Source organism: Haliotis rubra, unplaced genomic scaffold (assembly GCF_003918875.1).
Source record: "Haliotis rubra isolate DU_JTF1 unplaced genomic scaffold, ASM391887v1 Scf99, whole genome shotgun sequence".
NCBI classification, from domain to species: Eukaryota; Metazoa; Mollusca; class Gastropoda; order Lepetellida; family Haliotidae; genus Haliotis; species Haliotis rubra.
In genome coordinates, this window is record NW_025767734.1 from 638,718 (window position 1) to 699,665 (window position 60,948).

At 39.5% G+C, this 60,948-nt stretch overlaps 5 protein-coding genes across 5 annotated transcripts in view; 1 reads left to right on the forward strand and 4 right to left on the reverse strand.

Moving 5' to 3' along the window:
• LOC124265723 (kxDL motif-containing protein 1-like) overlaps window positions 1-539 on the reverse strand; it is a 6,234-nt gene extending 5,695 nt beyond the window's left edge. The window contains exon 1 of the mRNA XM_046700538.1: window positions 385-539. Within this exon, the coding sequence (XP_046556494.1) occupies window positions 385-503 (119 nt within the window). The 5' untranslated portion in view covers window positions 504-539. The remainder of the gene's footprint in view (window positions 1-384) is intronic.
• A 1,141-nt stretch (window positions 540-1,680) lies between these two features.
• Window positions 1,681-20,056, forward strand: LOC124265722 (junction-mediating and -regulatory protein-like). Its single transcript, XM_046700537.1, is given in 11 exon segments — window positions 1,681-1,818; window positions 2,804-3,029; window positions 3,031-3,685; window positions 4,521-4,602; window positions 4,839-4,929; window positions 5,304-5,469; window positions 5,972-6,156; window positions 7,306-7,392; window positions 15,748-15,843; window positions 16,538-17,141; window positions 18,440-20,056. Coding segments are annotated over 11 exon segments (2,430 nt in total). The 5' UTR covers window positions 1,681-1,795; the 3' UTR covers window positions 18,655-20,056.
• A 1,026-nt stretch (window positions 20,057-21,082) lies between these two features.
• Window positions 21,083-57,377, reverse strand: LOC124265719 (myelin expression factor 2-like). Its single transcript, XM_046700530.1, has 15 exons — window positions 57,264-57,377; window positions 54,776-54,957; window positions 54,488-54,548; window positions 53,863-53,956; window positions 53,289-53,361; window positions 53,079-53,227; window positions 52,681-52,834; window positions 51,928-52,023; window positions 51,421-51,492; window positions 50,371-51,047; window positions 50,138-50,189; window positions 49,907-50,005; window positions 46,899-49,596; window positions 21,542-21,623; window positions 21,083-21,211 (listed from the first exon to the last, which is right to left on the reverse strand). Exons 1-13 carry the CDS (start codon window positions 57,326-57,328, stop codon window positions 49,535-49,537), a joined length of 1,836 nt encoding a protein of 611 aa, XP_046556486.1. The 5' UTR covers window positions 57,329-57,377; the 3' UTR covers window positions 21,083-21,211; window positions 21,542-21,623; window positions 46,899-49,534.
• LOC124265718 (myelin expression factor 2-like) lies at window positions 24,266-28,379 on the reverse strand. Its single transcript, XM_046700529.1, has 8 exons — window positions 28,230-28,379; window positions 27,839-27,992; window positions 27,064-27,159; window positions 26,792-26,863; window positions 25,559-26,235; window positions 25,346-25,397; window positions 25,105-25,203; window positions 24,266-24,968 (listed from the first exon to the last, which is right to left on the reverse strand). The coding sequence occupies exons 1-8, from the start codon at window positions 28,368-28,370 to the stop codon at window positions 24,907-24,909; spliced, it is 1,353 nt and encodes a 450-aa protein (XP_046556485.1). The 5' UTR covers window positions 28,371-28,379; the 3' UTR covers window positions 24,266-24,906.
• Window positions 28,440-34,816, reverse strand: LOC124265675 (myelin expression factor 2-like; the record flags this gene model as incomplete). Its single annotated transcript, XM_046700476.1, has 5 exons — window positions 34,688-34,816; window positions 29,918-30,099; window positions 29,594-29,654; window positions 29,276-29,369; window positions 28,440-28,535 (listed from the first exon to the last, which is right to left on the reverse strand). Coding segments are annotated over exons 1-5 (498 nt in total), but the record flags the coding sequence as incomplete, so codon positions are not given.
• Window positions 57,378-60,948: the final 3,571 nt, after the last annotated feature.

The following is a 60,948-nucleotide window of genomic DNA, read 5'->3' on the forward strand; positions in this document are numbered from 1 at the left end:
ACCTCTTATTCAGTGTCAACATGTTGGCAAAAACAAAACAACCAACCATTTCATCAGTGTGCGGAAATTACTAGTACACAAAGTCAGGTCATGGCCTGGCACCATGAGGAAAAACTAACCTGTGTATGTGAATAGTTTACCCAGCTAATCATAAAGTATGCACATTTCAAGAGAGCACAATACCCATTAGAAACAAAATGTACCCGGTAATGTACATCCTATGCCTATGTAGGATCCGTTCTTACAATCCTTTCCACCCACTGACATTGCTCTGCATAATGACCAAATGACAATGTCATTGGTAATAAATAATCCTTACAAGGCAGAGACACAATCTTAGCGTTATGATATCATTGCAAAACATAAGTAGAAACATTTCATTACATTTCTCGTTGATGTTGAACCATTGAAGCTACATCGTCTCTCCTCACTTGTCCGACCAAGGCGTCAGCGAAGACCTCAGCACCTGACTCTGCGGAATCATCCATTTCTTTAGCAGCCATTATCACACCATCAGAGTTATCTGCCCTTGGTAAGCAGACAACTATGGAAACATGTTGGTGCTAAGTATTGCGGAAAGGAAATCGGCCATATTTTATTGTATAATAAATCAAATGTGTAAGGAAAACGGAATATTACTGAGCGGTCGCAAAATTGATCCAAATTATTCGTCACATCAGTCTTAGCCTCACATACATGTCTAATCATCAAAATGCAGACAGAAAACAACCTCAACCTGAAAAGACTTATCAGGTATTTGCTGAACAAAAGTCATGTACGCACAGATACATCCACATGGGGCTTGATTTACTATAGAGAGATGTCCTATCCAGGGCGAGAAAATTACTAGGGACCCGGACGTAACATCATTAATATAGGCTTAAACTGATGTATATAGGATTAAATTGATAATTTAGTTGTGGACATACAGCTGTACTGCAGTTTACATCCCCTAGGACCATTAGGGTATTTTTACGTTTGTTGAGCTGTAAGAATCTCATGCATAACTTCAGATAGCCATGATACTTAATTTTCAGCTGCCACAATGAACTATAATGAAGATTAACGCCGATCCCCACATTAATTAATTTTAGCAAAGCAGGTACCCATACATTTGTCATGTGATGTTTACATCAATGTCGTGTGGGTTTTGACGTTATTTTTATATTTCCCAACGGTCGAATCGCAGCAGTTATAACCTTCAAGGGATTCTTTTAACGCACGTGTCCCCAAAACATTCCCGAAGAAAACATATTTTAAATGCGATTATTGTTTAGATTTTCGACAAGACGTAATAACTAATATTAGATCAGCTCCTTGCAGCGCAGCGAGGTCTTAGCATTCAGCGAAAAAATAAACGATGCGAGGAGTTTGAGTAGAGGAAATCAACACTGTCTTTGTTTTCGTTTCCACTCAAGGTATGTATTCATTATCAATATACTGTCACAATTATTATTTGCATGGCATTGATATATAAACTTGTGAGTCTGACTGAGCAACTGAAATATGGCGATAAGTTCATTTGATGTCAGCTGTTACCAGTGTCCCGTAACATATGACGTATTCAAAGAACTTGCAGAAAAAGAAATTCATGTTTAGAAACGGAAAACCCCCATGTCACTGATCGTTTAAGTTTGTACATGAGTCATATTCACGTTCAGGAGACGACCTCTGACACGCGATATATATTGATATATATATTGCATGTACATGACGGTGGACTGTTCAGACCCACAGTCCAGTGATTATGTTTACGGTTATTCGCTGGTGAGAACAGCTGATAGGTTTATTCATAATGGAGGAAAGAACAACTTCCAGGTAATTAGGTTAATGTTGATGTTTAGTATACACACATGTATATAACGGGTAATATTGAAAAGTATATACTCACCAAGCAACATTAACTTCCTAGGACATTGCATACATGTAATGTCACAAGTTTGCCAATCTTTATACAGCAGGTATTTATTTACTATGCAAGCTGATGTAATCCACTGAACATTTAACTGTTTTCCCCATGTATGTATTTGTATGGCTGTACAATTACTACAATAGATATTTGTACACTCTCAGTCAGGAAAAGTCACAGGACTTAATTGTGTTACGTTTTGAGTGTCAACCTTGTGTATACCTTCTTCTGTTGGATGTAAGTGTAAGTGTTTTCCAGAGTCTTAATCAACATGGAAAAATAAACCCCATTATTACCGCGGATACTATGGGATATTTGTCAAGCTATCAACTACAACTTTACCAGGCAAGGATTGGTTGTTTAGAAACCAACCTTGTTGCTTGTTGTACTGCCTTCAATACTTTCCCCTAGCCAGGGCAGACCAAAAAGCTACTTGAGTTACCTCCTCTTGTGCTCTTGGTATGCAGCCATTAATAAACATGTGAAGCTAACCACGCTCTTGTGTTCAGAAGCGAACAAACCACCTGATATAGCTTGGATGTTGCGGACTTTGATGAAAAACATCAAATACATGTAAATGAGAGGCACTTGTCAGTGAATAGCATAGATATGATTATCATTAATTCCAACACAACCGATCTGCTGTTGTAAAATGTAGTTATGAACATTAGAATATAGAAAGGACACATAAACCAACACATGTAAATCTGTTCTTTCAAAGGTTAACAATCAGTTCATATCAGTGTAGTTCACTAATATTTAACTTGGCAGTTGGGTACTGTAGTCTTATGTTATGCCCAATTTTAAGTCCCTGCTGTGACACTGCTACTCCTTCTCTCTCTCCCTCCCTCCCTCCTTCGCTCACTCACTCACTCACTCGTGTTTTGATTGCAGGGTCTGCTGGGGACAGTGTAAGCCTCAGCAGGGGAGGATGGAATGTGACCAGATGGACTCGCTGGAGGGGTGGGTAGCTATTAAGGAGAGTCCATTTGCAGACCACTTGCTCCCACCTCGTATGACATTCCTTGTGGCATGGAATGATGTAGAGAAAAAGGTGGCTATTTCATGTCGACTCCGGAGCCGTGTTGCTAGGGATACAGAAGACTGTAAGAGTCGGTCAGGGATTGTTTACTTTCCAGGAACTGAAAGGAATCCATGAACTCTTCTGTTTAGTCCATCCTTCGTTAAGTTCATTTCTGCCAGAACTACCTGAAATTCCTCAAGGGTTGTGGGCCTATGTGTACTATCAGGAAACACCTGAAAACATTGACAAGCTCTGCGTCCAACTTGAAGAGTATCTTGCAGTTGCCTTGGAGACGTGTAAAGAGAAGCTTTTGATGTCAACATTGTTTGAAGAGCAGAATGCTGATGATTATTTTGAGAACATTAGTGAGTTCCGTCGTCAAGGTTATGAGGAAGTTGTGCGAAATGCTGAAGAAGAGCTTAAGAATTTACAGTTTGAACGTCAGCACTGTGTGACAATGACAGAGATGCAGATGGTTTATGAACTTGAAGATGAGGCCATATTCAAACTTAACATCCATCTGGCGGAGCTATACAACTACCAACTACAGCCCTTCCTTGATCTCCGGGAAGCTGCACTAACCAAGGTCAAGGAGGCTCGGATGCAGCTGCAGAATGTCAACATCGGTGATCGGGTCAAAAAAGAGTACGCTCAAATGTTCAGTGAATGGCAGGGACATTACGAACAAGCACTGAGCACAATTCAGGAAATCTATGTTAAATATTATGAGAGAACAAGCAACATATATTCAGGTTTGTATTTAAACAATTTAGTTAACAGTTCATCAATCATCATTACTATCAGGTGAACAAGTTTTATGGATAGACAACTTCTTAATTGCAATGGATGTGATGTTTCGGTGTAGATGCTGACACCATTATCAGGCAAGTGATACAAAACATTATTCACAAGGAGAATATGTACAAGAGGTGAAGGTGAGGTGAAATTGGGTTTAACGCCGCTCTGGAGAATATTTCGCTCATATGACGACGTGCATGCGTGTGAATGTGTATGTGCGGCCGCTTGTACTAGCCCAGACTGAAGCTGGTTTTATAGTGCTAGCCCACTGAGATACCATGCCGCAGTGAAGCATGAATACCCTACTCAGACACATTATACTGACTCCGAGCCGACCAGTCCTTGTTGTACGCATTAATGCCGAGCGCCAGGCAGGGACCAACAAGTACCATATTTTAACGTCTTTTGGTATGACGCAGTCGGGATCGAACCCGCCACCTTCCGCTCTCCGGGCAGATGCTGTAACCACTACACCACGGAGGCGGTCAATATGTACATGAAGGATAACTGAGTTTATACAGTTGAGGAGGCCGGTGTACAGTGTGGTTAGACTGCTGATAATAGTTGTGATTATAGATAATCTATCCATAGAACTTATTCATCTTCGTCATAGCAGTTTCTAAAAAGCTCCTTCAAGAAATCATTACTATTCTTCAGCAGTTGACAATGAAAACTGGCAGGATGGAGTAAAAGGGTTTTTGTAGATATACGATATGATCTGATTTCATTTTCTTTAGAATTCTTTCAAGTCATTGTGTTTTGAAAATTGTCCATGTTGTTTCATTTCAGACATAGTATCATCAATGAACAGGGATAAGAAGCAGTTCGGGAAAAGTTCCTTTGATTTGATTGGAGCTGAAAGACTTCTAAGGTAGAGGATGAGGACTTGTATCTGCATAATCAATCAGTTCTTAATCATGTGAAAGTGTTAACTTAGTTTTATGTTTGGATTTTGAAGAAAAGAAAAACGGAACTTGTAAAATTTCTTAACAAATAATCATAAAATTGTATAAATTCTGTTGAGGTTTGAAGTATCAAGTAGTTGTCTGGTGAGTAGTATGGACATTGGAGACTGTGCGGCTTAATGCATAGTTTGTGTTGGACGAGGGTTCAGGAGGATCTCTCGCTGGAGAAACTGCAGCTGCTGCACAACAAGAGGAAGCAGATGGTTCAGGAGCGAGACAAGGTGAAGGAACAGGTGGGTTCTCCTTGCTGTTTCATCATCGTCTCTCCTGCTGGTAAATGCCAGGGCAGAGTAGGCTGCAAGTAGCATGCTTGTCTTGAGAACCAACTGATTACATGCATGTTACTGTCAGAGTTTGTGTCTGATTTTAGGTCATCTTAACATTCACTCATGGCAACTTCAGTTGTCACAAAATGGATCAAATTAGCATTTATGGTAAGAGTAGCTATGTGAATCATGGTAGAAAGCACACACCATATAGTTCTACAGCCCACTGTTTCAGTCGTTATTGCTTGTTTTGTCAGATTGGCTGCAGATTGTCAGATAGTGAGTGTGGAGAGGTTCTAAAGCCCATTGTGTTAATGTTTATAAATAATCTGCATTGTCAGATTGCGAGCGTAGAGGAGTCACCACAGGCACTGCAGCAGGTGGAGCGTCTGGAGAGGCGGGTGATGGAATGGCAGGAGAAGGTGTTCAACATCCAAATGCTGGTCCTGGAGGAAGAGGAGGCCCTCGTCATGACACAGATGACTGCACGGACCCGTCAAGTTGCAGGTGAGTCTCAGATCAGTGTACATGCTCACTGAAGAAAATTTGTTAGCGGTCATTTTACACTGCAATCAGCAATATTCGGGAAAGATCATACTGGCTTGTAATAATTATGACTGGGAGTTATTGTGAGCCCATCCCACATCAAATGATATGCAAGCAATAAAGCCATCAAGCCCTTTCAGATGACAGGTTAGACAATACATTCTCAGGCTCAGGCAAAGGTTCGGAATATTCTTTGTTGCCCTATTTATTGTAAAGATATACAAAGTGAGTGAGTGAGTATGGTTTGATGCCACTTTTAGCAATATTCTAGCAATATCGCGGTGGGAACACCAGAAAGGTGCTTCACACATTGTACCCATGTGGGGAATCGAACCCGTGCCTTCAACATGACGAGCGAACACTTTTACCTCTATGCTACCCCACCACCCCAGATATACAAAGGGCACAATGACTGAGAGTACCCTGTGAACAATTGACTTATAAGATCGTCTCTGTCCCCCAGCTGCTGAGCAGGAGCAGGTGTTCTATGATGCAGTGGAAGAAGCCAGCCTCATTGACCCGTCCCTGTACGATCCGGAGGAGGAGATGGAGGACAACATCCATGGAAAGATTGATCCTGCTATACTCCAGCTGAAGTCAAAACGGGCTGACATACAGAAACGCAGGATCAACCTACGTAAACGGAAGGTGAAAGATTGTTATAGCCTGTAGCTTGTGACATGAAGTGTAACCTAGCAACGCCATATTTGTTTCATCTGCTTAGGCCAGACCAATTTTATTTCTTGTTTTACAGATTCGCCTGTCATATTTTTGCAAGAATAAAAAAAAAACTAATTAATTTTCCCTGCTCAAAAAATGAAATCCTAATGTTTTTGGGCCCAAAATGAAAACTTACAAGACAATTGTGTTTAGATTGTTTTTTGCCCCATATACACTTCATAAATTACCAAAAGTAACTTTGAGTATTTAGAAGGAATATTACTTTGACTGGTGAATTTATTTTATTTTTTTCCCCTCCTGCCTTTAGGTTTTCTGAGGACAAAAATCCGTAAAACAAGAAATAAAATTGGTCTGGCCTTAATAGTCCCTGCAGTATCAACTTTCACAGATCTAACAATCATTAATCAGAGGCCCAGATAAGCTGCATATCTGGGTAAAATACGCATAGAAAATTTCCAATTACGCATTGAAAAATAATTGTTGCGTACCAATTACACATTTAAAATGTTACATACGCAAAAAGTTTATAACAAATGCGTACGGAATATATACTGTATATTTATAAAAATCACATCGATTGCTATCAAGTTGTACTGTTAGTATAGGACTAGTGTTGTACTGTCAGTACAGGATGAGTGATTTTTTATGAAATCATTTCCATTATATTTAAGTTGGTTTTGATTAGGTATGACATAAGGCAGAACATACCTGCTTAGTAAACTTACTCAATGACACAATGCTTAGGTGCGTAAAATCCCTGAAATACCCACATATTTGAAAGCAGTGGTTAATCGAAAATTAAATACCCACTCAACATTCATAATACCCACTCCAAAATAATACAATGGGTACAGTACCCACATGAGCTAAATCTTATCTGGAGCTCTGATTAATAGTTCTCAAATACCTTCTAAACATGTTATCTGTCATTTGAACAGTGAGATTTCAGGAGACTGTTATGGGTTTAATTGACAGAGGTTGTTGTCTGAGGGTCCTTCTCTGATACAACTATTAATTAATATCAACTAATGATTGAGTTAGCATCAGAAAAGAATAGTTCATGAAAGACACAGATTCAAATGATGTTTCTAACACTGATATGAACTGGTGTTACAGGCAACATTAGAGGTGCAGAAGAACAAGAAGGTGAATCACCAGAAGGAGACAGCAGAAAAGCAAAAACATCACCATGGACCACAGATGGTGAGTGCCCTGACCATCCTGTAGGGGTCTGCTTGGCTACACCAAGTGCCTGGCAGGCTGTGAGGCTTGTGTCGGGATTCTGGTATGTTGTCAGTCTTCTGGTATGCTGTCAGTCTTCTGGTACGCTGTGAGTCTTCTGGTACGCTGTGAGTCTTCTGGTACGCTGTGAGTCTTCTGGTATGTTGTCAGTCTTCTGGTATGCTGTGAGTCTTCTGGTACGCTGTCAGTCTTCTGGTAGGTTGTCTGTCTTCTGGTATGCTGTGAGTCTTCTGGTATGTTGTCTGTCTTCTGGTATGTTGTCTGTCTTCCGGTATGCTGTCAGCCTTCTGGTACGCTGTCAGTCTTCTGGTACGCTGTCAGTCTTCTGGTACACTGTCAGTCTTCTGGTACGCTGTCAGTCTTCTGGTAGGTTGTCTGTCTTCTGGTGTACTGTCAGTCTTCTGGTATGTTGTCATTCTCTGGTATGTTGTCTGTCTTCTGGTATGTTGTCAGTCTTCCGGTATGCTGTGAGTCTTCTGGTACGCTGTGAGTCTTCTGGTATGTTGTCTGTCTTCTGGTATGCTGTGAGTCTTCTGGTATGTTGTCTGTCTTCTGGTATGCTGTCAGTCTTCTGGTATGTTGTCTGTCTTCTGGTATGCTGTCAGTCTTCTGGTACGTTGTCTGTCTTCTGGTATGCTTTGAGTCTTCTGGTACGTTGTCTGTCTTCTGGTACACTGTGAGTCTTCTGGTACGTTGTCTGTCTTCTGGTATGCTGTGAGTCTTCTGGTACGTTGTCTGTCTTCTGGTATGCTGTCAGTCTTCTGGTACGTTGTCTGTCTTCTGGTATGCTGCGAGTCTTCTGGTACGCTGTCTGTCTTCTGGTATGCTGCGAGTCTTCAGGTACGCTGTCTGTCTTCGAGACGCTGTGAGTCTTCTGGTACGTTGTCTGTCTTCTGGTATGCTGTGAGTCTTCTGGTACGTTGTCTGTCTTCTGGTATGCTGTGAGTCTTCTGGTACGTTGTCTGTCTTGGTACGCTGTCAGTCTTCTGGTAGGTTGTCTGTCTTCTGGTATGCTGTGAGTCTTCTGGTATGTTGTCAGTCTTCTGGTATGCTGTGTGTCTTCTAGTACGCTGTCAGTCTTCTGGTATTCTGTCAGTCTTCTGGTACGTTGTCTGTCTTCTGGTATGCTGTCAGTCTTCTGGTACACCGTGAGTCGTCTTGTATGCTGTGAGTCTTCTGGTATGTTGTCAGTCTTCTGGTACACTGTGAGTCTTCTGGTACACTGTGGAGTCTTCTGTCTTTAAACAGACTCTGAGTCTTCTGGTTTGATGTGCGTCTTCTGGCACGCTGTGAGTCTTCTGGTACACTGTGAGTCTTCACACAGGCTCTGAATCTTCTGGTACGCTGTTGGTCTTCTGGTATGCAGTCAGTGTTTTAAACAGACTCTGAGTCTTCTGGTACACTGTCAGTCTTCTGGCAGTGAGTCTTGAGTGGATTGATGTGTATCTCCTGTTCACCTGAACCTCATTGCACACTGTGAGTGAGTCTTATGGTAGACTTATTCAACTATGTTTTTAGTTTGACTAATGTCAGTTCTGTGTTGGATAAAACTACTTCTGTGCCTGTTCAAAAGAACATTCCTTTGGATTTCATTTGGTAGATTGGTAACTGCATAAATTTGATTGCTCTGACACGCAGCTGCCAGATATTAGTTGAAACTAGGGCTGGATATTGCCCTGATTCTCATATTGCAATATATTGCAATAATTTAAGAGATATTGCAATATATATTGTGATAATTTTTCCTTATCCTGACTCATGCTAATTATGCTTATCTCCTTCCTCTTGCGAATGATAGTGGAACACTTGAAATCCCTTGAAGTTCCTTTCTAAAAAAGCGGACATAAAATCACTCGTGCCTTTCCCTCCTTTTGGCCCAAATGGTCACATTATCGGCCATATTTGTCACTCTCTCCTTCTTCGCCCTTAGGGACGGTTGTGAGAGCACCTGGGTCCCTATACGGCACATATCCTTTTATTTTAGGACCTTACATCAAATTATTGCTGTATACGTTTTTAAGGATTATGTTCTACATTACGGTTTGAAATTTAATCTAAATTTTCCGTTGTTTGACATGTGTTTTCTTCATGTTTACATTTGATGAAAACTTGTATACTCGTTGTAGGTACCAAGTGTCTGCGGCTGACCCTCATTTATTATGTCCTAATTGCACTGTTTCATGTTCTTTCAGCTCTCGCTGTAAGTTTTGTGTAAATTTAACTTCGGTTGAATTTAATAATTGCCTTTTTTCCATCCATAGACGTGCTAAGGACTGGGTACGAAGGTATTCACAAGTCATGTCTAAATCGAGTGATTGCGCTGATAACCATGTGTTAACCACTGCTGCAGATATTCATAATTCCAGTGAACGTTTCTCAGGAGCAGGTCGATGTACCAGTGGTGAACGCCAGAGGCCATAAGAGATCATCGTCTACTGAGCTGACCCCATCACAGATGAAGAAGGCTAAATCATCATCTTCACTTAGAAGGCTACTACCATGAAGACTTCAGCGAAGTCTAAGATCAGCTCTACACAGAAGACAAGGTCTTTCTCAGCCGAGATTGTTTAAGCAGATGTTTAATGATCCACCCATCCTCATACCTGAAGTCACCATCGTCAGTAAGAAGATGAAGCCTGCTTCTACAGCTACATCGGCATTGTTATCAGCGCAGACTTTGACAGAAGACCTTCTATCAACGCAGACATCGGGTACCAGAGATAACAGCAGCGTCAACTCTTCACAAGTGCAGCGAGCCATAAATGACGTCTCTTCAGTATCAGATGCATCATCCCTGCAGCAGTCTCTTCAGGCAACGCAGAACTTCAACCCGGGACTGTTCATGAAACAGTTTACAGACCAGATGATGTGGATATGGAACGTTGCTTCGCTCAGGAGAAGGCTGCTGTGAAGACCTCTACAACGACTACTATCCTGCGTGAAGGCTCTACACTCTCCCCACCACATCCGGATGAAGAGGGAAGCCTGTGCGAAACATGACGGACACGACGATCTTCCCCATCTGAAGTGAGGAGTCTGGACCAAAGTAGATGCTGCAGAGATTGCTGCTAAGAAGTCTCCACGCAGGAAGGAATCGAGGCGTTCTCCCGAACCCTGCAGACATCACAGATATGAGTCTTCATCTCCATCGGACTCTGACGCCCATCAAGATCCTGCGTGAAGGCACTCCTACAGAGGGGAAGCTACGTCCAGGAACCCACCTTCGCAAAGGCCTAGAGAATTATCTCAAAACTCCAGGAAGGATTCAAGATCGCATCGGCATCAATCGCCTGCGCGAAGCTCATCTTACAGATCATCCTATAGAGACTCAAGGCGTCGTGCATCCATAGAGCGAGAGATGTCTGAATCAGAGAAAGAAGGTGAAGGCATATTCTCTGATACAGAAGTTAACTCCTGGATCGCCAATGGCTTGGACTTATCATCACCTTCTAAGGACACAGATGAGGCGTTTAAGTACAAGATGTCCAACGATGATTTCGACACGCTCACCTTTCCACCGATCGACCCGATCTCTCAAGTACCAGACAACCTCAGCGCAGCTTTTGATAAAGCCACCAAGTCGCAGAATCAGCACATCCCAAAGTTCAACGCCAGGAAAGTCCCTCTACATAGGATGGAACCCTTCCTGAAGGCTCCAGAGGTTTATGATGACTTCAAGATTATCACCAACTTACAAGATTGAGGACAAGAAGTTAGCGCAGCTGGATACAACCACCAGACGTACTTTCTTCGGAATAGCCAGATCGAGGGGTATCAACGAAACACTCATCTCGAAGTTCAAGAATTCCTCCGCCGAAGAAGACCGGATGATATACTCCGCTCTACTAATGCAGAAGAGGGACCATCAGTTTATGTCGGAGCACCTAGCATCCACATCAGCAGGCTTGACTCTCCTGAGAAGACAAGGGTTATTCTCAGCATGCACTTGGAGTGAGCGCTTCACCAAGTCCATATACATAGCCCAATGGTCAGCATCTTACATCTTCGGAGGAGGAATTGAAGAAGTCGCCAGAGATGATTAAATCCATCAACACCTTGGCTAACGTGATTCGTCAGAAGTCCCAACGCTACTCCAATAAATCTAAGTTTTCAGGAGTCCAGAGAGCCAGAGAAAAGAAGTATTCCAGCATGAAAGTATTCCCAACCGGAGCTCCTAGAGGAAACCAGCAAAATTCAAGATGATACATCTTCCTCAGCTCTGACATCTCATTCGTCCAGCAGACTACCTCGCCAGCATAGACTGCAACTAGACTTCACCATCGTCACATATCTACATCGTCGAGGTCTACGCAGTGCTTTCCACCTGGACGACAGGATTCGAGCTCATCACGATCCCAGTCAACTTAGACTGCAACTAGACTTCACCATCAGGCTGCTCACTCAACTAGGATGGCTAGTGAATCTCCTCAAGTCGGAACTGGAGCCGAAACAAGATCTGCAATTTCTAGGAATTTGACTCATCACACCAGTGAATCGCATAGTCGTTCAAGAGGAATGTTGGGTCAAGATACAACAGATGATATCTCAAGCTTTGCTCTCCGTTGACACTACATGCTTGGCAAAGCATGCTCAGTCTACTCACCTCAGCTCAAAACATGACTCGCAGAGGGAGATTACAGTTGCGCCCACTACAAGTATTTGTGAAGGCCCACCTAGACAGTCTAGATCCGTTAATACTACCGGACAGCCTGAAACCATATCTTCTATGGCAGAGGAACCTTTTTGTCAGAGCCGGTTTGCAACACTTATCTCTACGTGGATGCCTCCCTACAAGGATGGGGTGCACACTTCAACAACGAAGTGGCAGCAGGAAAGTGGTCGAGTCAGGATCAGAAGTCACACATCAATCTGTTGGAGATGAAAGCAGTAATCAACGCTTTACAACATTGGTCCAGCGTACTAAGAAACACACGACTCATGGTACACACGGACAACTCCACAGTGGCGTTTTACATCAACAAACAAGGGTCAACAAGATCAACAAGTCTGCTACTCCTGTTCAGCATAGTCGACGACCTGAACATCTACATGAAGGCATGCCACATTCCGGGAGCAAAGAATTTCATAGCAGACGCCCTATCTCGTCCACTACAACCATCCCCGACAGAATGGATGTTGCATCCAGAAGCATTCCAGTTCAATAGACAGACTATAGGATCCCCACTAATAGACCTGTTTGCAACAAAGTTCGACAAACAGCTACCTACGTTCGTCTCACCGATTCCAGATCCTAAGGCATGGGCAACAGACGCTCTAAGCATCTCATGTGAAGGAGTAAATGCTTACCCGTTTCCGCCTCCTGCACTGCTACCACAAGTACTACAGAAAATCAAGCATACGGCTACGTTGCAACTGATTTTAGCAAGGGTATGGTTTCCCGTCCTCATACAAGAACTGGGAAGTCCAACCCTGAAACTAGTTTGAGTGGTCAAACCTACTCGTCCATCCACACACCAGCAGAGATTTGAACAATATGCAAAGAGGAAAGGCTTTACAGCAGTGAAAGCAACACATCCTCAAGTGGCGGAATACTTATGTCATCTACAACAGACGAGACACTTAAAAGGTTCAACACTCTCAACTTGCTTAGCTGCCCTCAGTACAGTTATCACAATGAAAACGGGTATCAAGCTGACCAAAGTACCAGATATTCTGGCACTACTACGCTCGTTCAAGTTGGAAGACCAACAAAAGAAATTTAAGGCTCCTGCCTGGGATCTCAACATAGTTCTACAACATCTCACCAGTGATGCCTACGAGCCTCTAGAATGGACACCCTTTGAACTACTAACTCAGAAAACGCTTTTCCTGATCGCCCTAGCAACAGCTGCAAGGATGTCAGAAATACATGCTCTGGACAAACACGATTTGAATCAAGACATCGTGACATCGTAGATCTTGGATTAAGATTGGATTTTATCGCCAAGAACAAACTGCCTGGTCAGCCTGACAGAAAGTGCCACATTCCAGCACTATCTACAGTCCTCGGGCCACAGGATACACAGGATCTATCCTTATGCCCAGTCAGAGGACTTAAAGTCTACTTACAGAGAACTAAAACAAGGAGCCTATTCATCCCCTTATCCACCGAGATGCCCACGGAAGTCGGACAACGAGATCGGGATGAGAGCCATTATACCAAGGGCCTATAAAGCAGCAGGACTTGACACTGGCCTCAATCCACATGAAGAAACTGCTCGCTCTGCATGGAAACTCGATTACAACTATAATTGAGGGCTGCTTTTGGAGATCGAACACGGTGTTTGCCAACCACTACCTCAGAGACATTGCCACCGAAGACGTCTCAGGCATTCACCAGGTTGGGACACTTGTTGTAGCACAACAACTAACAGTTCCACAAAGGCGCTGAGTAAATCTCACCACTTTTATCACGTGACTTGTGAAAACCAATGTTCTGGAGAGCAATGGCTATAAGTCCATGCACACGTCTAGGACAGACTAGCATGAGTGATAGACCCTGTACTTGTATAGGACATACTTGTACATGAAGAAAGGTCGCATCTCCACTTGATGCGTGCATCAAGAGGAGATGGAGTTGCAATAGATAATGGAATATTAGTATATCTAAAATCCACACGAAAATGTCAGGAGAAGTTTCGGAGAAATCTGACAAGTTGTGGTCCCCCAAGACTCATCAGAAAGAAGTTGAAAGAACAGAACCTTTAACAGTGCCGTCATAAGTTCCCAAGGGGGGTAATACAGGACGTAAATCTACAACCAGTGAATCCAGAATGTGGCCTGACCCACCACCGTTTCCGACGGATTCTGCAAGAGTAGGAGTGAGTCAGGATAAGGAAAAATATGTAATTTTCTGACTAAAATAGATATTAATATACTTATCCTGACTCATGAGGTTAGCCCTCCCAACCACCCCTCTTATGGCACTCTGGATTTCCCTGGCTGATCATGTGACCATTTGGGCGCCAAAAGGGAGGAAAGGGACGCTACTTGTGTGTGAGTGATTTTACATCCGCTTTTTTAGAAAGGGAACTTCAAGGGATTTCAAGTGTTCCACTATCATTCGCAAGAGGAAGGAGACAAGCACAATTAGCATGTGTCAGAATAAGTATAAAATATCAATTATAGTCAGAAATTTACATTATTGAACGGAGGGTTTCTGCCCAAGTGCGTACATCATAAATTCATAATAGCTCTCGACAGTGTGCGACAGTATCTTCTTAGTTGCTGTTACACCATACTTTCAGGGTCCCAGTCCCCATTGTGTATGGGTGTATGCCAATCGTTTACAGATAAATAAAACAATATAGAACCTTGATGTGGAATGTTTAATTGAGGTATTGCAACAAAGGTTTGAGAACATAATGATAAAGTATAGTAATAGTATAACATAAGTTTCATGGACAGTTCTTCAACAGAATGCACTTCAATACAGCTGCAATTATTGTTACTGTATGTCAGTGATAAAATCAGATTCAACTCCAATATAAACTATTGCAAAATGAAACAAAAACATAAACTATTTGAGCTTAACATCTCATGTGACCTCCAGTAACTAACATCCTTGACTAGTATGTCATTATACAGTTAGAAAGACTTAGACCTTTAGAAAGACTTAGACCTTTTTGATAAATTAATAACATACACTAAACGCCAAAAGAAACGTTACCCTCCTTCCTTAATGACGGAGGTACCTGTCTTCAGCTGGCGTTGTGATGCGTGGATGTCCACTTCTTGGTCTGTCTACGGTGACCCAAGTCTGTCTGTAGAGCTGAATAAGTCTTATAACCATGATACGGCATTGGCAACTGCATTAATTGACGACCCCATCTGCGCCATCACAATGGCTCTTTCTCTGTCTTAAGCTGTGAATCGTTAAAAAATCGTTGAAAAATAAAAATCGTCATCACCCCCCAAGCCATCAAAATGTCACATATGAAACCATTCAAACCCACAAAACGTAAAGCATTTAGTAGAGTATTTGGCACTTTTGGAGCCACTTATAAAGATACTCCCACTTGTAAAATGTTACATGAAACCAACAGAAATAAAAATATGTTTGGCACTTTTAGAGCACATTTTTTTGCTTTGGAAACCAAGGGCAGATAATACAAAGGGAGCTAACTCTGGATGACCCAATATATTGCAGAATCTGAACCATATCGCGATAATCATATCGGTTTACCGGTAATATTGCACAGCCCTAGTTGAAACACTGTCCTAATATGGGTTTGAGCCAACTAGCTCAGAATGAATGGAAATATGGTCTGAAGATTGTATTCAGTATATGATTCATCTGTGTGGGGATGTTTTCAGAAAAGAGATCTGAGGAAAGATGAAGAAGGCAGAAAGATGGATTTTATTCAAGAAGAAAGGCAGAAGACTATTGATAGACTCAAATCCTACAAAGTTGTAAGTGACACCAGTTTTATGGATTCTACACTACCTTCTTGTTGTTCATCATCATGCATCATGCACAGAGCAATGTATTTGTTTACTGACTTGGTTAACAATTACAGCAAAACAGCTTTTGAAATAGGAAACAGGAAATACTTCTATTTTCTTCATGTTTCAGTAATAGAGAACCACTGCCAGTACTCTTAATTGGATAAATACTTGATCTTCTAAATAACCAGTCTTGCAGCATTGTGTTTCTATCCCAATAAAGTACTGGCACATGTTCTCTATCTATCAGAGAACACAGGCAAATACTGAAGTTCCACAATTTATACACTGCATATCACACAAACTCCACCATTGAAGAAAAAAGCCCAATTTCAAATGACAGGTTCATGCAGTCAAGTGTTTGTAGTCTAAGGCCAGTCAGACTGATATGAACAAGTTTCATGCCTGTATAAACTGTATACTTTACAGAACCCCATCAGGACAAACACACTCCACTTGTCCAACATACAGTAACCACACATTGGACGGGAGTATTGCCTGTGCAATCTGCTTGGAATGCACAGTGCATAGGTCCAAATGTTCTAATCCAAATTGTACCAGAGGTATCAAATATATCTATAACATAGGTATAAATAAATACCTAATGTATGAATAAGTGGTAGTTTTGCTGCATAATATTAAACATGTGCTTTGCCTCCAGAAATACCCAACACCAGCCACAATCAAGCCACCTCGATACCAACCACCAAGCCAGAGAAAAGGATCGCCAGGTGGTAACGATACTCTGTCCCTTCAAGTTAAATCAAGGGGAAGCAACTCCCTCGCTAGTAATAAAGGTTCTGCCAGACCATCGCCCAGAGACAGAAAGAAGTTTGTGAGGCCTGCAGTTGCCAAGGACACCACTGACTCAGGTGTCACAATCTTCGTTAATGGACAGACTCTAACAGGATCCATGTTGGAAAATGATACAGCCACTTCTATGCCACCTCAAAGTAGCAATCCACCTCCAAGTGGGCCTCCACCACCGCCTCCACCACCACCACCACCACCACCACCTCCTCCTCCTCCTCCACCCCCCCCAATCCCAACAGGTGCCCCTTCTCACCTCACTGGAGCTGGGTCACAAGGGTCTTCTCCATTTGGTAACCTGGAAGAAGCACGGAACAGACTGAAGAAGTCATCTGCTGCAGACGCGAAACCGTCTCTCCAGTTATCTGGGGGGCCACCGTCAGTGCAGTCTTTGTTGGCAGGCAGGAATCAGCTGAAGCCGTTGTTGGAGAGACCAGAGAAAACATCACAGTCAGGTCAGTTCAACAGGATCAGATACACAATTCCTCTTTTCTGTTATTGCCAGACTCAGTATAGTCTGTCTCCCAAACCATGGGGAACAAATCAAATGCTAAATCCATTTCCAGTCTTGAATGATTTAACAGGTCTATATGATCTCAACTCTATATTGCCTCAGCTCTTTGAAATTAAGCATTGTTTCGGGCTCCATTTGAATTCTAGTTCTTCTGTAGATATATTCTTTAAACTTATTTTGGGGACTAAAAAGTTAGTCTTTCCTTGATAGGCCAGCATATTTATCTCCAGTGTATTATGATAAATGCCCCAGACACATCTTCTGAAAATGTTCATCTCTCTAGCTCATGGGAGTAATTTACATAGGTGGCTATTCAACTGTCCCTCAAATCAGACTCAGCCATGAGGCTATGGTGGCCATGTTGTCTGGGGTATTTATAATAACATGTTGGAGGAATACTTCTGTGGGTAACTGAGGGTGAGTGATCACTGAGAATGTATCCCCCTAAAATGTCATCACTAACCTGTTTGCTTATGTTCATTTCCTGTTGAACACGGTTGACAGAATGGTACAAAACTACCATTCAGCATTCATTCAAGTTGAATATATGAATTTGTGGTGTCCGTTTGTGACAATCTGCTGTATATGAGTGAGTGAGTATGGTTTTACACCGCTTTAGCAATATTCCAGCAATATCACGACAGGGGACACCAGAAATGGGCTTCATATTTTGTACCCATGTGGGGAATCAAACCCGGGTCTTCGGCTTTAACCACTAGGCTACCCCACCCGCCCCTACTGTATATGAAGATAGCTTCATGCAAACACACCCAGCGGTGCAGATAGGCTGCGTATCTGCGTAAATTACGCAAATATGTATGTTAAAATTCAATTCTTATCAAGTCTATTGCATACAAGTACACTTGAATTTTTGTAAATACTCAATAAATTATATCTTACATGCATACACACCAAAATGTCGAATCTTAGCTTGCATAGATAAAATAACTGAGGTATATTCAGAGGTTCTATTTCAACACATGAACTTGCCAACTTTCAGTCTATCTTATCGTTCCTCATATTACAGATACAAAATAAATAACTTTTAAACTTTATTATATTTTTACAATTAATGGAAAATGGCACAAACCCAATTGAGTTTGAGTGAGGTGGGTACAATTTTATTGGTTACTCGAAGGAAAATTAGGATACCCAATTGAGATGAAACACAAGCGAGTACATAACTCAATGACCCAAAATGTTATCTGTAGCTCTGCACACCCATCATATCTTTGACAGATCCACTGGGAGACATATTTGGCATGATAAAGAAGGGCATTAAACTTCGTCCAGTACAGCGTGAGGGGAGTGAGGACATGCCATCTCTGGTCAGCAGACCTCCAAGTGAAGACCATCTGCAGATGCTGAAGAACAGACTGACCAAGATCAACCAGATGACCCATGGCAGTTCCCCAGAGAGAGAAGACAGCGATGACAACAGCTTTGACGACTAACTGCAAAGTGGTATCTCTATGAATATTGCTGAAAGAATAATCTATTACAGGAGGGGGTTGGTCAGAGGTTTTTGATGGACTAATGTAATGAAAATTTTGAGCCTGCTCTTTAAGACAAAATGCATAATCTCTTTATATTTTGCTATAAAATGGACATTTTTCATGATCCTCCCCAAAAGTGTATTATTGTATTTGACCATCACTCACTCATATGTTCAAATGAACATTCTAAATTCCCTCTGACTCATCATCCAGGTAATAACGACTGCTCCCTAACATAAGCACTCAAAAGTGCATGTTGAAGTATTAGGAATGTACACGCCTTCAAATGTAGCAGCAGCGTTTTTATAATTATTACTTATACTAATGGACTAAAGACAGCTCATCTTTTGCCTCCTTTAAACCTTTAAAACATTACTTGTTTGAAAAATAATTACAAATATATGTTGAGTATTCTTTAAATAAATAGTGTAAATAGTTTCTATATTGGTCTGTGGAATGTCAAAATGATGATTGTAAACGGCCCTCTCCCAAAGATCACTGTCATGCAGGATACAGGGCTGTAACAGCATCCCTGTGTGTTTGATGTCCTGTCATAGTCTATCAGACTGCAGCCCATTGAATGGTTGTCACCAAGCACTGCCTCGTCCATAAGTCCTTATTGCTTTCAGTGCAGAGGTATTTTAACATTGAATGCAGTGCAATTAGAATTTTCTATTGATTGTTATTGTCATCAGTACAAAAGGCATTTTCACCTTCACATACATAAAGCAGTAGCTATGATAATAATTAGAGGAAAGTTCCATTTTGAGTATGTTTATGCAGTATTTACACCAATGACCCACTGTCAGCCAGTGTGAATGCCGACATGACGTCTCTCATGAATTTAACAGAAAATGAACCAGTGTATAGATATGGCAAAGAAAGAGATGCTGAACTGTGAGTAATGGTTAACAGGATATGGCTTGTCATTTGGTAGTCATATAGGATATTTAATCAGATTTATTTCCCACCAACAGTTTTTTCCCTTTGAATAACATTCTCTGCACATGAAATGTGAACATTGCCGTCTTGAAAGTCTTCACCACATCAGCAATACGAGAATATTGCTATTTCACCATATACAGGAATCATTGTGTCACAAATCTTGTTTTAAATTGTTTTAATTGTTATTGTGATAGTAATTTGTAAATACCCTTATTGTACAGACTATAATTGTACCACAGCCATGTGTTAGATGTAATTTATCCTATTTATTATGATTTTGTTGTGCGTGTAATAATGGTTTCCCATGTAAGACTTTTAAATCGTTTAATTTTGTTATTATTTTAAGCCATAGTCAGCTTGATCTTTTTAAGCATGGTGTGTCATATGGGAAAATAATAAATGTATCAATGAAATATGTAACTTGTAGTTACTTTAACATCATTTCCTGTTTTCACTTTTGCTTGTCAACTGGTCAACATTATTAGGCTGTCCATACTTCCCCCCGTTTCCCACGCACTCTGATGTTTCATACTGACATGAAATATAAAAGTTTTCTATCTTAATTTTCCCTGATGCAGAGGAAAATTATTTCCATATTGATAAGAAAACACAGGTTAGATTGATCTTTCTTCATCTAAATCAATTTAAGAATTGTTTCCAAAGCAAAGAGACTATATATAAATCATGAATCTATTAAGACCATTACTATGAGATACCTATTTGAGAAAAGTGTGATAATTCACATCATAACACCTATTTAGTAATATATCAATGATGACAAACAACTGTTGTGTGTGCTTCTCCAAGCCAGTACAAGAAAACATTGTTATATCACTGTAACCACCAAAAGGTACATGAGGACTTTTTCCTAATTAAAATGTAGCACTCTGAAATGCACATCTGATAGTCAGTGCCCCCAAAAAACAATATTCGTTGAAGCAGTATCACAAGGAGTATACAGTATAAGTTTGTATGTGTCCTGCATCAAAGCTGAGGTGAACTTTTGTACTTTTGCTGTGTCTTGTGAATTTAAACTTGTAAGCAATGTGCAGCTTTTTGCTTCAAATAGGGTTGCAAGGAAATTGTTTTCCTGCTCAGAGAGCCATGTACAGCCTGTTTAACAGATTTATGATCCTCAGAATTGTATTTACAGGATACATGACATCTTATCAAGATGACATAAACCAAATCAGACTTCAACATTCTAACATACAGGAAAGATCAATTTTATGGCCACAAGAATGCTCAACAATAATATAGCATTTACGCTGCGCTTTGGATAATTTCAGCATCCTGTAAATAACAAATTTAGGAAATATTTCTCTCAGCAATAGACGCCCAACTAAAACATATCATAGATTCAATTACAGAAATAGTCGTGAGGGAGACATAGAACAGAAAACTGATCATGTATCCCAGCTGAAGCAACACACAACATGACTGATGTGTACAAGTGTTTAATGAAGACTGATGATGTTACAATTATTAAGATTTGATTTCTTCCTTCTCATTCGTCCACTTCCTTGAACCTCAAGCTCTTGTCTTGGGGCATGTGATAGCACCTGGAGTTCTGCAAAACAGGCAAATGTTTCATCTGATAAATGGGAATCATTAAGTCAGGCACGTACTCGCCAATAATCATGTGTCTTACATTTCACAACTTTCTAAATGGCATTTTTCATTCATAGGGTAAACATAACCATATATTGGAGGGACACGTGATTTTGTCGCATCAATATAAATGTTCAAAAATACAATGAACACCTTGATATTCACTTCTGACGACTGATCATGTGGAAAAGATATACACGTGTAGGTTGGTGGCCCAGTTTTGTACTAGACAAACCATTTTGATACAGGTTTAAGAATTAACCCAAGTCATACAACTGAGAATACTCACAGTTGGCTTCAGTGGAATAATCACAGCTTTGTTTGGTGGAGCTGAACAGGATTTATCTGTTAATCCAAGGCCCTCTTCAACCCTTAAAAGAAATACCACCATGAAGCAAGAGTATAAGGAAATGCTGTGACAGAAAACTAGTATAGTAAAAAATGTTCAGACATTTTCAGTACATTACTGGAATGGTGTTGTGTTTACACCCAACATAAATTGCTTCGAGTAATTTTTCAAATTCATAATTTTCAGGAAATATGAGGGTGCTGCCAACTCATCAGGTGGCTCAAGAATGTGAGACCACAGTAACCATGGAAACTGTTTCAGATGTGATAAGCTTTAAATGGTTCTATAACGAGAGGACAAGGATGACATGTCCCTGATAATTAGAAATAAGCCTGTAAATCTTAATATTCTGTGATCATGCAGTTTGTAATGGCTGTTATACAACTTCAAGAGACTGTTTAGCTCACCTGGACAGAGCCTGCTCCCATAGCTGAACTTTCCATGGTCTGGAAAAAATCACCTTTCTGTACTCACCTGCAAATGTGAAAAACATGCTTTACACATGAACTTTCAGAAAAGGATAAATCATACAAATGATTAAACTGAACCATTTAATAAAGTATCCATCATATTTTTCTTTTAATTTGAAATTACATTTTACAAATTACAGGGTGAAATGACAAACGTTTTTATTATCATAAAGCAAGTTAGAAATATTAGGCATTGCGGGCTGGCTTGCACAAGATAACATGTCCTTCACATGGAAAGGAGAACAATTGACGGAAACAACCCAATCATTACCTCCAATACAGATGCAACAGAGGAGAGGTTACAAATGTGCAAGCATTATAACAACTGATGCAATCGACCAAAATATTTATGAACAAAGCAATGAAGAAAATGAAATCAACACATTTGCCTGTAACTTGGAAAACAACTCCTCCGATGTTGACGTCAGCCTCAAGATTCCACAATCACATGGTGCAAGGGATACCTTCCCTTGATTGAGCAAGTAATCTCCCTTGAATGAGCTGTCTACCAAGTAATCTCCCTCGAATCAGGTGTCTACCCAGCCTCTATTTCATATAATGTCAAAGACACACACAACATCTACTGCAGGAGGCCAAGCCAAGATATTCTAGATGTTACTAGACAACAGTTGATAATGGTGTTAAAATACTGCTTCTCTCATATGTCAAAATCCCAGACAATGATACACAGCAAAATTGTTATACAACATGAGCATTGCATTTACCTCGTTTATCAGTAAAATTAACATGGAGGACAAAATAGCAATAAATTACAGAAAACCTTGCAACTGTCAAACATTTGAAAGACAATTGAGCATCTATTATGTTTAAGCTGATAACACACATGACAAAAAACATGACACACAGCAAGGAACAAGTTGTCCTCACCAAGACATACTTACTCCACCACCAGAAGAAGACAGTAACATCCAACCGCCATGTTGTACAATCAACTCTACGTTGAAAAGCATGTAAACTGTCTGACAGCATATGACCAAATCCACATTAACTGGCAAATGATCGACCACTGACATTTGCCAAACACCTCTTCCAAGTGCTGTTCCTCAAGGAATATGACTATCCACACACAGTGAACACTTTCAGTACCCAAATGGTATCCTTTATCACAAAAGTGTCACGATTAGTTATTGTTCTGAGAAATAAAATTCCACCAATATGGAAACCTAATGGTCTGTGGATTGGTGCTTCATTCAACATGTACATAGTAACTTGCAATATGAAAAGAAAGTAAAACACGACACATTATTCCTGACAAAATATATATCCAGTTGCTAGTTGCTACTATTCTCGGTCTCTGTGGGCAGCAGTATAAATCTAAATAACTACTCTAAATACCTCTCTCAGTTCTCATCAACACTAACACTATCAAACAAAAACAACTTAATCTGAAGCAGTTTCTATACTGATCGTGACAAAATTGACAACTGAAAATCTAAAGTGTCTTTATAGTAAGCATAAAATTAATGACTTCATTATGAGTGTATCTACTTGCACAAAATACCCCATCATATAAACTACTGCTACAATTTCTTTCAATCTTATCTCCTTGAAAGGGTTAACATAGACGCATTAAAGAACAGCATTGAATAACTAAGTACAAAACAGTTCTCTTGAACTAAGAAATCATCCCTTCCCCATAGTTGAACAACTTTCTCAGCAGTGATGACATTCTCAGGCCATGGTTAAGGCAAAGAGTGGACTGTTTTGCTGACCATTCATGGTATACTTGACCACACATTCCACCAAAAGTACGTCCAGAATCTCCAGGAGTCCAAAACAGAAGCAGCCAATGATCAGTCACCCAAACAGCATGTAACAAAATTTCAAAATTTGTCACCACAAATGTTAGATTAAACCACTGACATTACTTTTTGAGTAAAAAATTGACTTGATTGCTAAGCAACCCAGGAAAATGAACTACATGTAGCTTCAAATCCATTTTCCTGCATTACAAAATGCAAAGGAACACACAACACTCGCTTTCACTACTTGGATCAATTTGTTATCAAAGAGACCAACAAAGATCATTGCCAGAAAATTGTTCTTCATCAACCAAGCCCCTTCCAGTGTCTATAATCAATACACTGATAACCAGGAATCTATACTGATTGAACCAAATGTCGATAACTATGCAATGGAAGCGATTTCCACAATAAAATTTGAATTCAACTGATATCCTTTCAAATTATTTATTAATCCCTTATGACAATACATTGTTTTATAAAAACCACTGATGTAATTACTAATGACATAATAAGAATAGTTGATGTATGAAAATATTCAGTGACTGAAATTAGTATCAAACCTTGATCCTGAGCATAAAAAACAGTGATGTAATTACAAATGACATAATAAAAAATATTAGATGTATGAAAATATTAAGTAACTGAAATTAGTATCAAACCTTGATCCTGAATAATAAAAACCACTGAAGTAATTACTAATGACATAATAAGAAATATTAGACGTATGAAAATATTCAGTGACTGAAATTAGTATCAAACCTTGATCCTGATCATCATATTCACTGCACATAACTAACAATGAGACAAGACTGAAGAACTATAGACTGAATGAGTAAAGTAAGTACAATATGAATACAGAGAGGTTATAACATCTCCTCAGATATTTATAGCAATTCTTTGCTTCAAAAACAATGGCCAATGTCTCTTATGAATGTTTGTGAAACACAACTTTGCACGAGGAAATCAAGCCCAAAAGAAAGAATCTGCAACAATACGCTGACGAACTGCTATATCAATGTTGATGTCACATGACCCATGGGGTACGTACATGTGATTTGGGTTCACATATTCAGCCCTGGTAGAGACGCACACACATTTCACGACCATCACAGTCAGTTCGGTTCATGGATGCTGGGAAGAGGGTCAAGGAATAGCAACAGTCACTTTCAAAAACAATGTAAACTGAAAACAATTTGAGACACAGTATACAGCTCTACAGTGTCAAACTACACACAAATTGGTGACAAAAACACATTTCCAAGGATACAGATTGCTCTCTGTGCATCATCTGCATTGCCAAACCGAACCAGACCCACGCCAGTTGATCGACCATTTTCCTTCTCAATCTCTGCAAACTTCACATCACCTATAAATAAATCACCTTGGCTCTTCAGAAATGTCAACAACAGAGCAGCTTTATTGTTTTCAAACAATACTGAACTATTTGAATACTTTAATAATTATATTAACAACATCAATAATAATAACGACAACAGAAAGTTTCTTACCAATACCCTTGAACTTTTGTCTCAGTGCTTGCCATGAAAACGAGTATGGAAGCTGAAAAAGTAAATCTAAGGTTATCTATTCAGTCTAACGTAGAGACAATAAACTTCAGCTATATAAAGTTTTCTTACTCTTCTGTTCATTTCATGTGTGTGAGTCTCCAAAGCCCATTAGCTTTGTGAATGGAAATAGCCAAAACAAATCTAGATACTCACATTCTTTACAATAACTGTGCAGGCATCAGGTCTAGTTGAGCGGGACTTATCCCCTCGGTCACTGTATCCTGATCCCATACTGCTACCTCCCATATTGGAAGAGTTGGAGCCCCAGTTGCCGCCGCCCATGCTACTCCCGCCCATCATGTTGCTGCCCGACATTCCGCTCATGTTAGACATTGATCCAGTCATACCCATTGAGCTGTTGAACGAGTCACCCATTCCACTTGCAGATCCCATCTTATTGTTGCCCATTCCACTAAAATTATCCGACATGCCTGACCCCATGCCAAAGTTGCCCATGCCAGTGCCCATTCCCATGGATCCTGTTCCCATGGTGTTCCCCATGCCTGTTCCCATTCCCATGCTGCCACCTACTCCTGACATTGTTCCCATATTGCCCCCCATACCTCCCATCCCACTGTTCATGTCAAGACCACCCATGGAACCCATGTTACCAAGACCACCCATGCTTGTCGCCATGTTGCCCATACCCCCACCACCCATACCACCGCCCATGTTACCACCTCCCAGAGATTGAGCCCCCATACCTGTGCCCATCCCACCACCCATTCCTCCTGTCATACCACTACCCATACCACCACCCATGCCACTGCCCATCCCCATGCCTCCTCCCATCCCCATGCCACCTCCCATGTTGCCCATTCCTCCCATGTCTGAAACACAACAAGCATGATTATGAAACAAGGATGCTCACTGACATTACAGTCTTATGACATTTAACAGTGGGGATTGATATGTCATATGTCAAGGACACAAACTATCCTACATCTTAAAGAAAGAAAATAGAAGTTGAACAACTGGTAGTCTGGGCCACAGACTTTGTGTACCCCTCTGGATATGTGTAAATGGCATTGTGTATTCATAGCTTTCATGCCAATTTACATTTATCAGAGGGGTATACAAAGTCCATGGTCCACACTACCAGCTGTCTGACGCCCACTTTTGTGGAAGCTGCGGTTCTTATAACCCAACAAAAGTACTAGAATCTGTACTTTATTGAGAAAGTGTAATCCCAAATATAACATATGTTACTAGAGGACATGCTGTTTGGATACATTCGTACTTTGCTTCATCATAAGGACTTCTATTCCAAAAATCTCTCACGAAAGTGACCTGGACCATACAAAGCAAATGTTGGGGACCATTATTTTGTGCAAACATATATCACCAAATGTGTAATGTTAAAATAAAATGCTCAATGAGACTTACTGGACATCTGTGGATTATTATGCAATGGCATTCCACCAGCTCCAAGACCCATACCAATTGACTTCAAACCAGCTGCAACAGAAAACAGTTTCCCATTGAACAAATTGCTTCATTCACCATCAGGTAATTCATAACATATTTCAATCCTTCCCATACATTCATCAAAATGTTCTCAAAATTATAAATGTTTACGCAGGGGAAAAATAAAAGAGGATTTACAATGATGCAATAAAGAATTTACAATGATGCTTGATTAAATGGCAGGAACTTACGTGGAAGTTTGGGCATTGGTGGAGGCTGATCTTCTTTTGCTTTATCCATTCGGACCACCATGTTGCGTTCAAACAATGTTTGACCATTAAACATAGCTCACATAGTTAAGGGAAAAAATCATTTTAAAATATTACATTTTAATTCAAAAAACATAATTTTACTGAGCAATAGTATGTTTTCCTTATGCACAAAAAGAAATTGGTCTGATAAATATCAGGTTCCACTACATCTGCAGAGGGGCGGTGGGGTAGCCTAGTTGTTAAAGCATTTGTTCGTCACGCCAAAGACCCAGGTTCAATTCCCTACATGGGTACAATGTGTGAAGCTCATTTCTGGTGTCCCCTGCATGATATTGCTGGAATATTGCTAAAGGCGGAGTAAAACCACTCACTCGCTCACTACACATGCAGAAGCTGTCGACATCTCCATCAGTACCAATTCAATACTCCATGAGCACAATTACCAAAAACTCACTAAAATGACAACTGTACTGAGGTGAACAACCACTACTAAAGTAGCTGTACACTAATCATCAATATACTTGTAACACAAGAGCAGGGTGTGACTTTGTCATAACATCCATGTCTTATGACAGTACAACCAAGCTTACTTGTATCCGACAGTGATCAAACATTCCATAAAAAAACTTTCACAGAGTAATATTAATAGGTTTCCCAGATTGCCCTTGAGACTGGCATCAATACCGGCATGTTTTACATCCACAGTAACAGTCAGTTTTACATTTACATAAAAAGATTCCAGTGTGAAGGATACAAATTGCCTGTACAGCTTCAAGGGGCATCTCAAACTCCACAGTCCCCATGCCACGGCTCTTGCCCTCTTTGTCAGTTTTGATTTCAGCTTTCAGCACATTACCAGCAAGTTTGAATACATCCTTCAACTTCCTCCATGTCACCTTGTAGTCAAGCTACCAAAGAATATAGCAATCACTCTGGTTAGGTATGAAAAGTTACACTATATAATATATATACCAATTGTTCACTATTTCTAAATAAACCAACGAAATGTTATAACATTAACTGGACAAAATGTTGCCTCCGGAAAATTAGGAATTAATGTGCAAGTCTATGCTTTATTCGTTTCATGTATCTTGCCCTTCTAGGTGAAAATATGTATTGACAACTTTCTAACACTGTCTACTTACATTGGCAACAAACACTGTGTTGGTGACAGGACCCTCAATTCCTAATTGTTGAAGGGTCTGGTTGTCTATTCCATGAGGTATCATGTTTCCACCTCCCATGTTTCCCATCATCCCCCCACCCATTCCTCCTCCCATACCCATGCCACCTCCTCCACCACCACCACCTCCGCCACCCATACCCATTCCACCTCCCATTCTCCCTCCCATGCCTCCTCCCCCACCCATTCCTCCTCCTCCACCTCCACCACCACCCATTCCTCCACCCCCACCCATGCCTCCTTGCATCCTCATGTCAGTTTCACGTTCCTGAAAAACAAAGTAGATATGAAAGACATCTTAAAACTTAATCACTGAGGTCAACAATCATTACGTCCAGAAACAGTTTGTATATCACACTAGCCCTATTCTACTACTGGCAAACAAGAATAAGTTGAGCACCGACCTGACAATTGACCCATATTAGCATGTATGAGTGAAGCCCACTGGCGCTTGCCATTGTTAGCGAACAGCTCCCAGGTTGTCCGCAATCAAGTGTAGTGAAACTTGTGGCCTGTCTCAGCAAACACTGAGTTCAACAGCTACGTGAGGAATCAATTTCATCGTCATGCAATGAAAGTGCACTAGCCTACATCTGCTCTACCTTTCACAAGCCAAATTGGTTTGTTCACTGCCGTGCACCGCCTACTTCTCGTAAACGCGTTCTCTGCGCGGGTCCAACTTATCCTTGTTTGCCAGTAAATTGTGCTGTTGGCTAATGAATACCAGTCATGGAAGTCCTCTTTAGCTCGTATCATTTGAGACTAGTTCACAAGTTTCAATTTATCTACAAGCTGGGAGACAATAAAACTTAATGTACACAGGTAGACACAGACTGACGACTGGAGAAAAAAATACCTTCGACTTGTCTTTAAAAGATAAATTTGAAAGCAGTATCAATCATTAACAAAAAGTAAATACTTGAATTACGAACCTATCAAATGAAAAATCAACAGTGTCATTATGTGTATGAAATATTCAAGAAGAATTTTGTGAAAGAGCATACAAACCTCACGGACAACCATAAATCTGTCCTTCAGTTTGTATTTGTGCATGGTTTCAATAGCTTTCCTAGCTATTTCCTTGTCTTTGAATTCCACCACACTGGAAAACCGAATGTCACCAATGTTACTTACATGTATAATGCATCACATTAAATTAATAAATGACAAAAGTATTATAAGATGGACCCATGACTTTCATGCTTCATTTCACATATATCACTTAGTTTAAACAGATAATAAATTAGTCATAAATGATAGTGTCTCTCAAAAAGACAGGGAGGTAATCAGATATTATCATTGCAAGATTGCAACAAGAACACTTACCCCACTCCTTTCGGTCTCCCATCAGGTAACTCAAAAAGTTCAACATATGCAACCTCTCCAACTGAAATGAAATAATTTCAAGTGTAACTGGGAGATACTCAATGACTAATAAACCATTTTGCCATATGATATGTTAGTCATAACTTTTAATTAAACTAGATTTTAGGAGCAATACTCTTCTGATCCAAGTTGAGCATACAAATGATTAACTAAGTTTCAATATCAAATATTAAATGAAATGATGAATTAACTAGCCAGTCAAACTGTAATTGCTTAATCACTTGATATAAATGTTCATGTTAAACTTTAATTCCTGAGACTGACCTTCCTTTCTGAACAAGTCCTTGATATCCTGCCATTTCATCTCATACGGAATATTACTAATGATGACTCTCTTTGAGATAAGGTTGACTGGCCGACGTCGTTCACGGTCCCTATCACGGTCTCGTCTTGGTGAACGGGACCGGGACCGTCTGACTGGTGACCTTGACCTAGACCGTCGCAGACTGGAATTGGGAAGAGAGCAACATATTAATGAGTTGCCAGTTCAGAGAAAAAGACTGTCTTTCTAAGAATCCAAGACTTGCATATGCTACAGGGCTCCAGATAATTTTTCAACATCAGGAGTACGTACTCCTTGTTTGATCAATATAGGAGTACTGGAAAACCTTAAGTGTACATTTAGAGTACTGAATGAAATTAATGGAGTATCAGTAATCGTGTGTTTCGTTTCATATATGCACCACAACATTGGTACTTTTGTGTAAACAGGTCAATGAACAATAAAACAATACTTTTTCAGATGATTCTAAGACCGTACACCATTGCTGTTGTGCGTATCTGCTACATTTTCTAAATTATTTCCTACGGTATTGTGCATATTTTTCATCCGTACATACACCGATACAGCCCTTATCTGGAGCCCTGTGTTAATATTAATAACCATTAAGTATTTGATCAAGGTCATGTTTCGACCCAAGTTAAGATTCCTTGACATCAAAAACTCAGTGAAAACCCCATATCAGAAAACATATAATGAAAACATACAGATGTCCTAGAAAAATTGGTTATGGCATACAATTCTCTCAGAGAAGTTAAAATCGTAATAATGGAGTGTACTGAGTGCAGCTTACTATAGTGCCAGCTGGGTAAGGCAACTAATGGCTGTTCTGGATTCACAAATATCTCCTGCCTCTTTGAATTTGATCCTATTGTTAGGCTATGCTACCTCAAACTCTATTCTTAGATATCCTTTCTAGTCTAATACCATTTTACAATCCTTAGGTTAGACACACTTTTACAGTCCTAAGGTTGTGAGGTAGGGTATGGGTTTGCTATTTATTTATTTATTTATATATATATATATCTAAGGAGTTTCTAGTTTTGCAGAGAAATTGGTCATTGTGCACAAAGGCAAAACATTGACAACTTGGAAAACTTGTTTCTATTTTGGATAGTGCTCCTTTTGGGGTGTTGACTAACTCCTTAGTCTAGCTCAGATTCACGCTGGCAACATGAATTCGATCCTCTTTGCTGCACTAACTGAAATTTGAACATGTGTGCCTACTTAACTACACTACTGTTAAAAATCAACAAAATTAAAAGATGACATTAAAGGGAAACAAAACTACATCTACAATAGCATACCATTCAAATTAAACCATGTTATAACGCAATCTTAGATTGAATATTTACAAGAGACATGAGAAATGCCAAATGGAAACCACTGATTGCTATATATCCATGACATCCTCAGAGGAAGGGGTGCACTTTATTGGGTGGGTGAGTTTGGTTTTACACCGATTCTAGCAATATTCCAGCAATATCACGGCAGGGGACATCAGAAATGGGTGTGGCATGTGGAAACATCGGGAAGTAGAAACACAATACCCGTTTCGGCTGTATACATTGGCAAATTATGTAAACAAATTCATCACTCTAGTAAAATGGATATATTTCAGTGGAATATCTCGTCTAATCATATATAAAGTAAAGTATTCATCTTTGAATTAGGTTCTAGAATATTTTGAAACTAGTTTGACTTATCATCATTGCACCTAGCACAAATCAAAACTAACTTTGCCAAGAGTAATCCTGCAAGAACTATAAGGTCAAGTGCATCTTTACTGTCCAAAAAACATAACCGGAAGTGACATATTGTGCAACTTCACACAGCACACAGGAGCAAATTCTATGGCACACTTTAAGGCTAAATATTATTATGTTACACTACTGTTACCATGTATCCAAATGAATATAAGTTTAAATTGTTTTGGTTAAACTTAAAATAAAATTACATAACTAATCCTAATGATATTCCTGAATAATTTTCACATTCAATATATTAGGATTCAATACTTGTGGAAAGTAAATGTTTGACAGTGTTGAAAATCTTGTTGAATGAGGAGTGACTATATACAACATTATTTAAAACAGAAATGAAGATAAAACTAAATAAAATAAATGAAAATATATATAAAATACCAAATGTCAGTTGGCTTTCATAATCCTGATAGCGGTAACATTAACTGCCAAGATAATAGAGGGTTTCATAATAATTATTCTATTATATACAATTTCCCTAATAAAAGAAAGTGTCGTCACTCTTAACTTCTTTGTTGTAAAAATAACATGTTGCCTGCGACCTCGTTGTATCGTGGTACTTGATATATCCGTAATGGGAAATAAATTGTGAACTCATAAGGCCTATTTTATTATGAAATCTGATGAGCATGACATTTAATCTACATATTTGAGAAAAGACTATTATTTTAACTTTGATGTTTTTTCAGCAAGAGCAATTAGATGAGAGAACTCCAGTCTCCATCGTATCGCGGTATTGCCATTTTCTTACTATGGCACATGGTACAAGCAAATGACACTATCAAACATTTACTTAAGACAAGTAACGAATCTAAATCGTCTTAATATTAAAAATTATTTAGGAATTTCATTAAGATAAGTAATATCATCATGTTTTGAACCAAAACATCTTAACCTTCTATTCATTTGAATATAAGGTAGCAATAATGTAACATAATTAATTTTGGCCACCTTAAAACCTGCCATACAATTTGCTGTCACGTGCAGGGTGAAGTTGCACAATATGTCACTTCCTGATATAGTTTTAGGACGGAAAATATGCAAATGACCTTACAGTTGTCGCAGGATTACTCTTGGCAAAGTAAGTTTTGATTCGTGCAAGCTGCAATGGCAGTAGGGGTCATACTAGTTTCAAAATGTTACTGCAAAGATGAATACTTTAATATTTCTACAATTAGACATGACATTCCAATGAAATAAATGACTTTTTCAAGAGCAATGATTTTTTTTACATAATTTGCATATGTAAGCAGCCAATGCGGGGTGTGGTGTTTCTGCTTCTCCAATGTTTCCACGTGCCACGATATAATGAATGTCGCGATACAAGGTCCGAGTAATGCGATTATACATGTAATTGTTTTTATACTTAAGTACATAATGGTATATCACATTTACAGTCATATACAAATTTGCAAGGTGAAAGATTTTGGTAAGCATAATCCGATCAAATATTACAATCAAAGCGGATTTCCATGCTTTTTAACAGCAGCGAAACTCTTTGACAGTATGATCTTGCCTATTCTTAAGTAAAGCACAGAAATATTTCAGGAGGATTTTGTATTTACCATCCTCAGCCAGTAATGATGCCATTCTAGGAGATTGCAGAAGATATACTAACTGTATTTTAAAATGTTATTAAAATAAATACTGGACAAAAATCATACATATGGACAACGAAAGAATCCCTAAACAGACTTACAAGATGTTAAAAAAACTGGATGATGTCGGCAGAACTTCATGGGTTACCAACATTAAAAATGTACTTTTCCAATATGGATTTGGATATGTATGGAAGTGTCAGAATGCTGGACATATCAATGCCTTTCTATCAGAATTCAAACAGGGAGTGAGAGGCTCTGCAATCCAAACCTGGCACACTTTAATGAACTCAAACCCTAATCTCATTGCTTACTCGCTTTTCAAGTCATCTCTAACTATAGTCCATTATCCTCGATACTATAGACATGATTTCCTTCATGTTAATAAACTTATATTTACACAAGCCCTATCAAGATTCCGATGCTCCTGCCACACCCTCATGATTGAGGACAAAATCTCAACATAGAACAAGAAGACCGACTATGTGCCTACTGTCTATGCTTTGGAACTTTAATATGAAATTGAAAATGAATATCACCTTTTGCTTGGATGTAGTGCCAATTAACAAAAATAACATCTAAGAAGTAAATATCTAAAGCCTAAATATCATTTTAATCCTACATCCAGTAAATTTATTGAATTGATGTCCTCTGAATATAAAAGAGCACTTTTACCTTAATCAAAATTTGTAATTTTGGCATTTATATGATTTAAACATCATTCATCACAAACCTGATGGGTAAGAGTTCCGCCCGAAATGTATTTTATTTATTAGGATTATTTCGCGGGTTTAGGGTTAGGTTTAGTCTTTTTATAAAAACCATAGGCCTATGTTCTTTATGTGATTTAAACATCATTCATCACAAACCTGATGGGTAAGAGTTCCGCCCGAAATGTATTCTATTTATTAGGATTATTTCGCGGGTTTAGGGTTAGGTTTAGTCTTTTTATAAAAACCATAGGCCTATGTTCTTAGGCATAGAAAATGGGTAATGGGCGGAAATCGTTCCGTTCTGTGGGCCAATGGACTGAAACTTCATGAAATATACACATTACTTGTAGCCTCTGTGATACAGACGACAATGGAAGAATGCTTCAACAAAATACACATTTTCATTGCATGATGGTAGGAACTTTAAGACCGATTTGGTAAAAATTGACAATGCAGCACCCTGGTCCCCACTAACTAAAATAATAGTTTCACCTATTGCCTCAGTATCCACAAGCAAGGAAATATTTCTTGTCTCACCGGCTTCGCCATGTTGAATTCAGCATGGAGAACCAGTGCCCCAAATTTCGTGAACGTAATTTAACGTGTTTAGCGGCAAAGACACATTAAATATGCATACCAAAGTGGCAGAACTCTAGACTTAATTTCTATCCTCAACTCACCTTTGGCGATCAGGTTTAACATCCTGATCTCTCTCAGTGTATCCTTCGTTGTCGAAATCTGCCATTTTAAGTTAGCCTCGTTTGGATTCGACAGTTTCCGCCTGCCTTCAGATAATCTCGTTAACCAGTACATGTATGTACTCTCCAAGCACCTCGGATTGCAACGTTGACATCAACTGCTGAATGACCACAACATGACAATCAAAGAAGTGAAATATGGAGAATTAGATACGGCAGAAAAAAAATCTTTCAACTGAATAAATGTTCTGTCATGTTAATAACTGTCGGGTTTACTAAACTTTACACACCATAAAAGGAGCCAAATGTCGCATTAAACTTGTTGTTATTCTGCAAACAATTATTAAGGGACCGTTCATAATTTATGGCTAGTGGGGGTGATGATGATTTCTGTTTTCTTTTTTTTCTCTTTCTTTTTTTGGGGGGGGTGTCACCCATTTTGTTCTGGGGACGCATGGGGGTCAGTAATTTTGTACACCTGTACTAGGGGTGGTCAGCAATTTTGTACATAGATCTAGGAATATTGAAAAAATGTGCTTAAACATTATGGGAAGGGAGGTGGGGTCATTGATTTTGTACAAGACATGCAGGGCGGGGTCACTTACTTTGTACATAAATTTTAGCGGGGGGCGTCATTCACATTGTACATGCTTCTCCATGAAAATCATCTTCCCCCCCTTCTCCCCCTAGGCATAAATTATGTAGGTCCCTAAAGGAAGTGTATCAATGCACAAATGTAACTGCGAATACTCTTTTCACTCTCATGTAAAGTAAAATAGCTTCATTTTTGTTTTTGCTGAAATTAATATAATTTCAGCAAACACAAAAATAAAATAAAGGGATAACATGATGGGAACGGAAATTACTCTGCTGTTACAACGTCGACTTCCTTCAACTACTGCAAAATTTGCAACTTGTGCTTTTGGAAAATTGCATTGTTTGAAATCAGTTGAATTACTATGGAGGTCAGTACTGGCTCAACTCGAAACACACATGGCTGAACAGTGCATGCATCGAAGGCTGCTGTTTTCACACAAGCTATCATTCCTTGCACACAAAGCAATGTTCACTTGCTTGACAACGACATTAGAACATATGTCGAAACGTCGCTTCCACAGAATCTTGACAACGACATTAGAACCTATGTCGAAACGTCGCCTCCACAGAATAAAAGAAGTTGTATATCCATAATAATTGTCATTACTCTTCATCAACTCAACTTCTAAAATGCCCATCAAAGAAATTCCCTGAGCTCTATTATCAGTACCCATAGTAGAGAACTATGACATTGAGCTTGCTTTTAAGGACTGCTTCATTGAGGATGTCGACAACCTGGGTTGTGGGGCTGAAGGTGAAGATAATAATGTTGTCTTTATATGAATAAAAATAAACGCAATCCATAATTACTTGTGGTCATATATGTACACAAAACTGAGTATCTCAAATGATTGTTGGCATGTAAATCGAAATATATGATCGTTAACCTCGTGTTCTCGTCGGGATGTGTGTAAAAGCAAAAATTAACGATCAAATAATGCAAAAGAACTATTGGTAAACAATTGGCCAAAACAAAAATACCTAAAATTCTCAAAATCAGGTTTTCTACCCTTGCTTACTTTAAGTTACATTGATAACATTTAAATATTGTTGTGGTGAAATATTTTAACAGTTAAAGTTTTTTAAAAGGAGATTTTAATAAAATAAAATATAATCCAGATTCACGATTAATAGTCGGCGACATTTAATAATAACTAGATATTTCTATAGCGTTAGTATCCAGTTTAGTAACTGCACAGAAGCGCCTTTTGGAGCCTGCACAAAACCTGCAAATGGTTAGCAATATGTTTCAGTGAAAACGTCGGTTTTCAACTTTGACTGAAAAGTAACTAGTTCTGTGGTTGCGAAGCCCATTTCTGGTGTCCCCGCCGTGATGTTGCTGGAATAGTGCTAAAAGCGGCGTAAAACCAAACTCACTCACTCACTCACTCACTCACTCAGTTTTGTGGTGGATCTGATCTTCTGTGGAAGGCTGTTCCAGAGAACGGGGGCTGCTCTGAAGAAGCCGCGGTTGCCAAAGCGTGTTTTGCTGGGTGTTGGAATACGGAGTAGATGTTGTCCCCCTGATCTCTGGGCTTTGGGTGCCTCATATTGTAGATAGGGTGGTGCCAGTCCCTGCGTCGCCTTGAACACTAGTACCAGAATCTTGTACTTGATTCTCTCTGCTACCTTGAAATTCTTTTAGGCTGTGCTAACACGCTGGTTCTTTCTTGTCTTGGTCACGAGTCGGGCGGCTGCATTTTGACATCGCTGAAGCTTGTTGGTGAGGTGTTTCAGGATACCGTACAGCAATGCATTGCAGTAATCCATATGCGACAACACACAGGACTGGACTAGAGTGGCAGCAGTCTTTACATTCAGAAATCTTCTTACTTGACTGATGTTTTTGATGTTACAGAGTGCCGTTTTACAGACTTATAAAACATGAGATCCTGCGCTTAGAGATGAGTCAAAGACAAAACCGAGGTTGCGTGCTTTGTCACTTGGAGGAATAACACACTCTTCAATCATGAGGTCTAGAAGGGTTAACTTGCTTCTGAGAGACTATAGAACAGATGACGGGATATTTTAAATGCTAGATAAAGCTGAGTGTCATCAGCGTAATTGTGGAATGACAGATGATGTACCCTTGCAATGTCTCGAAGAGGGGTTGTGTAAATGGTGAAAAGAATGGGTCCCAGCACAGAGCCTTGAGCGACGCCACGCGTTAGAGGAACCTTGCTGGAAATACTATCTCTGATCTTCGCTGACTGGAATCTTCCAGAGAGATAGGATAGGAGCCAACCAAAGGCACTGTCTTTGACGCCGAGTCTATGCTGGAGAGTGTTCTATGAGAGTGGACTGGGGCTCCTTTCACGAAGCAACCTTTACTAAGGTTAACCTTAACTCCCATTCTTTAACACTGCACTAAGGTTACCTTAGTGACTTACGATCACCTTAGTGCTTTGTGAAGGGAGGCCAAGGTCAATGGTATCGAACGCTGCTGAGAGGTCGAGTAGCACTAGGATGGCGGACCCTCTGAGTTCACTGATTGCAGTATGTCGTTTTGTACACAGGCAAGTGTCGTCTCTGTACTATGGCGACATCGATATGCCGACTGTAGAACCTCTGTACACCTGTTTCTCATGATATGTTCAGTGAGCCTGGCTGCGACAATCCTCTCAAGGACCTTTGAAACAAAAGATAAATTTGAGACGGGTCTATAACTTTTGAAAACATCAGAGTCAAGGTGAGGCTTCTTGACCATTGGTTTGATCAGAGCAAACTTCATTGCACTCGGAACAGTTGGAGCGATTCATTGACCATTTGTGTAATCATGGGAACAACTTCATCAACGCACTCCACCAAGAGCCATGTTGGAATAGGATCCAGTGAGCATGATTTTGAGGGACTCTTCATGATTACTCGTCTGACTTCATTGTCAGTGGTAGCTTGACAGTTCAACATCTCTTCTAGTGCTTGGACATTATCAATGATGTGGTCGTTTTGGGAGGCTGATGCTGCCGATAGTTCAAGATACTCACGTATAGTGCTGATCTTTGCTGAGAAGAATTCATAGAAAGAAGTAACCAAGTTCTCATCTGAGTATTCACTTGGAAGTGTCTGGCTTGAATAGGAGTCTATTTGAAATCCGATAGACGTCTTTTGATCTTGAGCATTCTCGATAATGTTGGCAAAGTAGTTCCTCCTAGCTTGTTCAAATAGAGCTGTGACTTCATTACGTGCCGAGGAATGCATCTGGTTGTGAATGTTCAAGCCAGTGGATCGCATCTGCCTCTCAAGCTTTCGACGAAATCGCTTGGCTGTTCAAATTTCTTCATTATACCATGCTTCCCTGGTATAAATGGTTACCGTACGGATAGATACTGGAGCGTGCCTTCAACAATATCACGAATATTCTTTTCGCAATGTTCATAGCATTCACCAGGATCTGAACAATGGAGGTTTTCAACAACACTCTTAAGATCAGATTTGAACTCTGTCAAATCGATTTTTTTTACATTTTCGAAACCATATTTGGCATCTTGGTCTCTTGGGCACACTGAAACTGGCAGTAGCTATGAAAGCATAGTGATCAGACACAACAGAATGATCCATGCGCGCATTTCTGATATCCAGTTTATTGTTTCTTGTGATTACAAGATCCAAGGTGTGATTTTGACATGGTTTGGTTCACCAACATGCTGAACTAATCTATACGCTTCAAGGAGTTCCAAGAATCTGGCTGTGTCGAGCTGTCTTCTGTCTGTCTGTCTTCTGAATGTTAAAATCCCCACAGATAAGGAGCTTCCCCTCTGTCATACTGAATTATTCTAGGAGAGAGCTGAAGTCAGCAATGAAAGCATCCGCTTTCTTGTTTGTCTTCAGAGAGTGAGATTCTTCCTGGAGGTCTGTACACACCAGAGATAATCATAGTTTGGTCGTCAGATTGTAACTTGGCAGAGAGCATTTCAAAAGAGTTGTAGGTATGTTGTGGTTTTATTAGAGAGCCTTAGATGAGATTATGGCTACACCTCCGCCCCTCCGCTTGGTTCTGGGTGCATGGGTACATCTGTATCCTGTGGGTGTCATCTTGGAGATAACAAGGCTATCAGTATCCCCTTCCCGCAACCATGTCTCTGGGATTATAAGAACATCAAGTTTGTTGTCCTGAATAAGGTCTCTGATGGATTCAGCTTTGTCCATTGCTGGCGTGTGAGTTTTCACCGACCTTAAAACACTAAATCTAGTTTGCTTTGTTTTTACGGTTGTTGAGGTTTTGTGTTTTTATAGCATATATTTGAAGCATTTAATTTTGAATTTGTTTTGAACTCGTGTTACATACTTAGTTGAATTAGAATAATGAATTTCTTTCACGAAAAAACAGCGTAAAACGAGTTGAATTAGAATGGGGATAACTGTACTGTGTTTGACGAATTGGGGACGTATACAGGTGGTTATACAGCCGCTTACGCGTCACCGATATAACTATATAACCACCGGTATACGTCACCAATTCGTCAAACACAGTACAGTTATCCCCTAAATTTCCCGTTAAATGTACCACCGATGACGTTATGTACAATGAAGACCTGGCGTCACTTCCGGTAACGACGTCTGATGACGTCGTTATGGAATGACTTTCGGTTAATATCTCGTCCACTCACACTCTCCTACTCAGAGTTCCATGCGACCAGTTAAGTTATCACTGCGCAGGAATGTGGTCCATGCAGTGAAGACCAAATCTTATCCCTGATTGGATATAACCTGCTTCCAATATTTCAGTTGTAGTCTACCATTTGAGACATTCGACACAGGCTTATAAGCACCACAACAGTCAACCTCAGGCCTAAGTTCAATGTAAACACATTCTCGCTGTTATCTTCATCTCTCAAGGTATCTCGTCAAGTCAAAACATTGATTACACAACAGTCTCGTTTCCTTCTGACTGGGTTCCGTCCTATTGCGCAACTTAGTACAATAACCAGTCCAGAATTTTGTGACCACCTCATTCAACTGGATATATAAATATTAATCAATATTATTTGATACATCTAAGCACTTGTATATTGCAACACTACGCTCCTTCTAATCATTACAAACACGCCGTGCAGCGTGCTCTGTCGTACACGGAACAGGGTGCTCTGACAAACGGGAATGTGGAAATCCTGGAAATCTCAAAACGAGGCTCGGTCGCTAGAAAAGTTTGGGGGTCTGGTACGGACTTGATATTATATCAATCACATTGTACGTTACAAAAATGCACTTAATAAGCGCAAAGAACACATGACAGGAGTAACCAGTGAGCCAGATGAGTTGTGAATTTTGTACGACCTCTTCAAACAGGGGCAGTCTGTGACGTCTTGTTAACGACATGCCGCCTACACCTAGACATAAAATATAGAAATACGATTTTATTAACCTTTTAAATGAACATTATTTTGTATATACCATTAACAAGGAATTGGAACTGAGTGTAACCAGAGTTGTTTGTAGTGTCTCTTTTCACTTTCACACGAGAAAAGTCGGATCAGCTGAAAAGTAGGTCATTGTCTGAATTGGTTATTGAGACTCATGTTTCGGTTTGTCATAATGACAACACGCTAGGCGAGAGACCATATAATAAAAAATTATATGGTCTCTGGTTTGGTATATAGGCTGCGCAAGCATGATTTATCGATTTGGGCAAAATAGCATTCTCCGGTAAGACACAGTCCAAAGTAGGAGCCAGAGTAGGGAAGTGGGAAGTTAATAATTCCAGAGGTCCCATTGATGAATTGACAAATCTTGGTAAGGAACTCCGGTAAGGCTCTTACTATGACTCTGGATTAAACTTTCAAGAATGCAACCGATCGTCCACCCAAATCACGCAATTCTGAAATTTGTGATGCTGTAGCCAGTGCCATAAGGAAGGCGGTCTTCCAAGCAAGATGAGACAATGCTGCTTATTTCATAGGTTCAAATCGACGATGAAAAATTTCTGATAATACAACTGACAAATCCCACTTCGTAGTTATGCGTTGACTTCGGATATCCTCTAGTTCAAAGGATCGTAACATGCTTGTAAGAACTGGATCTTTCCCATATGTACCCGGTTAAGTAAGAGTAAGAACAGATGCTAATGCAGAGCAATAAACGTCATGGGTTCCACACAACAGATGTAGATCTTTTCTGAGATGTAGCAAAATATCTGCAATCATCGGCTCCGTTATAGAGACATTGGTTGTTCCTGATCTGATTCGCCACTGCTGGAATTGGTCCCATTGATAGTCATATAAAGCGGATGTTGAAGCCCTACTGACTGTGCATCAGTTGGGCAAATTCCCTTCTCACGCGAGGTGTCGCTGGATAGTTTCCATACGTGTAGCTGCAGATTATCCAGATTGCGACGGAACCTGCATGACCTTGGTTGTCTGAGAAGCGTTCGGCAATGATGAAGACGTAATGGTTGGTCTACAAGTAGAGATAGTAGATCTGGGAACCACCAGAAAGATCGTCATGTGATGGTTCCTGATCTTGGCTAGGACTTGTGGAATGGACGCTGTTGGTGAAAAGGAGTAACCAATCACAAGTTTGCATAAGCTTGTGGATTTGGGCCTGAACTGATCAAAGTCTGCGACTGATTGCTGAGGGATGTTGCAAACAGATATATATGAGGTTGTTCCCATTTAAGTGCTCTCGTAAGTTCATGAGCACTTGATAATGGGTTCCTCCGACTCTATTGATATAGGCAACTGCAGTGGCGTTGTCCATGGCAACTAGAAAGGAGGAATTCCTGAGGATTGGAGCCCAGTGCCGTATGGCTAATAATATTGCTGCCGTCTCATGTGAAATGTGAAATGGTGATTCTCCTAGAGACCTGATTCCCTCTTGTCTTCTAGATGAGCTCCCCATCCTGTCAGTGAAGCATCTGTGAAGAGATGACGATCTGGCAAAAACATCCTGATTCTGAATATATTCCCATGTATGACGTTGTTAGGTTCTCCCACCATGCAAGGTCATTGAACACAAGATGACAGAGGCTTGCTGTTTCCCTCGATGCAATTCTGAATGAATCTTAGATGCAGTCTGCGTCTTAATATAACATCCTGCGTAAATGTAAGAGTTCCTAATAGCAACATCCATTGCAGAGTGTGTGGAGAATGTTGGAACTTCGATATCCTGGCTCTGACCTCCTAATGTCCTTGATTCATAACTTGCTCTTGATCTAGGTACGCCTGCATAGGGATAAAGTCGTGAACCATGACTTGTTCGCTGAGCCTCTGCCGGTGTAAGTGTACAAGGTTGTGCTGCAGATTCAAGTTGTGGTCCCCAGGTGAAGTTTGTGCTGCAAAGTCAAAGTCATGGTTGATGGCTAAGTCACTGGTATTCCTCTGTAGGCGAAACTTGTGGGCAGTGGTCACATTGGGAAGCACAGTAACATGGCGTGGTTAAACATTCCCATCATTACACATGGGGGTCTTGTGGATCATTTAGTACCCGAAAGGAAGGCTGAGATACATTTGCTGCATTAGATTTACCCATATTGATATCAAAATGGAAAAGAATAACCTGGAAAAATGAGTAAATTATAACAGAGAACAAGTAAACATACGCGTTCATGTGTGCCATAGGAAGAATTATTAAGTTCCTGCGCTTACGTTAGGGGAGATAACGCCCACGGATTGGGTTTGGGAAGACTATTTGGAAGAAAGACGACACAAGACAAAAATTATATTTCAGTTGACCCTGAACAGAAGTAAAATTCATGAATTAAGGCAATCAAGTGTCAGAGCGTCGTATTCCTAAGAATTGTGTAATAGTACTGACATTGAAACTAACACTGTGTGGTGGCTATGTGTTGTTACGTGAGTGAGTGAGTGAGTGAGCGAGTTTGGTGTTACGCCACTTTAGCAATATTCCAGCAATATCACGGCAGGGGACACCAGAAATGGGCTTGACACGTTGTACCACTCAGAGGGACCAAAACACTTTCATGTTTTTTGAAGTGGTTATGGTCTCTACATATAAAAATGTATGATGGCCATGACGGTTTGGTAGCTCAGACTCAGAACGAGGCTAAATCCATGATGGCCGCCAAAAAACCCAAAATGTTCAAAAAATGTCAATTCCAAGCTTTAGTCATGACTGACTGACTGACTGAGTTTAGTCATGCTTAACACATTGTGCCCATGTGGGGAATCGAAGCTTCAGCAAACTGGTTGGAAATCAGCAAATTGGTTGGAAATGAGAAAAGGGGGGTAAAATGGTGCTAACATGATTAAACAGATTTAATTAATATCAAGTTGTGTTACTTGATACCTTTAAATCATATTTTGTGCTGGTTTTGTAAGAGTGAAAATTGTAAGTTCAAAGAACGTTTTCAAAAACTTATCATTTAATTTATTCTGAAGACAGGTCTTTAATTTCAAGTTCCTTAATTTGTGTTGTGATAGAGTGAGAGCTCCTTCAAGTTCCTTAATTTGAGTAGTGATAGTCACTGTTCCGCATCATAAACATCAGCTTCATCAGTGTCACTCTTCGGCATGTCATGGTCCATTGGTAAGGCACTGACTATCACCACACAAATTAAGGAACTTGAAGGCGCTCTCACTCTTATAAATCGAAGACCTGTCTTCAGAATGAGAATGAATTAAATGAAGTTTTTGGAAACGTTCTTTGAACTTACAATTTTGACTCTTACAAAATCGGGAAAAAATATGATTTAAAGGTATCAAATGACAAAACTTAATATCAATTAAATCCTTTTAATCATGTTGGCAGCATTTTACCTCCTTTTTTTCATATCCAACCTATTTGCTGAACTTTACTCATGACTAAAGCATGGAATTGACATTTTCTGAAAATGTTGGTGTTTCTTGCGGCCATCTTGGATTTAGCCTAGTTCTGAGTCTGAGCTACCAACTTGAGATGTCCATCATACATTTTTTATATGTAGAGACATAAAGGAATATAAAAAACACTAAAACTTTTGTTCCCTCTGGTACCAACATGTCAATTTTCAGCTCCTGGCTCATGGCCTATATGGGGAATCAAGGCCAGGTCTTTGGTTTGACAAGCAAACGCTTAAACCACTGGGCTACTGTGTTGTTTAGAAATTAACACATAACAGGTTGCGATCAGTGCAACACGAACTGTAAATTTCATACAATATTGACATGGAGAGATATAATGGTTCTGATAAAATGTATTGTAAGCTTTAAAGTGGCCTTCACATGGCAAACTAAAGTTTGACAACACATGTTGTCAAACTCGAGGTTGAGAGTGAAGATTCCAACAAATCGCCACCAACACCAATTTCAGAGTTGTCAAACTGTTGTTAAGAAGTAGGATCGGTCTCTATTCTCACCAGCTTGCCATAAAACTTTGGTGTTGTCAAACTCAAGTTTGACGTGTGAAGTGTTGTCAAACGTGTGTTGTTTAGGAACAACTCATCGCAGTCAACGAAATTGTCACGTGATGTTTTGGTCGTCTGGTCAACTCTACCTACAAAATGGCATCGCTCAAATGACATGAAAGTTTGACGTGTGAAAAAGTGTGTTTGACAAATTTTAAAATTTTAACATGTTTTCAAACTTTAGTTTGCCGTTTGAAGGCTGCTTAATATTTAAATATGCTTTTGATCCATACTTTTGATCCCAATTGTCAATATGTAGCTATTAATCATGTCTACATTGTATGTGGGATGATGCCCTAAAAAAAAGAAATATATTCTATCATGTTCTTCAGCAAGTGAACATGCTAAGTAAGAGAATTGTGTTAATATACATACATGCTAATGTTGACACAAGGTAGGTTTAGGAAACAGGCTTTTTCAAGTAAAATTTATATTTTTATACTTATCCTGTCTCATGATACTTTGCTTATCTCCCTTTCCTTTTCGAATGGTAGTGTAACACTTAAGGATGGTCAGATGACTGTTTGCGCGGGAAAAGGGCAGTAACTCGTGGGTGAGTGTATTTTTATGTCCGCTTCGGGAACTTCAAGGCATTCAAGTCTTCCACTACCATTCGAAAAGGAAAGGGAGATAAGCAAAAGATCATGAGTCAGGATAAGAAAAAAATTTAAAAATTTGAGATGACCCCCCCACTCGAAATGCTACACAGTACAATACATCACCGGGGTCATCTCAAATGTTTTATATTTTTAATATCTTTAATCCTCGCAAAGGGCCTGTGGTTTACACTTGTCAGATGGGTACACTCATTATGTGATCTGGACTACAAGTTGTCAGATTTCTTCCTGGATGCCACGATGGCTGAGTGGGTTGGATTATTGACTTTGTGTGCTGGTGATATGTTATCAAGCCTGACCATCCAATCCATGTGGTCCCCTCTTACGCTTACTGTTCTATCCAAGCCATATTTAGGAAATATTTGTATCAGCAATAGGGAGACATAGAACAGAAAACTGATCATGTATCCCAGCTGAAGCAACACACAACATGACTGATGTGTACAAGTGTTTAATGAAGACTGATGATGTTACAATCATTAAGATTTGATTTCTTCCTTCTCAGTCGTCCACTTCCTTGAACCTCAAGCTCCTGTCTTGGGGCATGTGATAGTACCTGGAGTTCTGCAAAACATACAAATATTTCATCTGATAAAACCATATAAATGTGAAAAAGGGTATACCCTTGTGTTTGTCATGAGTGAGGTGAGTTTTACGCCGCTTTTAGCAATATTCCAGCAATATCACAGCGGGGTACACCAGAAATGGGCTTCACACATTATACCCATGTGGGGAATCGAACCCGGGTCTTTGGCACGACGAGCGAACGCTTTAACCACTAGGCTACCCCACCACTCTATGTTTGTCATGAGTACAAAGTTATGAGTAAATGAAAATTTGTCAAACATAAAGGACTTGAAGTACCGAAGCAATGAAGTCTATATAAAGGGAAAACAATACTAGTTAGCTATCGGGGGGATACATGATTTTGTTGTATCAACATAAACATTATTGCATGAAAGTTTTACTATTAATTATTAAAACAAACTACAAACAAAAGTCCAAATATACAATGAACACCTTGATATTCATTTCTATTGACTGATCATGTGGAGAAGACACATGTAGGTTGGTGGTCCAGTTTTGTATTAGACTAACTATTTTGATACAGGTTTAAGAATTCTAGTACAACTGAGAATACTCACGTTTGACATCAGTTGAATGATCACAGCTTTGTTTGGTGGAGCTGAACAGGATTTATCTGTTAATCTAAGGCATTCTTCAACCTTACAATCAACCCTGAAAAGAAATACCACCATGAAGCAAGAGTATAAAACTAGTATAGTCAAAAATGTTTCAGGCAAGTTCAGTACGTTTGTTTCTAATGGAATGGTTTTGTGTTTACACTCTACCATCCTACAAACGTGCATAACAATAGTGTTACAAAGTTGCTTCAAGTAACGATTCAATATCATGAAATTTGTAGTCACTAACAAACTTAAGATTTACAGCCCTATTTCTAATTATCAGGGTCATGTCATCCCTGTGCTGTCGTTACAGAACCATTTAAAGCTTATCACATCTGAAACAGTTTCCATGGTTACTGTGGTCACACATTCTTCAGCCACCTGATGAGTCATCATTATGTGATCATGCAGTTTGTAATGGCTGTTATACACCTTCTAGAGACTGTTTAGCTCACCTGGACAGAGCCTGCTCCCATAGCTGAACTTTCCATGGTCAGGAAAAAATCACCTTTCTGTACTCACCTGCAAGTGTGAAAAACATGCTTTACACATGAACTTTCAGAAAAGGATGAATCATACAAATGATTAAACTGAACCATTTAATAAAGTATCCATCATATATTTATTTAATTTGAAATTACATTTTACAAATTACAGGGTGAAATGACAAACGTTTTTATTATCATAAAGCAAGTTAGAAATATTAGGCATTGCGGGCTGGCTTGCACAAGATAACATGTCCTTCACATGGGAAGGAGAACAATTGACGGAAACAACCCAATCATTACCTCCAATACAGATGCAACAGAGGAGAGGTTACAAATGTGCAAGCATTATAACAACTGATGCAGTGACCAAAATATTTATGAACAAAGCAATGAAGAAAATGAAATCAACACATTTGCCTGTAACTTGGAAAACAACTCCTCCGATGTTGATGTCGGCCTCAAGATTCCACAATCACATGGTGCAAGGGATACCTTCCCTTGATTGAGCAAGTAATCTCCCTTGAATGAGCTGTCTACCAAGTAATCTCCCTCGAATCAGGTGTCTACCCAGCCTCTATTTCATATAATGTCAAAGACACACACAACATCTACTGCAGGAGGCCAAGCCAAGATATTCTAGATGTTACTAGACAACAGCTGATAATGGTGTTAAAATACTGCTTCTCTCATGTCAAAATCCCAGACAATGATACACAGCAAAATTGTTATACAACATGAGCAATGCTTTTACCTCGTTTATCAGTGAAATTAACATGGAGGACAAAATAGCAATAAATTACTGAAAACCTTGCAACTGTCAAACATTTGAAAGACAATTGAGCATCTATTATGTTTAAGCTGATAACACACATGACAAAAAACATGACACACAGCAAGGAACAAGTTGTCCTCACCAAGACATACTTACTCCACCACCAGAGGAAGACAGTAACATCCAACCGCCATGTTGTACAATCAACTCTACGTTGAAAAGCATGTAAACTGTCTGACAGCATATGACCAAATCCACATTAACTGGCAAATGATCGACCACTGACATTTGCCAAACACCTCTTCCAAGTGCTGTTCCTCAAGGAATATGACTATCCACACACAGTGAACACTTTCAATACCCAAATGGTATCCTTTATCACAAAAGTGTCACGATTGGTTATTGTTCTGAGAAATGAAAATTCCACCAATATGGAAACCTAATGGTCTGTGGATTGGTGCTTCATTCAACATGTACATAGTAACTTGCAATATGAAAAGAAAGTAAAACAGACACATTATTCCTGACAAAATATATATCCAGTTGCTAGCTGCTACTATTCTCGGTCTCTGTGGGCAGCAGTATAAATCAAAATAACTACAGTTCTCATTGGATCACTGAGTAACACTATCAAGCAAAAACAACTTAATCTGAAGCAGTTTCTATACTGATCGTGACGAGAATTGCCACCTGAAAATCTTAAGTGTCTTTCTACTAAGCATAAAACTACTGCTACAATTCCTTTCAATCTTATCGCTTGAACGAGTTAACATAGACGCATTAAAGAACAGCATTGAATAACTAAGTACAAAACAGTTCTCTTGAACTAAGAAATCATCCCTTCCCCATAGTTGAACAACTTTCTCAGCAGTGATGACATTCTCAGGCCATGGTTAAGGCAAAGAGTGGACTGTTTTGCTGACCATTCATGGTATACTTGACCACACATTCCACCAAAAGTACATCCAGAATCTCCAGGAGTCCAAAACAGAAGCAGCCAATGATCAGTCACCCAAACAGCATGTAACAAAATTTCAAAATTTGTCACCACAAATGTTAGATTAAACCACTGACATTTACTTTTTGAGTCAAAAAGTGTCTTGATAGCTAAGCAACCCAGGAAAATGAACTGGTTTCAAATCCATTTTCCTGTATTACAAAATGCAAAGGAACACACAACACTCGCTTTCAAGACTTGAATCAATTTAGTTATCATAGAGACCAACAAAGATCATTGTTTTATTGCCAGAAAATTGTTCTTCATCAACCAAGCCCCTTCCAGTGTCTATAATCAATACACTGATAACCAGGAATCTATACTGATTTAACCCCATGCCGATAACCATGCAATGGAAGCGATTTCCACAATAAAATTTGAATTCAACTTATATCCTTTCACATTATTTATTAATCCCTTATGACAATACATTGTTTCATAAAAACCACTGAAGTAATTACTAATGACATAATAAAAAATATTAGACGTATGAAAATATTCAGTGACTGAAATTAGTATCAAACCTTGATCCTGATCATCATATTCACTGCACATAACTAACAATGAGACAAGACTGAAGAACTATAGACTGAATGAGTACAGTAAGTACAATATGAATACAGTGAGGTTATAATATCTCCTCAGAAATTTATAGCAATTCTTTGCTTCAAAAACAATGGCCAATGTCTCTTATGAATGTTTCTGAAACACAACTTTGCACATGGAAATCGAGCCCAAAAGAAAGAATCAGCAACAATATGCCACTGAACTGCTATATCAATGTTGATGTCACATGACCCATGGGGTACGTACATGTGATTTGGGTTCACATATTCAGCCTTGGTAGAGACGCACACAGATCTCACGGCCATCACAGTCAGCTCGATTCATGGTTGCTGGGAACAGGGTCAAGGTCTAACAACAGTTACTTACAAAATACACTTACCTGGTTTGAACAAGGGGTAAATTGAAAACAATCTTAAACAAGACATACAGCATCTGTGTCCTCATGTAACACATTGTGGTATTAATTAAGCAAAATACTATCAAAACTGTAATCCAAAGTGATCCAGTAGTATAATGTTGGAAACCAGTTGGCATTATAAACATTGCCCACATTTAAGTTTAAAATCTGCTAAACATAATACAAGATGATTTAGGATCTACATGCAAGCAGACTGACTCAAAGTAAATTTCAAAGGATACAGATAGCTCTCTGTGCATCATCTGCATTGCCAAACCGAACCAGACCCACTCCAGTTGATCGACCATTTTCCTTCTCAATCTCTGCAAACTTCACATCACCTATAAATAAATCACCTTGGCTCTTCAGAAATGTCAACGACAGATCAGCTTTATCGCTTACAAACAATACCATCTGAATTATGTTAATGATTATAACATCAATTTTAATACCAACAACAGAAAGTTTCTTACCAATACCCTTGAACTTTTGTCTCAGTGCTTGCCATGAAAACGAGTATGGAAGCTGAAAAAGTAAACCTAAAGTTATGTTTTCAGTTTAACGTAAGGACTTAAAAGGATTGCTTGGCTCTATAAACTTCAGCTATATAAAGTTTTCTTACTCTTCTGTTCATTTCATGTGTGTGAGTCTCCAAAGCCCATTAGTGTTGTGAATGGAAATAGCCAAGACAAATCTAGATACTCACATTCTTTACAATAACTGTGCAGGCATCAGGTCTAGTTGAGCGGGACTTATCCCCTCGGTCACTGTATCCTGATCCCATACTGCTACCTCCCATATTGGAAGAGTTGGAGCCCCAGTTGCCGCCGCCCATGCTACTCCCGCCCATCATGTTGCTGCCCGACATTCCGCTCATGTTAGACATTGATCCAGTCATACCCATTGAGCTGTTGAATGAGTCACCCATTCCACTTGCAGATCCCATCTTATTGTTGCCCATTCCGCTAAAATTATCCGACATGCCTGACCCCATGCCAAAGTTGCCCATGCCAGTGCCCATTCCCATGGATCCTGTTCCCATGGTGTTCCCCATACCTGTTCCCATTCCCATGCTGCCACCTACTCCTGACATTGTTCCCATATTGCCCCCCATACCTCCCATCCCACTGTTCATGTCAAGACCACCCATGGAACCCATGTTACCAAGACCACCCATGCTTGTCGCCATGTTGCCCATTCCCCCACCACCCATACCACCGCCCATGTTACCACCTCCCAGAGATTGAGCCCCCATACCTGTGCCCATCCCACCACCCATTCCTCCTGTCATACCACTACCCATCCCACCACCCATGCCACTGCCCATCCCCATGCCTCCTCCCATCCCCATGCCACCTCCCATGTTGCCCATTCCTCCCATGTCTGAAACACAACAAGCATGATAATGAAACAAGGATGCTCACTGACAATACAGTCTGATGACATTTAACAGTGGGGATTGATATGTCATATGTCAAACTATCCACACAAACTATCCTACATCTTAAAGAAAGAATATGTTAACGTAAAATCTTATTGTGTAGAGCAGGCTTCTACAGTAGTATCAGCAGGATTTGTTCTAGAGGAAATGCTGAGTGGATATATTCACTCTTTACTTCATCATTAGGACTGATATTACAAAGTTTCTCCCGAAAGTGACCTGGACCATACAAAGCAAATGTTGGGGACCATTATTTTGTGCAAACATATATCATCAAATCTGTAATGTTAAAATAAAATGCTCAATGAGACTTACTGGACATCTGTGGATTATTATGCAATGGCATTCCACCAGCTCCAAGACCCATACCAATTGACTTCAAACCAGCTGCAACAGAAAACACTTTTCATTTGAACCAATGAGTTTTCCTTTTAACTTCACCATGAGTCCTGAAAACACATACCACATTTGGTTTCCCTATTGATAATGGTTACTGAGAAAATCTGTTCCCATTGGGGATACTGGAACCAAGTCAAGAAACACATAACAAGGGCCATAACACTGTAACAAATTGTAAGACGGTTTCCATTTTCGAACTCCATCAAGGAATTTGTGTCCTGAAAACATGTATCAAATTTGGTTTCCGTATCTATAAAGGTCTCTGAGAAAATCTTGGACAGACAGATATCTAACCTATATACCCCTCACCTTGTGGCGCCGGATAAAACTGAACTAAAAGTCTTCTTCCAGATATTCGAGAGGATTTACATAAAGTAAAAAAGAATTTTATGATGATGATTGATTTAAATGGCAGGAACTTACGTGGAAGTTTGGGCATTGGTGGAGGCTGATCTTCTTTTGCTTTATCCATCCGGACCACCATGTTGCGTTCATACAATGTTTGACCGTTAAACATAGCTCACATAGTTAAGGGAAACAAATCACTTTAAAATCATCCATTTTAATTCTAATACATAATTTTACTTAGCAATAATAAGTTTTCCAGAATTCACAAAATTGCTCTGAAAATGTCAGGTTCCACTACACATGCAGAAGCTGTCCACATCTCCATCAGTACCAATTCAATACTCCATGAGCACAATTACCAAAAACTCACTAAAATGACAACTGTGACTGAACAACCACTACATGTTAAAGTAGCTGTACACTAATCATCAATATACTTGTAACACAAGAGCAGGGTGTGATGTTGTCATAACATCCATATCATATGACAATGGTATAAGAATCTATACTGAAACATTGCATGAAAATGTAATGATAATATAATGATAATATAATAAAGAAGTTGTTATCCATAAAGTATCATCCCTTTCTTATCCGTCAGTGATCAAACTTTCCATAAAACCTTTCAGTCAACCTTTTATGGGCATCTAACCAAACTTCAAACTTAGATGTTTTGAGACTTGTTATAACGCATGAAATACTAACATTAAGTGTCCCAGATTGCCCTGGAGACTGGTGTCAATATTGACTCAATACTGGCATGTTTTACATAAACATGACCAGTCAGCTTTACATATTGACAAATAGAGATTCCAGTGTGAAGGATACAAATTGCCTGTACAGCTTCAAGGGGCATCTCAAACTCCACAGTCCCCATGCCACGGCTCTTGCCCTCTTTGTCAGTTTTGATTTCAGCTTTCAGCACATTACCAGCAAGTTTGAACACATCCTTCAACTTCCTCCATGTCACTTTGTAGTCAAGCTACCAAAGAATATAGCAATTACTCTGGTTAGGTATGAAAAGTTACACTATATAATATATATACCAATTGTTCACTATTTCTAAATAAGCCAACCAAATGTTATAACATTTACAATAACTGGACAAAATGTCGCCTCCGAAAAATTAGGAATTAATGTGCATGTCTATGCTTTATTCGTTTCATGTTTCTTGCCCTTCTAGGTGAAAATATGTATTGACAACTTTCTAACACTTTTCTACTTACATTGGCAACAAACACTGTGTTGGTGACGGGACCCTCAATTCCTAATTGTTGAAGGGTCTGGTTGTCTATTCCATGAGGCATCATGCTTCCACCTCCCATGTTTCCCATCATCCCCCCGCCCATTCCTCCTCCCATACCCATGCCACCTCCTCCTCCACACCACCACCTCCACCGCCCATACCCATTCTCCCTCCCATGCCTCCTCCCCACCCATTCCTCCACCCCCACCCATACCTCCACCCCCACCCATGCCTCCTTGCATCCTCATGTCATTTTCACGTTCCTGAAAAACAAAGTAGATATGAAAGACATCTTAAAACTTAATCACTGAGGTCAACAATCATTATGTCCAGAAACAGTTTGTATATCCACATATATATAAACATATCCACACCAGCCCTATTTTACTTTAGTGAGTTTAGGTTTATGCCACTATTAGCAATATTCCAACAATATTGATTTGGGGAACACTAGAAATGGGCTTTACATTGTACCAATGTGGGGAATAGAACCTGGATCTACAGTGTGACGATCGACCACTTTAACCACAAGGCTACCCTACCGCCCTTAAAACTTAGAGAAAATGTACACAGGTACATACAGACTGAGGACTGGAGAAATAAGTCCATTAGACTTTCTTTAAAAAAATAAATCTGAAAGGCAGTATCAATCATTAACAAACAGTTATGGTTATACTGGAACTACAAAATGATTATATCTAAAATGAATAAGCTGCAGTGTGTATGAATTATTCAAGAAGAATTTTGTGAAAGAGCAAACAAACCTCACGGACAACCATAAATCTGTCCTTCAGTTTGTATTTGTGCATGGTTTCAATAGCTTTCCTAGCTATTTCCTTGTCTTTGAATTCCACCACACTGGAAAACCAAATGTCATCAATGTTAGTTGAACATAAAATGCACGTTACAAATGAACTAGTCTAATGCTTCTAACAGGCAACCATTCTGCACCTTTCTACTCTTTACAGTTGCACAAAGAAATTACCATTTATCTCAAGTCTAGACCGTTATGTCACTGTGACACCTTATTTCACTGTTATAAAGTAAGAGTCCTTGAGCTTTGCTCTTATAGTATTTGAATCAGGGGATCATAAATATTTGATAAATGATGAAAGTATAATGAGTATGACTTCCATGCTTCATTTCACATATAATAGTATCTCTTTCATTAATAATAATGGCCATTTGTAATGCGCCTTTTCCACATGCTTCAATAGTTCCAGTCTCAGTATATCTTTTGGTATAAACACGTGAAAATTTATTTGACATTTAGATATTTGACATTTAAATGTATCTAGATTGAATCAATGTGGTGTATATAAAGACTATGTTAATATATGTATATTCTTGAACTGAATAAAACTATTTGAAAAAAAAAAGAACACTTACCCAACTCCTTTGGGCTTCCCATCAGGTAACTCAAAAAGTTCAACATATGCAACCTCTCCAACTGAAATGAAATAATTTCAAGTGTAACTGGGAGATACTCAATGACTAATAAACCATTTTGCCATATGATATGTTAGTCATAACTTTTAATTACTTCATCTAGATTTTAGGAGCAATACTCTTCTGATCCAAGTTTAATGAAATGATGAATTAACTAGCCATTCAAACTGTAATTGCTTAATCACTTCAAATAAATGTTCATGTTAAACTTTAATTCCTGAGACTGACCTTCCTTTCTGAACAAGTCCTTGATATCCTGCCATTTCATCTCATATGGAATATTACTAATGATGACTCTTTTTGAGATAAGGTTGACTGGACGACGCCTTTCACGGTCCCTATCGCGGTCTCGTCTTGGTGAACGGGACCGGGACCGCCTGACTGGTGACCTTGACCTAGACCGTCGCAGACTGGAATTGGGAAGAAAGCAAAATATTAATTAGTTGACAAAGAGTACGTTTCTGTGAATTTTATTATACTGACTGACTGAGTTTGGTTTTACGCCGCTTTTAGCAATATTCCAGCTACATCACAGCAGGGGGAACACCAGAAATGGGCTTCACACATTGTACCCATGTGGGGATTCGAACCCGGGTCTTCGGCATGACAAGCCAACGCTTTAACCACTAGGCTACCCCACCGCCCTGAATTTTATTATAAGAGTAGCATACGTTAATAACCATTAAAGATGTGATCATGGTGATGTTTCAGTCCCTAAGTTATAATCCTTTGGCATCAAAGATTCAGTTAAAAAACACGAATCAGAAAACAAATAATGAAAATATACAAGTGAGTCCGGGAATTACGCGCTTCCGGTAATTCTGCGCACCTGCAATAGCATACTCAGTATCAAAGGTAAAATCGTCTGCTACTACATTTACGCTTGAAATCGGGACATTTCTACAAGGGACTGGCTTTTAATCACTAAAGGTAAGTAAATAGCAGTAATTGACAGATAAATTGACAGTTATATGAAAATTCGTTTTCTTCAGATTTCTAAACCTTTATTCTTCATTATTCATAGTTGGATTTAATATGAAACACTCTTCCTTACATTGATGAAGTGATTTTTGAAAATAATCTGGCCCAAATATGCTTCCATACTTCGGAGGTTAAAGCGTTGGCTCGTCACGCCGAAGACCCGGGTTCGAATCCCCACATGGGTACAATGTGTGAAGCCCATTTCTGGTGTCCCCCACCATAATATTGCTGGAATATTGCTAAAAAAGTGGCGTAAAACTAAACTCAGTCAGTCAGTCTATACTTTGGATCTCCAGCTGGATGTTAAGCGCATCAGTTGCTGCGCAGAATTACCGGACAGCGAGCGATGTCATCAAAACGCCGGTAAGGTCAACCGTATGACATAATGCAACGTTAGAATCTTATAGTCGTCAATAAGACTTATATTTCTAGGTAAATATGATGCATACCAGTATGTTTAGTCACGTAAACCACAAAAATTAAGAGACGATAGTTGCCGTGTTGTGCGGAATTACCGTACGGCATTGTACAGGTATACATGAAAATGAATTTAACATGAACATTGGGAAAATAATCTGGGGTATAAAACTTCCCAGAGAAATTAGTTAAAACTGCGGGAGTACTGCACTTTACTGGGCGCACTTTTTCAGATTAATTAGCGCTGCTGGGTTTCCCTAACCCCTAAGGATCGTAAAGGGTGCCTAACCCTAAGGATCGTAAAGGGTGCCTAACCCTAAGGATAGTAAAGGGTGCCCAACCCTAAGGATCGTAGAGAGTATCATACCCTAATCCTAAACCCTAAGGATCGTAGAGGCAGTAGAGGGAGCAGCGAGGGTTGCGCCCGGTAAAGTGCATTCTAGCCAAAACGGGAGTACTGCACTTTACCAGATTAATTAGAGCTGCTGGGTTTCCCTAACCCCTAACCCTAAGGATCGTAAAGGGTGCCTAACCCTAAGGATCGTAAAGGGTGCCTAACCCTAAGGATAGTAAAGGGTGCCCAACCCTAAGGATCGTAGAGAGTATCATACCCTAATCCTAAACCCTAAGGATCGTAGAGGCAGTAGAGGGAGCAGCGAGGGCTGCGCCCGGTAAAGTGCATACGGACGCACATTAATTAGCGTTGCTGGGGTTCCCTAACCCTTCCCTAACCCTAAGGATCGTAAAGGGTGACATACCCTAACCCTACGGATCGTAAAGGGTGCCTAACCCTAAGGATCGTAAAGGGTGCCATACCCTAACCCTAAGGATCGTAAAGGGAGCAGCGAGGGCTGCGCCCGGTAAAGTGCATTCTAGCCGACTGCAATTTACTTGGTGCAGCTTACTGTTATGCCTCCTCAGACAGCAGAGTCACAGATATCTCATGTAGCTCCGATCCTAACGTTTCGGTACATTATCTCAAACTCTATCATTGGAAGCCCTTTCTGATCAAGCACCCCTTTACAAATATTTTCGTTGCACGATGGTATGAACTTTAGGACCGATTTGGTGAAATTCACAATGTGCACCTTGATCTGGTTCCTAACTAACTAACTAACTAAAACAATCAATTCATCTAATACCTCAGTGGCAACTAAGAAATGGTCTTTGTTAGGCCGGCGTCTCAAAGTTGGTCTGGTCAGCGTGGAGTGCTCCAATTTTCGTGCACGCAATTTAGCATGTTCAGCGCTTCAGATACATGAAATGTGCAAATTTGGGGCTCAGATATATCTACAGTATGTTTTTATCCTCAACTTACCTTTGGCGATCAGGTTTAACATCCTGATCTCTCTCAGAATATCCTTCGTTGTCAAAATCAGCCATGGCTTCTTCCAGTTCTGAATGTAGCCTCGTTTTCAAACACACAATCGGCAGTTTCCGTTTGCCTTCAGATAATCTCGTTGACGAGATGATGCGTATACTCTTCAAGCACTTCCGATTGTTATCATCACCTGCTGAATGACGACTGCATACAAAGAAGTAACATAATTATGAAGAATTAATCTTTCAATTGAGCAAATGCTCTGTCCTGTAAATATACCTCCCTCCGCAAAATATGCTTAAAAGAAGGAAAAGCAAGATTTTATGGATGTCAACTTCTTTATTGTTGACATCCATAAAATCTTGCTTTTCCTGTTTTTTCCACTGCAAATGCCCTTCAAAGATTTTATGCTTAAATGAACAGTAATAATATCTAGAAAATAAGGATTTGTTTCAGAATTTGTAATGTTGTGGAATTGAAATAAGCTTTCCACGTTGACTGTAACTCAAGACATTATGTTTTTGTATGGTGTGTTTAAATAAGGTTTGCTTATGAGACTTTATTACAAGTTGCTCTTAAACCTTGAATGAGGTTGTTCCAAGGACGACTGCGCGAAAACAGGAGGGCTGCATGAACCCAAATGGGAATTCATAAAATATAACACGTGTCGATCTGCATGAACCCATAATGCCTTATATCAACTTTCTAATTACAGATTGATGTTTGTGTTATATTTTAGGTCTACCAGGTGACACGAGTAAATGAGAATGTAAATGTTTACTTTTGTATTTTGATTTAAGTTCATTAACAACCAAGAACTATTTTGTTTGTTTGCATGTTGTTGAACGCCGCACTCAGCAATATTCCAGCTATGTATGAAGCGGCAATGGTCAAGCCTGCACCAGACAATCCAGTGATGAACATGACTCATTTACTTATAAGTTTGTTGGACAATCTACATTCATTTGCTTGTATGAATAGAGAAAATCTACATTCATTTGCTTGTATGAATAGAGAAAATCGCAATGAATTGGGAAAATTACGCTGCTGCTCGTGGGTATAGTCTCAGATACAGGGGACACTACTCTTGTCGACTTTAGGCTTGTCCCGCGAAGAGCCTTTCGCAGGCAAAAACACATTTGAAGCTAACGATGCATTTGCTTTCTTTAGCATCTAAGTTTACCCCAACTAAACGCCAAACTATAGGTTTAGATCTGTGTATAGATATGTTCTGTAATTTAAAAAAAGAAGTTATAACAGCCTTTCTTTCAAAGGGTCACTCCATCCCCTAATATGGTAAAAACACACATCTCGATGGGTATCTTACTCTCCCTTGAATTATTCTGTGCATAAAGTAAGACATATTGATATGGGTAATATACACTATTTTGTATAAAGTAAGTCATATTGATCTGGGTAATATACACTATTTTGCTCTAATCATGTGAAGGCTGACACTTCACGCATACTCTTAAACGGTATAATCTTTACTTTCGACTTTCCTCAAGCATGATCGCATATCGTTTCAAGTACAATCGGTGGAGACTGATGTGTTTGAGGGAGGGAGGGAGTTTTTAGCAATATTCCAGCAATATTACAGCGGGGGACACCAGAAATGGGCTTCAAATGTAGCAGCGGGCGAGGTTCCAGTTGGAAAAATAACGCAGAACAGCTACTGGGATGTGAGCCGACAGCAATCTCTTTATTGTGTAAACAAAGTTTACTAATCAGTTTCCAGCTCTGTAAATATTATATAAAAATACTATTAAAATATCTGATAAATTAATTACACCAGCCATATCACATAACATCTATGAATTATATACAAAAGGGAACAGTAGATACAGTTAAACTGAATAGATTAACTCGTGCAGATTACAATGTATACTTAGGAAGCCGACACATTACTGTCTCCACAAATTGTCAAGATATATAGTCAATATATACAATATGTACACCTGACTTACCACTGTGTGGCAATGAGCTGGCAGCTTATTAAGTTGGCAGTGTCCAATCGGGATATTCTACAAATGTTACACAATGATGAGCAACCAGGAAAAATGGCAATTTAAAAATATAGGACATAAGTTCATGGATTAAAAGAGAAATTATATACCTTCAAAGCTGGTAGAATATCTGAACATTTTTATATATACTTATATACTAATTATGAACTACTAGTCAATAACACACACTCAATGGCAAGTTAATTTGTTGGTTCAACAGAGAAATATATCTTATCAATGCATTAACTTAATGCATTTAATTCATATACAACTATACAGACATATATATAAATACATAAATATGAAAGCAAAACACAAACTGACCTTATATATATACATAAATAGAAGTGAGGTCCACAGCCACTCAGTCCACAAAAAACCAAACTATTTGCTCAGCATAACATGTGTAAGACCTCTGACTTGTAAGAGTAGTATCTGACAACTGCTTGATGAAATAAAGTTGAACTGTAGGCAAGGAGACTTACATAATAAGGATATGGGACAAGGCAGACAATGCAATGCGCTTGTCATTAGAGTGACAGTGGCTATGGTGAAGTTAAGAGTTATATAATTGCTGGGGTAAATCTATTGTTACTTTCTGTATACTGTGTACGTGTTATAGCTTGTACAGGCACTTAATGGCCTAAAACATATTTCTAAAATATTTACAAAACAAATATAAAATCATCTCGGCCACACACACATTGTACCCATGTGGGAATCGAACCAGGGTTTTCGGCGTGACGAGCGAACGCTTTACAGGTTTTGTGATGTACCCTCGGCTATTGTTTCGTGCTTTTTGTGCCCCCAGGTCTTTCATAATGTCATAGTTGTAGATGTAACTCATTTGCCTGTTTAATTAAAAATTGATGAAAAGAATTTATTTTATCCTGACAACATAGAGCCGAGAAGGATTTCAACCAAATAATATGACAAGGAAGGCGTCAGGTCACAGAAGAGTAGATCGAGTCAGCTGGGAAGGAAGAGGTCTTGGTGTCTCTCCTAATGGCCACCTTACTCCTTGCATTCCTATATCATCACGTGACGGCAGTCAGTACACGGACGAGTCTGGACCAAACAATCCAGTGGCTAACACAATGAACATCATGGCCTACGTTTCCGAAATAAAATCAATCAATCAATCAATCAATCAATCAATCCACTGTGATACGATGGCATGCATCAACAAAATCAGCGAGCCTGACCACCCCATCACGTTAATCGAGAAGCATGGGTTGCTGCAGACTAATTCTCAACTTGATAGCGTGTTAAGGAATAACGATGTGGGTTTTTTTCAAAAGGGTAAATATGTCAGTTTTGGCAACATAGATATTTCATTCTGTTATTCATGTTAGCTTTGGAAAGTAAAGTGCAATCTGCTCTTTTGGGAACACCACATCAACAATCAACCACGATATATATGTATTTGCTGATACAGCAAATTAGAAGATAAAACTACTCTGTTTTCAATTTTGCGGTCCTTTATCGTTGATTTAAGACCCGATTCTATAACCTAGCACGACTGTTTGGCGCGCAAGAAGACAAGGCGCGAAGGGGCCTTTTTCCTGGAAGTCGCTTGGAATCGTCCCGTTGAGGGACAGGTTGTGTAATGAATAAAATCAGGAACCAGTATGCTTGTATTTGTAACAAGTAACATACATAAATAAAAAATACAG

Excerpts from the sequence above, each read along its gene's own strand:
- LOC124265718 (XM_046700529.1), bottom strand. The coding sequence starts at position 28,370 with ATGGGTATGGGAGGAGGAATGGGTGGGGGGATGATGGGAAACATGGGA. Across the intron at positions 27,993-28,229 it reads ACACAGTGTTTGTTGCCAAT|CTTGACTACAAGGTGACATG; the intron begins GTAAGTAGACAG and ends ATTCTTTGGTAG. Across the intron at positions 27,160-27,838 it reads TGAAGCTGTACAGGCAATTT|CTATGTTTAATGGTCAAACA; the intron begins GTATCCTTCACA and ends TAACTATGTGAG.
- LOC124265719 (XM_046700530.1), bottom strand. The coding sequence starts at position 57,328 with ATGGCTGATTTTGACAACGAAGGATATTCTGAGAGAGATCAGGATGTT. Across the intron at positions 52,835-53,078 it reads ACACAGTGTTTGTTGCCAAT|CTTGACTACAAAGTGACATG; the intron begins GTAAGTAGAAAA and ends ATTCTTTGGTAG. Across the intron at positions 50,006-50,137 it reads ACAAAAGTTCAAGGGTATTG|GTGATGTGAAGTTTGCAGAG; the intron begins GTAAGAAACTTT and ends ATTTATTTATAG.